This window comes from Leptopilina heterotoma, unplaced genomic scaffold (assembly GCF_015476425.1).
Source record: "Leptopilina heterotoma isolate Lh14 unplaced genomic scaffold, ASM1547642v1 Lhet_159, whole genome shotgun sequence".
In the NCBI taxonomy this organism is placed as follows: Eukaryota; Metazoa; Arthropoda; class Insecta; order Hymenoptera; family Figitidae; genus Leptopilina; species Leptopilina heterotoma.
Window position 1 is genome coordinate 173,209 of NW_025110873.1, and position 66,289 is coordinate 239,497.

General features: G+C 24.7%; 2 protein-coding genes across 4 annotated transcripts; one reads left to right on the forward strand and one right to left on the reverse strand.

The window, feature by feature from the left end:
• Window positions 1-364: 364 nt before the first annotated feature.
• LOC122498753 (polycomb protein Sfmbt-like) lies at window positions 365-7,638 on the reverse strand. 2 transcript variants are annotated; one of them, XM_043606657.1, is made up of 10 exons: window positions 7,355-7,638; window positions 6,384-6,664; window positions 6,005-6,236; window positions 5,725-5,927; window positions 5,446-5,643; window positions 3,224-3,488; window positions 2,376-3,109; window positions 2,049-2,304; window positions 1,565-1,932; window positions 365-876 (listed from the first exon to the last, which is right to left on the reverse strand). In XM_043606657.1, the coding sequence occupies exons 1-10, from the start codon at window positions 7,374-7,376 to the stop codon at window positions 547-549; spliced, it is 2,889 nt and encodes a 962-aa protein (XP_043462592.1). In that variant the 5' UTR covers window positions 7,377-7,638; the 3' UTR covers window positions 365-546. The 2 variants fall into 2 exon arrangements, with proteins under 2 accessions (XP_043462592.1, XP_043462591.1); XM_043606656.1 differs by having other exon boundaries at window positions 6,005-6,254.
• A 1,738-nt stretch (window positions 7,639-9,376) lies between these two features.
• On the forward strand, window positions 9,377-27,953 carry LOC122498755 (ornithine decarboxylase-like). 2 transcript variants are annotated; one of them, XM_043606659.1, is made up of 8 exons: window positions 9,377-9,716; window positions 20,861-21,035; window positions 21,428-21,756; window positions 22,013-22,186; window positions 25,128-25,467; window positions 25,761-25,975; window positions 26,100-26,308; window positions 26,518-27,953. In XM_043606659.1, the coding sequence occupies exons 3-8, from the start codon at window positions 21,493-21,495 to the stop codon at window positions 26,729-26,731; spliced, it is 1,416 nt and encodes a 471-aa protein (XP_043462594.1). In that variant the 5' UTR covers window positions 9,377-9,716; window positions 20,861-21,035; window positions 21,428-21,492; the 3' UTR covers window positions 26,732-27,953. The 2 variants fall into 2 exon arrangements, with proteins under 2 accessions (XP_043462594.1, XP_043462596.1); XM_043606661.1 differs by lacking the exon at window positions 9,377-9,716 and adding an exon at window positions 18,370-18,645.
• Window positions 27,954-66,289: the final 38,336 nt, after the last annotated feature.

Below are 66,289 nucleotides of genomic sequence, written 5' to 3' on the forward strand. Positions count from 1 at the left end.
ATTGAATTATTTACAAAGTTCAGTAATCACAGAATAATAATTTCCATAATTAAGAGCAGGTCCAACCGTTACTAGAATTAGTTCCAAATGATAAATTTTTAAATGTTCTCATGAATTTTCCAACGGCAATTTTTTTTCTTTATCCATTTCTAATTTTCAGAAGTGAAATTTAAATAATTGGCTACTGTGTTTTTACTTTATTCAGTATTTTATTAAATCATGGATTTACACAATGATTTTAAATTAAAAATACACCTCTAATTTCCATCAAAAAGAAAACAAAAATCTAGACCGATAAAAGGATATTTTGTAAAATGATACAAATTATTAATTAAAAGGAACATTTTAAAAATGTTAAATTAAATTTTCAATAAATTAAATCAAAGAAAAGATTTTAGCGGACAAATTGAAGAGAATTAAAATAAACGAATCATTTTTTTACATACAGAAAAAAGTTCATTTCCCCTTAGTTTCTGTTTCTTTTTTGTAAATCCATGTTGAATAAGGCTGGCACTTAAAAATTACAAAAGCCACACACTAGCTCTGTTAAAATAATTTTTTTAGTCCTAACTTTAACCTTTCCTGAGCTGGATTCACTTTGATTTTCAATTGTTGTATTAGATCGTAAATTTTAAGAGAAGGTCCAACTTTAAAACCGGTTAAATCTATAATTTGGTCCTTCGTCAAATTTAAAAGTGTCTTCCCATCTACTTTGCGTTTACTAAAGTTGTCACAATATGTTGCACAGTCATTGACACGAAGGAATTGAGCCACGTCGATTATATTCCATTCGGATGGTACTAATCCCTTGGCGTCGGAAGACTTTTGTAGACAATCCGCTAGCCTTGGAATGTATTTCTCGCTCACTGACGAAGTCTGCAAAAGAGGAATAATTCATTAAAAATCGTTTCTGATAGCGAATTACTAATTTCCAGTTTAGGTCAATTTGTTATCATTTATCAAACTGTCAATTGTTTACGAATTCCGATAATGTAAATAATTACGATAGGTGTAGTATAAACCAGTCACGTTTTGGAGATTGTCAGCATTGACAATATTGATTTACAGTCGAATTTTTGATGTAATCTTCAACTCTATAATTTAGGCTTCATGAAATGTGGTATCCTGGACCTCGCACTCGATAATTAATTTTAAAAAAGTAGCAAAAAGTATCTTTCAAACCAAAAAAAGTAGGAAATTTTATGAAAATAGTAGATATTGAAAATCATTGAATTGAGAAAAGTTGTTAAAGATAATTAAATTTTACATGAAAGAATTCAATTAATATTTTTGACAATAATTGAATGTCTGTGGTATTTTATAAAAATTTTTTGAAAATAATTTAATTCCTAAAAAGCATTTTTTATTATTTATGAAAATAATTGAATTCTTGCGAACGATTTAATTAAAATTTTTTAAAATAATTGAATTTCCAAGAGAAAAAAAGTAGTAGTAAATAGTAGGTTTTAGTATGAGTTTTAGATAAGTGCGAAGCCTAGATTTTTGATAACCTGTATTTATAATTTTATGAATGAATAAATAAATGGAAAATTAAGTTACTTACATTTACACACAAAGTTGCATTTCGATCCCTTGAAGGTGGGACGATTTGTAGATTACTCTGGGTCTCACTTAAGGCTCGACCTTGACAACTCGAAGGACTGGGAAGAGTTTGATCTGGACCAGCTGGCTCTTCAGCTGGCTCAGGCTCTCTACTCGCCTGCTCAGGTAGACTCTCCAACTCGTGATCTCTTTCTATTTTAATACCCTGAGCTGGTTCTAATTCTAATTCCTGTTTCCTCTCTCGATCTCTTTCACGCGTTGGATTAATACGTTCACTGTGTCTTGGAAGGAATTGCCTTCCGCAATGTAATTTTCCACTTCGCTTCATTTTTCGCTTAGATTTACGTTTAAGGCCTCTTGGTGATTTCACTAATCAAGGGAGCAATGTAAAGTATTAAATTATTCACAAGATAAAATATTCTTCAAGATTCGCTAATTAAGAATGAAGCGGAACTTAAAAATTAAGAAATGTTTTGAATACTTACCGGTAGGACTAGTGGTTTTATTGAGAACCCGTGGCCCTTCTAATTTATGATCGACAAGATCACACCATCCAACGGGATAAATATCAGGACTTTGGCAATCCAGCCATTGATCGTATTCATCCTCCCATCCATCAAAGTGCACCCTCAGTAGCCTCCCGATGACTCTAGTAATTGTAGCTACACAAACTAATCTAGGATCCATTAAATCAGCAGCCTCGAGTCTCATGCCCTCGATAAATCCATGTTGCGGTACATCCTAAAATTGATTTTAAAATTTAAATATAATATACAAAAAATAAATATTAATATTTACAAATAAGTACTAACGTGATTAAATAGATGCATCGGTGCAGGTACAGTATTAGTTTCAGTCAAATACGAATCCCAAGTAAAAGTCGTAGGATCATAACCCTTGGGCGGAGTTAGTGGCAAACCATGTTGAGCACAAAATCCAATTGGAAATATGCACGGTGATGAAGAATGATAACAAAACCAATCGGCACCACTTGCATCCTCATCATAACTATCAATGCGAATCATAATAAAATCCTTCCTCAATACTCGCATTATAGTTGCAGCGCAAATTGCCGAAAGATTAAGTGGATCTATAGCTTCAAGTTTCATTCCCTCTTGAAATTTATATCCAGGTATCATATGGTTCTTTGGCACAAAGAATATATCCTCTGTAGCGTCATCCTCGGAATTTTGCTTCTTTGACATTCGATCCAAATAGTCCGAATACGCGTCCAATGTTTGACCAATTTTTCTCGACCATCCAACTGGATGTATCAAAGGCGAATCCTCATGACACCAAAATCCATCGTCCTCAGGTGGTGAATCGTAATATCGCACGTGCAATCGTTTACCGACTATTTTCTGTATTGTTGCGACTTTCACTTGTGATATTCGATTCTTATCTACGACTTCCAACTGGAGTCCGCAACGGAAACGTGATTTCATACTGTCATTCACTTTATTATAGAAATCAGTGGGTAGAGTTCGGGCTCCTGTTAATCTTCTCTTGAGAAAGTCCTTCCAGTCCTTGTACTTATTGGCTATTGCTAAAAAAAAAATATAGAAATTTATATAAATATTTCTCTAGAAATTATTTTACATCATTTTTAGATAATGCAGTAGAATTTAGACAAAATTTGATTTTAAGTAAATTTACTCACTGTTTGGAGGAATCAGAGGTTTGCCGATTGTGGCACACCAACCGACAGGGTGAATATCATTCGAACAGAGCGAAACCCAAAAATCCTTTTCAGCATTGTGACCGAAACCTTCATATCTTAAGAGTGCTCTGTATCCGGAAATACGAAGAACCGTTGCAACCCAGAAGGAATCGGGAAAAGCTTCACAAACCTCATCACAATCTGTATTCTCAACCTCTACTTTCATTCCCACTGTTATGTCGTCCCATATTTCTGATATTGGCGCCTAAAATTTATTCCTCGTGTTATTTTTACAACAATTTTTAATCTTTAAGTCTAAATTTTTAGCCAAAAACTTTAGTCAAAGTAAACAAACTATGAGCCATATTTTGAAACATTGGTCAACAACTAAAACGCTATAGCATATAACCGTTTCCCATACTACAAAATAATGTGTATCACTGCTAAAATCTAGCAAACCATGGCCAAAGACAAAAATACTTTTAGTATACAAAGTTTACAAATTTTCAACTATGGCTAAAATCTAGAAATTCATGAAAAAAAAATTTATCAGATGATTTCAATGTAACGCATTTTTGAAATTTAACTATTTCTAAAAATGACAAAAGTAATTCTTTCAAATTTCAATCATTATTTTGTTGAAATTTATAAATAAAATTATTCAAAACTTTAATCATTCTATTTTATTAAATTCTAAATCAATTCTTATTAGAAAGTTCTACGAGAATGAAATTATTTAAACAATAAATAATTTATCTGAATAATTAAATATTTCTTAAATTTGAATTCTTATAAAGAACTCTAACAACATTTTTTAAAATAAATGAATTTTTACGAAGAATTGCATTAAAATTTTTGATAATATTTAAATTCATTCAAGAAATGTAATGTATTTAAAAATAAATTATTTCTTTCGAATAATTTTATTGAAATATTTGAAAATAATTGAATTCCTGTCAAAAATTCTAATATTTTTGTAAATAATTGAATTCTTCCAAATAATTTTAAAAAAACATTTTTTTAAATAATTGATTTTGTCGAGTAATTGAAATTAAATTTTTAAGCATAGATAATTACAATTTTCGAGCAATTCCTGTAAAATTGTATTAAAACTAATTGAAATACTGCGATGATTTTATTATTTATGAAAATAATTGAATAGTTACTAATTTTATTATAACTTTAAATAATAATTGAATTCCTGAAAAGAATTTTATTATTTATAAATATAATTGAATTATTGCGAAAAATGTTATCAAAAATGTTTAAAAAGAATTGATTGTGAAAAAGTTTGTTATTTTTAAAAAGAATTGAATTCTTCATAAGAATTTTATAAACATCGTTTTAAATAACTAAGTTTTTAGAAACATAATAAATATTATGAATATTTTATATTAAATCTATTTAAATAATTGATTTTTTCGAAAAATATTAGAAAAATTCTGTTTTAAATAATTGAATTCCTGTGAAAATTTTTTTTTTCATATAAATAATTCAATGTTTGCGAAGAATTTTATAAACATTTTTTTTAAATTATTCAATTCTTTTGTGAAATTTTTTCATTAAAATAGTAGATATTAAAAATCATGTGAATTACGAAAAATTTGTGAAAATAATTGAATCATTTTAAAGAATTTTATTAAAATTTTTTGAATTTTTTCCAATTACTTTATTAAAATTTTTTTAAATAATTTTTTTGTTCCAACTGTTAAATTTAATGATAGTGTAAATTCTCAAACATAGATAAAAGCAGCTTTTAGTGTAACTAATAATATAAGTATCAAAATAAGTAAAAAAAAGTAGTAAATAGTATATTTTGACTTTGGTTAAAAACTAGCTAACCATTGCCAATGAAAAACTAGTTTAAATCTGAAAATTTCTATATTTTGAATATGGTCACAATTTAAAAAAACCATGAAAAACGAAAAAATAGTTTAAAACCTTAAAATTTTTATATTTTGACTATACCTAGATTCTTTGGTCCCAAACTATTTTTGCCTTTGGCCAAAGTTTGCTAGATTTTTGAATTGGTCAAAATATAAAAGGTTTTAGGTACATGGCCATGAGCAATAGTGTATTAGTTGTTGACCATAGTTTCAAAGTATGGCTCAAAGTTTAATTACTTTTGTTAAAGTCATTGGTAATAGTTTGCTAGAATTTGCTATTTTTGTTTTTCGACACTTGTAAAGGATTTATTGTAAATAAATTTTTGGAATACATACGTGTTTAAAGCAAGAAACAGGGGCGGCACAAAATCCGTGTTCTATTAATTGTGGTGTCCAATCGTAAGAGCCTTCCATTTCTGCAGTTCTTTTTCTCCGGACAGGCAAATCTTCTGGCATCACTGGTTCGGATTTTATTACATCCTTATCCTTTTTCTCCGGTTCCCTTCTTTCTACTTCAACTTGTTTAGATATCATCTGAAAATAGCAGCAACTATTGTATACCATATTCTAAATATTATGTATCTTTACTGTACAAAAAAGTAAAAGAAAACTCACTACTTCTTCTTCTGATTTTGTTGCTTCAGGCGATGGTGGAGTGACGATTATTTGACTTTCAATAAGATGCGACGGACTGTATGTAGAATCTGCAGCGGGGGCTGTGTGTTCTGAAGATCGTGCACAAGCTCGACTACAAAATCGACGTTCCTTAGTGTAAAAGGCATGTTTTACTCCAATGGCACCACATTTCTCGCAAACGGCTAAAAGAAACCAAATGGTTACAAACACTTCTAATCATTATTGTTAATTCAAAATTTCAAAAAGAGAAAAATCTTACCAATTCCGTCCTTGCGAATTGGTATAAAGTTGAGATCAGTATGAGGCTGATAGGCTATTGGTGTTTTAAGAACAAGACCAGGATGCTTTATGGGTTTGATCTTACGATTCCGATTGTCCTGCGTCTGTGTCGCTGCATTATTTACAACCTGTTCACGATCCTCCTCTGTCATGTAATCTTCCAAAGTCAAGTACTCAGTCATTTCATTACTTTCCGTTTGTGGATCATATTCCTGAAATAGAGGGTAACACTTAGGAGAGAGTTAGTTATTAATAAAATGTTGTTGGAGAAAGTCTTAACTAAATAAAATTTAATGATGAACCATGAATTGTAAAATCAGTGTTTCATCATTATTGATAATTATGCTTATGTAACTTACGTGATGCATTTCCTGAACGTCAACAGCTTCCATCGCCTCATCAGGTTCAGAACACTCGCCATGATATTGTTGCGGTAAATAACGAACCATCGTCGTTGGTTGCATCTGATGATGATGATGATTTCTAAGATCTTCGAACGAATGGGAACCGTGTTGAAAGAAAGGACTTTCTGCATGACGAGGATCCAACATTAATTCGTGTGTCGGTTCCCCATGTACCATCATGTCTCCCATCCACACCATCCCTAATTCTGGTATACCAGGGATGGTGGCCGCATAAACTGTTGTTAAAAATATACAATGTTTCATTGAATCAAGACTGGAAATATGAAACTAAGAATTTAAGATTTATTTATCCTACTTTCTACCCGAATCTAAAATTATCAATTCGGTTTGTTTTAGAAATGTTTACAGAATCCGAACATACCTTTCAAATGTTTTTAAAGGCAATAAGTATTTTTGCAATATGACCAAATTCTTAAAGCAAACTAAATTTAAAAAAGTACTTTCTAATACTTCTGTTTAATACAGTAAAAAAAAAATAATACAAATACAATAAAAATCTGCATTTATTAAATAACAAATATCATTAGCAGAAATGTTTTGTCATTCTATAAGTGAATTTCAGTAAATGTCAGACCATGTCAGTAATCGATTTTCATTAAAATGGTAAAATTCCTAACAAATTAGAATTCAATAAAAAAGTGAAATAAAATTAAAAATTCAAGAGTAATCGACATTGCCATGATTGAGTTATGCACATGAAACCGACGCCAGGCATCTAAGGTACTGAGTTTATTTAACCTTTTTTTTTATCCCTTCTTCTCTCCTAACTACTACTACTTATAAATAAGCAACTATTTACCAAATATAATTATTTTTTTGGAATTATGAAACCATTGATAAATATAGAAAGAATTTTTAAATGATGAATGACGAAAAGGAAAAATAAAAATAATGTATGTACGAACCATTGGGAGCCTGCATATCCATGACAAAGAGTTCCCCTATAAGTTTACTAAATGCGTTCAGCAGATATTACCGTAAACTATATTTTTCACGACTCGGATGTTCCATCTCGATTAACAAAATGAGCATTATTAGTAAAAATATACACAATTCTTGTACTTGCTCGCATACATTTCCACAAAAAAATCACGTAAAAAACATAATTTTTCTCGACATCACCTAACAATAGGGCAAAACATCGGCGGCAGGATGTTCTTTTTCGCTTTACCCCCACCCCATCTATAATTATTTGTTAGTCTGCTTAAACCAAGAATGTGTATTTCTACATAGAGGTACAATTGATTTAGACACTTTGGAAACTAGTGTGGTGGGGGGAATTGAACCACTGACGCGAGGTCTGTTTCTTAAAATGGCCAACAGCCAGAGCGCTACAGTCGTATAGTTTACCCGATTTTTTAAGGCCATGTGAGAGAAAAATTTACTTATTTATTATTATTTATTTACTTATTTTGCGATTTTGAAAAAACTGAAGTACTTTCTTCCCGATATTTTACCTAATTTTCAAAAATTGTGTTAAATAAAAATCCCGCTGGTTCAAAATTAGAATAAATAAGATTTCGGTTAAATAAACATTCGGATAATTAAATATTCAGTTAAATAAAAATTAGATTAAATAAAATTTCGGTTAAATAAACATTCGGCTAATTAAAAAATCAGTTAAATGAAAATTAGATTAAATAAAATTTCGGTTAAATAAACATTCAGCTAATTAAAAATTCAGTTAAATAAAAATTAGAATTAATAAAATTTCGGTTAAATAAGCATTCGGCTATTTCAAAATTCAGTTAAATAAAAATTTTATTTTAATGTTTAATTTTTAATAATATTTCAACATTTCTTTTATTATTAGAATCTGATAAATAGCTTTGTTGCAATATATTTGCAAAACTTGATTAAAATACGTATTATGCAAAGAATTGCAACAAAGCTATTTATCAGATTCTAATAATAAAAGAAATGTTAAAATAATATTTAATATTTATAATAATATTTATATATTAATATTTAAATAATATTTATGGGGTATATTTATTTGGAAATCTCGATTTATTATGTTTCAGATGATTCAACGATAAGCTATGCTGTGCTAGTTTTTTCTAACATCATTTTTGATAATTTAAAAATCTTTTCTCTGTTGATGGAAAATAAATTGTTTTTTTAAAAAATTTCAATTTTTGAGTCATTTTTAATATTTCTTTGTTATCCCTTAATTTTTCCTTAAATATTTCTTGTTTAATAATTAATTAATTAATTAATTAATTTTCTTTATAGAATTGTAAGTTTTCATATATCCTTCCAAAAATATTATGTTTTTAGCAAAAAAATGTCCGCGTGGACAGTTAAGGGGAGGGGGAGTCAAAAATTGATAAAAAAATTATCCACATGGTATATGGTCGACCATTGTTGTTATATTATTGTTTTTATTATTATTATTATTATTATTATTATTATTACCTGTTATTATTACCTATTATTATTATAATTGTTATTTAAGCAAATTTTTAAAAATATAATGTGCAGGTACGTATATATTATTATTTAATGTTAAACTTATGTATATCTAATAATAATAATAATGTTATGTATCACTTTAAGTATTTCATAAATAATCAATCGGGAAAAATTTAAAATTTAAAAATCAGACAACAATATCATTATTATTAAAAATTTTAAATATTATAATATTTGAAGAATGTAAAGACGTAAGAATACATAAGTTACGTATGTTTGGTTACTTGTCCAGATTGACCCCTGTTTTTATATTCGTATCAAATTCGTATACATACCCAACTCTAGAGTTAAGATTTCTCATCGTTGATTGGTGCTTATCATAAGAAATTCGAGTTATTTCATTGGCTACATTTAAATGAACCATTCTTCCTATTGGCTTAGAATTTTCTAATAAAATCTTTAGCAATGAAATCCCTTTTGGGAAGAGCATATGCTCCCTTGGTGGTGGTAAAAATTTTTTGGAGCCCGATTAATATCGTGGTGTGAATATTTTTGGGGAACATTCATATTTAAGTTCTATTGCGCTACGATTGTCAAATAATGTTTTCAAAAGTGGCTGGTCCTCAATGAAAACGTGAAATTGACATCGTTTAGCGAGCATTTCGAATGTTTCTATCTAGTCATTTTTGTATAATATTTTCGAGAGATTTGTGTATATTCAACTTGTGCAAAAAAAAGAATCAGTCAACCCAATATTTAATTTGACTGATTTTTGTGATCCAGTCACCGAAAACTTCCATCATTCCGCCAATAACCGAGTTCCTGCCCGCAGGGTGGCAATTATTTGATAAGGTAAGTGAAATTGTAAATAATTATTTTTTTTTCTAACTTTATATGAATGGTCATTATGTTAGGCTAGTAATATTATATTTATACCTTTTTTTTGTACATGTGGTTTAAAGTATGTAAATCGTTGAATAAAATTATCTTGTGGATTAAATTTTAATTTGCCGCAATCATTGCATTAATTTAATGATTTTTCAATCATTTGAAAACGTTATTCGTATTTTCTTGTTCTCAAGGCTATTTTTTTCTAGAAAACTGGATAATATACGTATATTCCAAAGTTATTTTAAAAAGGAAGTCATTCTAAATACTAACTTTAATGTATAATTTTCTATAGAGGAAATTAGGTATAAAAGAAACAAAATATCGAAAGGTGATAAGCGTTAACTATTGTGATAGTTTGACTCTAATGATTCTAAACATTTACTATTATTATTGATTGTTGATATAAATACAATTTCAAAGAAATAAAATATTTACTTTTTCGATGAGTAAATTTTATTTCAGTAATAAACTGTTTCTTTTCAATCGTTAAGTTTGATTTTAAATTTAAACTCATATCTTTTCAATTACATAGTCAATTAGTTTCAATTCTCAGAAGTGAATTTTGAAACATGTTCATTTGCAAAATTCAAAATGGCGGACTGAAAATATTTAAAAATTAAAAAAAAACTTAACGAGAATTTTTATATTTGGTATATTAAAAGAAATTTAACTTTATATTTTTACACCAAATTGCACTTTGATAAATTTGATAATAATGTTCTCATTAGTTCTTGAATTACAAATTTGAAACATTCAACAAAGCAATGTGAGATTAAAATATAATGGGTCAAACTGTAATGTTATATTATAAAGAAGTTTAATGATAAATTTTTAAATTATTATCAATTAAATATTGCATCATATTTTGTTAGTTGAGTTTTATTAAAAATTCATGACTCATCAAGAATATTACTTCCTTAAATACATATATATGGTTAATTTAAATTTTGTAGATAAAATATTAATAATATTCAATTTGAAATAATGTTTAATTCACCGCACAATTCTATAAGACTATGAACTAAAGAGATACAATTTAATTAAAAAATTGGGATGAAAATTGTTAGTATGTGTTTTAATTAAAAATTGATCGCAGCCACTTGACAAATCTGGAACACTCTCATGATTATCTTAATCATTTCATTCATGCGTCTTGGAATTGTTTCTTATCATAAATACCTTGTGAATATTTCCACTTATCTGATATTCACTTAAAGGACAGTATTTTGTATCCTCAAATTTTTTTTTTTTGATATTTCGATTATTAGGATTAAGGGTGGATGGAAGGATTGTTGAATTTGAGATGTAAGATTGCAAAATATTGCAAAGTTTCTTGGAATATTCGGACTTGATTTTTTGTTTTTAATTTTTTGTGTTTTTCTAACAATAAATGTGGGTGTTCGTTTGAACAATGTTTAATTGATAAGGCACATGACCAACGCTTGTCATGTTTTATTATTGAAAGCTGAGATAATAATCTATACTTTGGATCGTATGTGAACAACTTTCACAAAACATAGATCTTTTTTTTTTATCAAACAGATTCCTCAAGAACAGATATCTAAAGGAAAGCAGATGACTGAACAGACTTTAATAGAAATTTAATGTTACTGTTATTTAAAGAATTTTTGATAATTAACAAATGTAGAAAGAATATATAGAAGTACAGTCCGTAAATTACGTAAAGGTCCGTAAATTTGCTTCAAGTCCGTAAAATTTTAATGAAATTCTACGCAGAATTTAATTATTTTCATAAAATAATAAAAATTTCACAGGAATTCAATTATTTATAAATTTCTTCGCAATTATTTTTAAAACAATTTTAATCGAATTTCTTGGAAAATGTAATTATTTTTAAAAATTTTATTGAAAATCGTAGAAAGAATTGAAAATTATTAAATTTGTGAATAGGGAATAAAATATTATTAGCTAGATTTTGAATATTTAAACTCAATAAGATTCGTTATATAACAAATTTAATTTTCTAATTTAATTTCGATAACACAAGAAGTTAATTGTTTTCCCATATCTCGAGAGCTTTTAAAGCTCGACGACAATATTAATCGATTTCCATTTGATTGACCGGATTGGAACTTTATTTCCGGATCAAATGCTCTCCAGATGTCACTAATTTTGCATTTAATTTCCCCTCAGCTCAAAATTGAAATTTCTAAAATAATAGGGATAATTTATTTTCTCCAAAAAAAAATTGTTAATCATTTTTACTTCTGAGAAACAATGACAGGAGTAGGAAAAATAAAATAATTATAATATTATTTATTAACATAAATTTTAAATAAATATTTAAATAAATAATAAAAAAAATCAAAATAATAATAATAATAATAATTCTATTAATGTTTTATTTTTATTTAAATAATAATAATTTTATAAATTAAATTTAGTAGAGAAACAATCAGAATAAGTAAAAACTAAATTAATTAAAAAGTAAATAAAAAAATTAATGAAAAAGAAAAATAAATATGTCTTGAAAAAAATTCCTATACTAGAATGATTTATAAAATTATATTCTAAAAAAATGGTTTCATTAAAACTTGTCGAGTAAATTATAAATGAAAAATATTTCCAGGAATGTGTAAATAGTTCCAATTTGTTATTTAAAAAAAATCTTTTCATTACAAATGAGTTTTATATTCATACACTTTAGTAGAAGTAAAAAATTGTTATGTAACAGTTTTGAAAATAATTTTTTTTTTTTAAATTAAAGACAAACATTTTTAAATAGTTTTTAATAAAATAAACTAAATTTAAAAATAACTTATTCTAAGAGTGATTTTTGAAGCTAATATGTCTTTTATTATTATTAACTATTTATTTAAAAAGAAAAATAATAATAATAATAATAATAAGGGTCACTCAAATTGCTACCTTTTTACGTTTTTTACTTTAAATAAGTCGACAACCCCCAATTACTAAAATTATTATTTTTTACTAACGAAATATAGTAAATTAATAAATTATTATTTAAATTATTAAACATTTAGGTAGTAAATTATTAATAAAATTTATTTTTTTGTACATTTTCCCGAGGTCATAATATTATTTTATTAATAATTAATTTTATTTAATATCATTAATTTAATAACTTCAAAATAATTATTAATAATTTTTAATAATTATTAAAATAGTTAATTTTAAATTTATAAATTATTTAAACAATTTAGTTAAAAATAAAAAAATTTTTCAAATATTCGAAAAAATTGTTTCATAGAAAAATTAAGTTCAATTAAAATTAATTAATTGAAATGAATTATTTCATATAGGAAAAACAGATTCGTGGGGGTTAAAAATTTTTTTAAAAAAACTATTTTTTATAGGATATATTTTATAAAACAAACAAATTTTTTTTCTAAATTGTTTTCGGTTTTATGGTTAAAATTACTAAAATAAGAATGTGTATAAAAAATATTTCTGATGGGCAATTAGTTAATAAAAAAAAGAAAAAAAAATTTACAAACAATGTCCATTTTTTTCCTCAGTCCATGATTACAGGATAATTGTTTATAATATATTATCAATAAATTGCCGTTTATAAAGGAATAAATCACGCACGTTATCTACGTAAATTTTTCCGTAAAATTGATTGTCGCAATAAGATTTTTTTTTGTTAAATAAAGGCTTTTTTCAATTTTATAGCTATTTATATTTTTATACATTTTTTACAGCTTTTATAAGCAAATTTAAAAAAAATATTTTTTAATTAAAAAAAATTAAGTTAAACCAATTTTTTAAATTGTTTGAAGAGAAACAAAAATATTATTACTTAGGGGTCGTCCTCAAATTACGTAAGATTTTGAAGGGGTGGAGGGGGGTGTTGAGCTATTTCTTACAGTCAATAGAAAGATGGCGCTTTTCTTACGAGGGTTCGAGGGGGGGAAGGGTTAAAATTTCCAAAAAAAAAATTTATGGAATCAATTGGATTTATTTTTTGAAAGTGATTTTTTATTTGTTTATGATAAATTCTTAAATAAATTTTTAAAGTTCAGTTTAACTTATTGTGTGTGTATTTTTTTTTTAAATTTGTCACATAACCTGATACTTTTGTTCTGAAATATTCATTTATTAACATATTTATTGCTTTCTAAACTTTTTAAGTTTATGTAAAATTATTTTTGACTGCAATGCTAATTTTTGTTGATTAAAATGAAAAAAATAAAAAAAAGATTTTAATAAATGAAAATTTAAACAAATTTAAACAAAAAACGAGGAGTATAGTTTTTTTGGAATTATGAAAAATTAAAAAATAATACATCAAAGAACATTTTTATTTTTTTTTTTGTTAAAACTTTTATAAAAATTTATAAAAAGAAATTTTTTTTAATGATAACATGAAAAATCGCGTATTGCAGTGCAAAATCCAAGCGCCACTTGTATTTTCACGTTCGACGTTAATGTCGATAAAATATGACCTATTTAATATTAAAAGGATTAAAATATCTCAAATCAAAGAGGAAGAGATAGAGAAAAATTCTTAAAATCATATTTCATTTCGAAATAATTTGAAAACTCGTCGAATGAAATGATGTTTTCACATCAGACGATGCTTCAGTTTTTCATAAATGCTTTAATAACGATATCTCGACAAGAGACCAGAAATTCCACTTTAAACTGGCAACTGTTGGTTCTTTAATATTTACAAGGAATAAATCTGACGTAAATTATTTTTATTGTTTCAAAATTTCGTAGAAATTTACATATTTTTTTCATATACGTGGAATTTTATAGTTGAAAATTTTTATCTCGATGGCATTATTAATTAAGAGTACTATAACAACGGCAGTGCGTAAAAGAAATGAAAATATTTTGTGTTATTTTTTTTCTCTCTACAGGAAAACGATAATCAAGCACGTTTTGTTGAATGAATGTAAAAAAAAAAATTAAGTTTGAATATTGAAATTGTAATACATAACAAATGGTTTGTTTCAAGTCTTTTTAAATTTATGATTTTCTGCTTTTTGTATTATGTAAGAGGAAAAGATAATTTTTTTCGTTTCATTTCATTGAACTCAATATGGAACGAAAAGAATTAATAAAATTAGTATCTAATCTAATTTATAAAATAAATAATTCATTTTATTAATTTTCCTCTGCGAGCGAAGAACATTCTGGCCATCTATCGGACAGTTAGTCAAAAAGGCGCGAAATTAGAATTCAAATTCAAATTTAAATGACCTTCAAATTTAATGTTTTAAGAAGATTTTAACTAAATGTAAAATAAGGAAATAAATTTCGAGTCAATTAAAATTTGAATTTCGCGCTTTTATGAAATAAAAAAATACCTAAATTTTTTAAATTATTTATTTTCTCTAATAACTTGTATAAAAAATTGAAAACACTAACATTGTATATTAAAAACGTAAGAATAAATTGTTTGATAAGTTCACTAATATTTTAGAATAAATTTGAATTTAATATTTAAAAAAAATTTATGCCCGCGTAAAACGAAATAATAAATAGAAACAATTTATGTAGAGGAATCGAGAAAAATGTCATTTGAAAAAAAAAAAATTATCAAAATGAATATATTTCAATTTTTTTTTCTCTCTCTTTACGTCAGAGGAGCAAGATTATTCGCTTGACATTATAAGAAAAACTTGTAGAATTTCAAATAAAACATTAAAAATCTTTAAACAGTACTTGAATGAATAATTAATTTACTAATTGAATAAATACTGTAAATTAGGAGTTTTAACATGATTTACGAATTTAATGATTAATGAGAATAAATGTTAATGCGGTGTTTTAATTTTTAATAAATATTTATATAGAATTATTTCACGTTTTTCGATAATAATAGGATAAACTATAATAAAAGGAAAAAAAAGATTTTTTTTTTCAAATCAAAAATAAAATTGTTTTTCTTCTTTTTTAAAAATATAATATAATTATATCAGTTTACAACATAATTGTATCCGTATAACTTTGTCATTTTTTTAAGAAATTATAAATTACGTGTACAATTGCGAACGAAGAGAACAATATAATTATAAGCTATAGTGTAAAATGTTGTATCAATAAATGGAAACTTCCAATGGAAAAAGAGGCACCGCTCAAAGAACAAAAGATTGATTTCATTGTAATTATTTCTTTAAGAATTCGACAGTGTAACAAAAAAATTTAATTTCCGAATAAAATAGCAATCAATAAGATTAAATTGTTTTTGTTTAATTGAAAGAAAAATAGTTTTTTCGAAAACAGAATTTTTTTTCATTCTTCTTTTGTTTCAAAATGTTACACTATAGTTTTACATTAAATTCAATAATTCATATTCAATTCTCGAAAATAAATAAACGAAATTATGTTTTAATCTTCTTCTTTTTGTTTCAAAATTTTTAATTAAATTCAATTCTTATTTAATTCTTGAAAATAAATAATAGACATTTTTTTCATTACTTTTTTTTGTTTTAAATTGTTAAATTAGATTTAATTCTTATTAAATTCTCGAAAATAAATAATAAACCATTTTTTTTAATCTTGTTTTTTTTTAAATTATTAGATTGGATTCAATTCTTATTGAATTTTTGAAAATAAATAATAGTAATTTTCTCAATCTTTTTATTTGCATCAAAATATTAAATTAGATTCGATTCTTATTCAATTCTCAAAAATAAGTGAAGGACATTATTTTTCAAATCTTCTTCGTTTGTTTCAAAAATTAATATTAAATTCAATTCTTATTCAATTCTCGGAAATAAATAATAAAAAATTTTTTCAATCGTTTTTTCTTTCAAATTTTTAAATTTTAGGATCAATTCTTATTCAGTTCTTAAAAATAAATAAACGAAATTTTTTTTCAATTTTCTTTTATTTCAATTCTTATTTAATTCTTAAAAATAAGTTATAATGAACCATTTTTTAAAACTTTTTTGTTTAAAATATTTAAATTAGATTCAATTCTTTTTCCATTTTCAAAAGTCAATAAACAATTATGTTTGAATATTCTTTTTTTGTTTCGAAATTAGATTCAATTCTTATTTAATTTTTGATATAAAATGGTTTCATTTTTCAAAATGAGGGAAAAATTGTTAAATTAAAAGAATAAATAGATTAAATTTAAAATTTGTTTTAATCGAACCGTGAGGAATTTAATTTTTGAAAACATTTTTTGACTTAAATTTGCATTTAGTTACAAAATGTTGAAAATGAAGTTTTTTGGCTTCACTAACATGAATTTAAAATTTAATTTGCTTTTTTAGTTCAAAAAATACGAAATTGAAATTCGACTACAATTTTTGTTCGGATTTTTTGTCTCATTTTTTGTTAATTTAGAAGAAAATTTTCCTATTTATGTGAAAATTTGAAACGACACTTTAAGGAAAATAAGAACTTTTTCCTTTAAATCAATTTTCCCTTTTTATTATTTAATTTCGAATAGAATTGAATTTTTTTTTTAATAAATTATACAGAATTGAAATTTTAACTTTATTTTTCAAATTGTCCAGAATTGAAATTTTAGTATTTTTATAAATTTTACAGAGTTGGAATTATTTTACAAAATTTACATTAGCTATAAAATAGTAACAATGATTTGAAAAAAAAATTTTTTTAATGAATTTTTTTTATCATCGAATAGGTACAAATATGCCTCGTGTTCTGATTAAAGAAAAAAAAAAGTAAACATCAAAGATGCATCAGCAAAAAGTAATAATGAAATAGAACAATCATATATATATAAAAAGTTGGAATTTCCTCAAGGAACAGTTCCGCTTTCTTAATTCTATTGTTGACATTTCGCGCGTCGTCATTTGTTTTTCATATCTTCTCACTGTTCTTTTCCACTAAAATGATTTTCTCATTTTTGCGACTAAACTGGTTTCGTCGGATAAGGCTAGAACCGTAGGTTAAAGAATGCCAGGATTATATCAAACCAATCAGATTCGATGCTTTAGTTTAAAAAAAAAATTGTCAGCTATCACAATCAACAAATGACGCTCGTGCGAATTTTTTTTTTTTTTTGTAAAATAAAACAGTTTTCCGTGTTAGAAAATTGGTAATTTTTGCTTCAAACTTGATTTTTTATTTTTATTCCTTAATTTTTTTTATTTTATAGTTTTAAGTAAGTAAGTAAGTCAGTAAGAAAGAAAGAAACTAAGTAGATAGGTTAGTTAGTAAGTATTAGTAAAACTAAGACTAAAAAAATAAAATTCCATTTTTAAAAATTCAAAAATAATAAAATTTATTAAAACAAGTAAATTTCGGAGGTATTTCAGTTTATTTTTTTAAAAATATTTTTGAAAACAAAAAAGAGGGTAAAATTTGTTTCTTTTATATTTAATATGTAAAATTGTAATACAATTTGTTTTTTTGCGCTTTTGTATTGTCGATAAAAATAAACAATAAAAATGACAAGAGTATTGCTTTATCATTTGCTGGGGGTAAAGATAATATTGTCATGAGATTGTTAATAGATTTATACAAGTGTATAAAAATCAGCGTAAGGGGCAAAATATCAGAATACCTACTCCTTCGGTTCACTAGATAAGACTCGTTCAGCAAAGTATAGACTTCGGGGCGAAAGAAAGTCGACTGATAATACTTATCACTCTCATATAAATAGTGCCTTAAATAGTTACTCGAAAGCAGAAGCGAGCAATCTTCGCGAGAATCAAGACCTCTCTTGATTATAAAATACCGAGTTTCTTTATTTTTTTTCCTCATTTTTATTTCGGTGTTCTTTTTTTTCAAAAAAAAAGTATTTTGTGTTTTTTTTTTGCTTTTTAATTTAAAAAAAATTATAATTTTTCTTATAAAGAGTTAAAAGAATAATTATTATTTGTCAAAAATTTTCCCAAAGCGGAAAAAGTGTTTCTGATAGTGTTGCATTTGTATGAGTGATAAAGACAGCACGAGAATTCCGTCCATTAATAAGGTACATTATTTTTCGTGATTTAATCATTGATTGAAAATTAATTTTTTGAAATTAATTTGAAAAAAGGAGATTTTCTGTTTTTTATATAAAAAAAAACGAATAATAAAAAATTCCCGAAATAAAACGAATTTGAGTCTAATACAGATTCTAATTCGTTTTATTTCGTGAATTAAACTTTGTACTGATTTTTCATAATTAAATTCGAATTTAAAAAAAAACTATCTATATTTTACGAAATTATTAATTTAAAAAAAAATTAGTTCACTACTATTAGAAATTAAATTTATTTATTTGAATCAAATAATTTTTATTTGAGTCAATTAACTGGTATTTACTTCAAATACTGAAATTATTGTTTCAAAAACAATTTATTTGATTAAAATACAATTTAATTGATAATAGACAAGTAATCGGATATTTGAATTAAAGAAAATTTCTTGACGTCTTTCTCTGTAAATTTTAATTCTTTAAAAATAACTGGATTGTGATAGTAAAACGTGAGTCACTGATTAAAATATTGATATTTTACTAACCAAATAATTAATAATGACTTATTTAATTATTTTCAAAATTTTATAAAATTCTATGCAGAAATTCAATTATGATAAAAAATTAAAAAAAAAAAATCCTCGTCAAAATTTCAATTATCTTTAGAAATAATAAAATTCTTTTCCGAAATTTAATTATTTTCAAAAATTTTAATAAAAAATTCTTGGAAAAATTTCAATTATTTACAAAGATTTTCTTCAATTCAGTGATTTTCAATATCTACTATTTTAATAAAATTTTTCAAAAGAATTTAATTATTTAAAAAAAAAAAAAAATGTTGATAAAATTCTAAGTAAACATAAAATTATTTTCATAAATAATGAAAATTTCACAGGAATTCTATTATTTACAAATTTTTTTTATAAATTTTTTCACAATAATTAAATTTCTTGCATAAGTAATATAAGTATTTACCAGAGATTTAATTATTTTCATGAATAATAAAACTCATAGCAGAATTTCAATTATTTTTAAAATAATTTAAATTGAATTTCTAGGAAAATGTATAATTATTCTTAAAAATTTTATTAAAATTCGTCAAAAGAATTGAAATCCTATAATTATTTATGAAAATAATTCAATTCTTAAAACGAATTTTATTACATTTTTATAAATAATTGAATTCATGTGAAATTTTTTATTACTTGTAAAAATAATTGAATTCTCGCGAAGGATTTTATTAAAATTTTTGTAAATAATTTAATTTTTTGTTGAAAAATTTTATGGAAATTTAAATTATTATAAGTTGCTGAATTTCATAAAGGTTTGAATTTAAAATTTTTTTAACATCTTAATTCCTATGGAATAATAATAATAATAATGATTAAATATTTATTTAACAAATAATTTATTGATGTTTTTAAATAATTTTACAATTATAAAAATTCGTAAATAAGTGTAATAGAACAGTTTAGTGTCTGTTTACTGTTAGTTAGTGTTAGTCAGTTTTTGTTTAGTGTTAGTTAGTATTAGTTTAGCGTCTATTTAGCGTTAGTGTTAGTTTAGTGTTAATCAGTGTTAGGTAGTGTTACTTAGTATTAGTGTTACTAATATTATTAACAAAATAAAAATAAAATAAAATTTATTTTATTTATTTATTTATTTATTATTATTTATTATTTATTTATTTTATTTATTTTATTTATTTTATTTATTTTATTTATTTTATTTATTTTATTTATTTTATTTTATTTATTTTATTTATTTTATTTATTTTATTTATTTTATTTATTTTATTTATTTTATTTATTTTATTTATTTTATTAAATAAACAAATTAAATTTCATCATTTACAAAAAAATGTCACATTGCTTTATTTGCTTGTACTTTTAGAGATGATGACTTTACTAATTTCCATTTATTACCGCAATGCAATTTAGTTTGTTAGTCAAGAGATTATTAATTCACTTGCATTGGCACCAGGCTGTCTGCACTCAACATTATCAGTGCAAATGTAATACAAATTGATAAGACACACAAGAAATTAACAGGTCTTGAGAATTGGGTTTAATTAAAAAGAAAAAAAATTGTATTTTTCCTTCAAGTTTTTTCTTTTCGCGAATGACGTTTTCATTGTATTGAATTATGATAATTTGGATGAGAATAAATTATAAACCATGGGGAATTATTTTTTGCTATAATTGTGAATTTTTTTAAATAATTGCAGGGTTCTATCTGCGATAGGCTGGTAGGCCAGTCTGTTGTAGGATCTTTGGTTAATAGCGACAACTGGAAGTTGTCTTTGGACGCAGAGCCTCCTTGGCTTTGCTAGCACCCCCAACTTATTCTTTGCTTTAGCTCGCCTCCCCACGACTTTCACAATTCTCATTGACAGCTGCCTCGTAAGTATTGTTTTTTTAAAAAATTATTTTCCAAACAGTTCATTTTTCATTAATTTTTCAATTCCTTTTGTTCCTTTTCTTTTCTTTTGTTCTTCATTTCTTTCTACTCTAAAATTTAAGGTTTTTTTCGATTTTTATTTTACTCTATTGAGCTTTTCGTTTTTATTTTTAAAAATACTTGTTTAACCCTTTGCCTTGTTTAACTCTTAATTCGTGTGGCTCATGAAAAGTAAAATAGTAAAATTTAAAATCGTCTATTTGGACCCCTGGTGGGGTAATATTGTAACAAAAATATTACCATATTACCCCAATAGTATTAATATTGGGGTAAGAAGGTAATATTTTTTTAACATTCCACGCATATTGTAACTATATTTTTGTTGTATTTGCAGATTGCTGACTAGCTTCTATAGAGTTTTATTTTAAGTAAGGAATCCTCAAAAGCGTTTTTATCATCATGAAGGTAACAAATTTAGATGAGCGCATTCATGTGCTGGACAATTCCTCAAATGTATTGAGCGTCATCAAGAGAATCGCCAACAGTGGCGTTCAGGAAGAAGCTTTCTACATTTTCGACGTTGGCGACATTGTTCGCAAACATCAAATCTGGAAGGAAAAATTGCCTCGTGTCGAACCCTATTATGCTGTCAAGTGTAACGATAATATCACTGTTTTAGAAGTTCTCGCTGCCCTCGGCACTGGCTTCGATTGTGCCTCTAAAGTACGTTTCTCTTTCTTCCCCAATTTATTTATTTTTTAATAAATTTTTTTATATAATGATTTGATTTTTAAATGATTTTAGACACTTCCAACTGTTAGAAATTTTTTTTCTTTTTGATAATAAAATACTTAAGGAGTCGTCCACCTTTTTTTTGGGGGGGGGGGATCTCTTCCTAATATATTTGTATATATTGAATTATGACAGTAGCCTTAAAATAATTGCAAATAATAAAATTTAAATTTGTTCTTTTTTTTAGGCTGAAATAAACAAAGTACTTAATATGGGTGTAAGTCCATCTAAAATAATTTTCGCTAATCCTGCAAAACCGGCTTCACATCTCCGTTACTCTTCTTCAGTTGGTGTCGATATTATGACTGTCGATAATGAAAGTGAATTACACAAGATCAAATATCTTCATCCTACAGCTAAGGTAAATTATTATACAATTATGCAGAGAGTATCTTTTACCATATTAAACATTTGAGTTTTATTTACAGTTATTTATCATACTTTAAAATCATCTTACATTGTATAGTTATAAATGAAGGATAATTGGAAAATTCATTAATTTTACAACAGACTTGACTAATTGTAAAATTTGTAATACAAACGAAGTAAAATTTGTATAGTAAATAGAAAGAAAATATCATTTTAATGATCCAGGGCTCAAACTAGGTCCGTAAATTTGCTTCAAGTCAGTAAAAGTCAGTTTTTTTTAAAAAAAGGTCCGTAAAGTACGTAATTTGATTTAAAAAGGACGAAAAGTTTGTAAATTGTACGATATAATTTTTGGATAATTTTAGAGAAATTACAAATGATTGTAGAAATTCAATTATTTTTAAAAGTAATAAAATTCTTTACACAACTTTAATTTTGTTCAAAAATTAAAAAAAAATTCTCGTTAAAATTTCAATTATTTTTAGAATCAATAAGATTCTTCTCCGAAATTCAATTATTTTTAAAAATTTTAATAAAATTCTTGTCAAAATTTCAATCCTTTCAAAATTCTTAAAATATTTTCTCAACTCTTTTCAATATCTACTATTTTAATAAAATTTTCCAAAAGAATTTAAATATTTTAAAAAAAATTTTTAAAAAATTCTACGCAAACATTTAATTATTTTTATAAAATAATAAAAATTTCACAGAAATTCAATTATATACAAATTATTTATAAATTTCTTCGCAATAATTCAAATATTTTCATAAATAAAATAAAATTTTTACAGGGATTCAATTACTTTCGTACATAATAAAATTCTTTTGAGGAACTCAATTAATTTGATAAATAATAAAACTCATTGTAGAATTTCAATTATTTTTAAAAAAATTTTAATCAAATTCCTCGAAAAATGTAATTATTCTTAAAATTTTTATTAAAATTCGTCAAAAGAATTTAATTATATAAAAATTTGGTGATAAAATTCTTTACGAGAATTGAATTTTAAGAAACATTGAATTATTCAATAAATTATTTATTTTTGTATTTAAATAATTAAATTATAGTAGTTTTTTAATGAAATTCTTTGTAATAATTCAATTTTTTTCAAAATAATTTTAATAAAATTCTTCGTAGAAATTTAATTAATTTAAAAAATTTGTCAAAATTCAATTATTTTTCAATGTCTACTTATTTCAATAAAATTTCACAAAAGAATTTAATTATATAAAAAGAAATTTGAATAAAATTCGTCTCAAGAATTCAATTATTTTCAAAAGTAATATAATTCTTCGCAAAAATCCAATTATGTTCAAAAATTTACAAAAATTCTCGTCAAAATTTGGAAAAATGAAATTATTTTTAAAAATTTTAATAAAATTCTTGGCAGAATTTCAATTATTTTTAATACAATTTTTATTAAATTTTTCGAAAAATGAAATTATTCTTAAAAATTTTAATAAAATTCATCAAATAAATTCAATTATTTAAAAATTTGTTGATAAAATTCTTAATGAAAATTAAATTTTAAGAAACATTGAATTATTCAATAAATTATTATTTTATTTTTGTATTTAAATAATTGAGGTTTTAAATTAAAATCTTTGAAAATTTGAATTTTTTATACTTTTAACTAATAATTCTGTAGAATTCTTTTTTTTGAAAAAGATTAATTTAATTTTTGTTGAAATTATTAAAATTTTTTATTTTCTAATATATATTTAATTGAAGAAGTATCTAATAATCGAAATTTCGTTAAATTGAATATTTACAAATATTTACATTTTTCGAAGAATTTACTTAAAATTGTATTTAAAATAATTGATTTAATTTTGCAGAAGTTTTTGTTAATAAAATTCTTTATGAGAATTGAATTTTAAGAAACATTGAATTATTCAATAAACTATTTATTTTTGTTTTTAAATAATTGAATCCTAGTAGAATTTTCTATAATAAAAATTATTGATTTAATAATGAATTTCAGTTAAAATTTTAACTCGAATTTTAGATAATAATTTTTTTTAATATTATTTAAAGTTTTTATTTTATTTTAGTTAAAAATTCTTGAAAATAATAATTGAATTGAAATGATGAAAATAATTTTGAAGAAGTACAATATTCTTATAAAATAATGATTTTACAAATTCTCCATTTTTAATTATTATAAAACATTTATGTAAAATGTTCTCTTATTTGACTCGGACTGTTTATATTTTTGTCAGTAATTGGTCTGTAATTTTTCATTTTTGGTCCTCAAAGTCTGTATTTTTAAATACTTTCGCTGATTCGAGCCCTATGATACTAATATATATTTATGACAATAATATTTACTTTCGAAAGGATAATCAATCTTTTAGTTCATTATTTTGATTATTTTTGAAAATTCTCTATTTGCGATCTCAATTATTGCTTCGATTTGCAATCTCAATAAATACCATAACACGGGGTTATTTCGCTCATTTTGCGGATAAATTCGCTCACCCATTTATCTGATTTTTAAATTCTAAAATAAAGTTCGATATTTTTAAAAGCATGGAAAAATTTTTAATTTTTTAATATAGAGATAAAAAAATTTAATTTAAAGCTAAGTTGAAGAAAATAAAACGGTGTACGAATTAAGCCCGTTTTACAGTAAATATAATTTAATAAAAAAAATTGTGCAATGCTTTTTAAAAATACGACTTTCAGTTATAGCTTTTATAAAATTTTATAAGCTAAGATAAGAATTGTAAGATACAAATTGTAGTGAAGAGTTAATAAAAAAAATTATTATAATTATTATTATTATTATAATTATTATTATTATAATAATTGTTATTATTATATTTATTAATATTATTATAATTATTATAATTATAAGCTAAGATACAAATTGTAGTGTAGAGTTCATAAAAAAAAAATTGTTATAATTGTATTTTCTTTTGGAATTTAGATCGTGATTCGTATTCGCTGCGATGCGGAGGTTGCTCTGTGTCCTTTGGGCATTAAATTTGGTTGCGACGCTACAACTGAAGCACCAAATCTTATTCGTACATCGCGTACATTGGGTCTGGATGTTGTAGGGGTTAGTTTTCACGTTGGCTCTGGTTGTCAGGATCCACCGGTTTATTTGCGTGCTATACGAATGGCTCGAGATCTTTTTGATTTTGCAAAGGAAGTTGGCTTTAAGCCCTACTTACTCGATATTGGCGGTGGATATCCAGGTGACAAGAATACCAGCATTGATAAGATGGCCGATACTATTAATCAAGGAATAGACGAATGCTTCAATAGTAAGTTTCTTTTTTTAATTTCTTTTTCTAGTTTATTTTTTTAATTTCTTTTTTAATTTCTTTTTTTAATTTCTTTTTTTAATTTCTTTATAGAAACTTTTTAACTTTCTTCAATTCTCAGCTTTCAGACTATTATATTACTTCAATGTTTTATTATGTTTCTTCAATTTTCAGTTTTCCGACTATTATATTTTAATAATATAATAGTCATAATCAAGTATAATTTAATGATATTTGGAGTTATTTTTTTTTCGCTCTGGATTGAATTGATTTGCATGTTGAATAATTTACAGCGGATGATGTGAAAATTATCGCCGAACCGGGACGTTTCTTCGTGGCATCTGCATTTACACTCGCAGTAAGTATTCACAGCAAACGCTCAGTTCGAGGAGACAAAACATGTCCTAATGTTACTACGCACAATATGTACTACATTAATGACGGTGTTTATGGATCATTTAATTGTTTGCTGTATGATCATCAAACCGTAAAACCATTGCCACTGAAGGTACGTTTGTTCGCCCTCTAGTCAATAAAATCTAATTTTATTGGAAATATTACTATAATTATTGGAAATATTAGTATAATGGAAATATTACCAAATATTAATGCATCAATATTTCATTTCACAGAATGGATCTGGAAAAATGATACCGTCAAGCATTTGGGGACCGACATGCGATGGTTTGGATCAAGTTGTCGAAAATGTTCTTCTTCACGAAATGGAACTTGGCGATTGGTTTATTTTTGAAAACATGGGTGCTTACACTCTGCCAGTGGCTTCAACTTTCAACGGATTTCCCGTTCCGAAAGTTCATATTATCGCTGAAAACCACATATGGTAAACTAAAATATATTTACTTTTAAATCTGTTTTATTATTAAATTTAATATTAAATAATAAAACAGACTTAATACTAACATTGTAATAATAAAGTATTAATTTATTAATTTAGTTTAATTAATTTAATTATCGAGATATTAATTTCGATAGATTTTTTAAATGAACCAACGTTTTTTTTTTTTTTTAATGAACAATAAAAATTTTCAGGCGTAGTTTAAAGAATAATTCACCAATAACTGAGGAGCATTTTGTAATGGGTAACGTGCCAGACAATCTGAATTATGGCCTCGACATTGGAGGAAGTGACATGGTAACATGGACAAATGCAAAAGTAGAGATTTCAGCAAATAATCTACTTATAGATTCTTCAAATTCTTCGAATTTCATTTATGATTACGTTGAAGTTGATCCATTGAAATAGCAGTTTGACTATATTTTTGATTTGACGAGCAACTTTGTTCTTTCCTTTTAATTTCTATTATTGACTATATATAAAATCAATTTCTAATGGATTCAAATTCTTCATTGCAGCAAAAGATAAAATTCCAATGAATGATAAAATTTTCCTATATTTAAAAAAGAGGACGTATTTATATGTTTTTTTTTTGCTCCAAATGTGTCTCGAATTTTATTTTAGATCAAATTTTTACAAAAAATACCTTAAAGGATAACTTTTATTTTCTCAAAAAAAAAAAAAAATCTTTCAAATATGAAGATACACGAAATCTTAGAATACTGTGGAAAACAAATTTTCAATTTATTTTAAATAAATAGCAGGCTTTTTAGTAAATTGTCAAGCATTAAAAAAATTTTAAAAACGTTTTTATTTAATTTTGGTAATAATTTTCAGATGTCTTGAAAGACCTTTTATTTTTTTCACTTAAAATTTTTCGATTAATAATTAGTAATTAGTAATGAAGATAATTTTTTCGGGGGGAGGGGGGGTTAAAGTACACAAATCAAAAAAAGAAACAAGTGAAGAAAATAAAAAATTTAATCGTTAAAAGAATCTTGTTAGAAATTTGACGAATTTTTTAAAATGCATGCCAATAGATAGAAATATGTATATTAATCGCACAATAGAATATTGGCTTTGTAATTTAATAACATTTGTTTTAACAAATTTATTTAAAATGAAAAATTATATATAAAAGATTAATTTTTAACGAAAGTTTTTTTCGATTAATTTTTTTTTTAAGAAACATGATTGTAAAGTATACGAGAAATATTTCAATGGTACTTGATTTTAAATGATTATAGGAGGAAAAAATATAAGTTTTTTGCTCGAGATAAAAAGAAAAGAAATGCACCTATAGTAATGTTTCTAAATTTCTAGTACAAAAAATGGTTCGACTCTGTAGAAGTACTAGGAAACCCTTAAGGCTTTGAGGCAGCTGTCATATGTAAAACAAAAAGATAATTAGATTTTTAGTCGTTAATTTTAAATTATTACCTTGATTGTATTATAAATAAAATAAAATAAAATAATTATGTATAAATATATATAAATATATATTTTGTAAATATTTATACATATTATAAATATATATAATTACATATATGTCTGCTATTACTGTTAATTATTAATTGTAATATTCGTGTAATGAACTGCATTATATCAATAAATTTGATCTTAAAATGTACGAGAAAGAGAAAATTTTCTTTTGAAAACCTTAAAAAGTGAAAAGTTATTTATATCAAAAATTATAAAATAAAATTTTTTTTAGTTAAATTTATTTAGAAACTATTTTTTTAATTCGATAGATATTATAAATTAAAAGTCAATTTTGATGATTCAATGATTGTGCAAATTATTTCAGCTTTCCAAGTTTTCAAGTCTGTTTAACATTTTATTTATGTAATCAAATCGGAAATTTTGATAACAAAGAAAATCACCATCGAAGATTATAATCGAGAAGCAGAACTGATAAAGTTTTTTCCCCCGTTTGTGCAATAATTGGTGATCTAAATTTGAAAGGCGCAATCATGCGACTCGAAGAAAGTGCAAATAAATGGAAAGAGCTATCGATAACTTCATCTAAACCGTATAATCTCAATTTTTCAGTTTAGATGAAGATCATTACATTAATTAGAATTTTACTAAATTTTTTATCAATATTATTATTTTAGACGACTCACGTCGTCGTAATTATTATTCTTCTTCTTCTTCTTATTATTATTTTTTTTATTTATTCACACTATTATTAAGTATGCAGTTAAATGTAAAAAATGTCACGAGCACTATATTGTCATAAGAAATAAGGAAAAAAAAAATTGTCGAAAATATATTATAAAGCTACGATATTTGCGAATTGTTACAATCTATTGAATTTGTGATTAGTTCTGATGAGTCGTCATTTTCTGGTTAAAAAAGATAACGACAGGGAAGTAACATTATTATCAGAAAATTGTACGATAAGATACAATAAAAATTTACACGTATTTAATATACTCCCATTTTCGTATTTGCATTGTGTATCGAGAATCTTGGGTAAATCTTATATGTACTGATTGATATAGAATTTATAATCAACTTATTGATTTTATAATAATTGATATACTACGTCTAGGAATAAATGAGGAATTCTATATATTATGGAATAATGTTAAGTGACAGAAATCCAAATATTTTTTTAAAAATAATTTAGGTACAATAATAAATAAAATAAATTTATAATAAAATATTATTATAAATTATAATTTTTTTTTTTGTAAATTAACTTATAAACGAACTTATTTATTTATAATTTATTCAAGAATAAGGACAAAATGTTCGCGAATAAAATTGACTAATTTAAAAGCAAAAAGTCAGTTACAAATTCAAATTAGAAAAAAACGACAAAAAAGAGGCATGGAATTGTAAAAATGGTAAAAAATGGCAAAATGTTAATGGTGTATTATTAGAATTGAGTGTAGAATGTAACAAAATATTTTTATGAAAATTATTTTATTTGTATTTTTTTTTATTTGCAATGAGACACAAACATAATTTATAATCGTAATAATTATTTTTTATCACAACAAAATACTTAAATGAATAGAATAATCGGTTCTCGACAACACATACTTTAATTTCAAACAATCAGGAATACAATTTTTATAAAAGATCAGATTTTTTTTGTTTTTTTTAACTTCTTTGTCAACATAAGTAAAAATACTACATCTTAGCGAATAACAGACGATAGAACGTAGTTTTTTTTTATTTACGATCAGACATAAAAATAATTTTTAATCGTAATAATTATCTTTTAACCAAAAAAAATACTTAAATGAATAGAATAATCGGTTTGCTTATTATTTATTTAAAAATTTATTTTTTTTTATTATTTAAAAAAAATTTTAATAAAATTGTACGAAAACATTTAATTATTTTCATAAATAATAACAATTTCACAGGAATTCAATTATTTACAAATTTTTTTTAATGAAGAGAATAAATAATATGCTATTTTTATATAAAGGGACTAAAGGATATGCTATTTTTGAATAAAGGTAGTAAAGAATATGCTATTTTTGAATAAAGAGAGTAAATGATATGCTACTTTTAAATAGAGGGACTAAAGGATATGCTATTTTTGAATAAAGGGAGTAAAGAATATGCTATTTTTGAATAAAGAGAGTAAATGATATGCCACTTTTAAATAGAGGGGCTAAAGGATATGCTATTTTTGAATAAATAAAGTAAAGGATAAAATTTTTCAAGAATTGTAAATTTCATACATTTATCTGACTAATTATATATTTGATAATAATTTAATTCACCGTTATGTCATTAAACACTGTATATAATACAGTGCTTTGTCTATGGCAAGAAGAAAAGAAAAAAAAGGTTTAATAATAAAAATTGAAACGTGTAGCAGTTGCTGTTGAATTAGACGAGAGCGAATCAAGCATGAAAGGTCATTGAGAAGTAAATAGTAATTTTATACTAAATTCGAATATTACTGTAATCTATGAAAACGTCAGTTGTTATGCCTACTACTACTACTACTTTTCTTTGATCTGTCTTGATTCTTAGTCCTTGGCATGCGACGAATTGATTTCTAATATATTAGTTGCGCATGGTAATCCAGGTATTATTTATTTTTATTCTTTATAATATACATATAGTTGCGATTTAACTTTCAACTTCGATTCGTGCGGCCGCACGACTAAAGAGAATGTAGGAAATTGTTGAACTCGTGCAAGGCACCCATATGCTTTGTCGACACTAATACATTTATAAAGAAATTTATATATATGGTATATATAATATATGTATATAAATATACATATATTGTTTTCTGTATTCTGTACTAAACACTATAAAATTCGATTATTGTACATACAACATTACAAGAGCACGATCGAACGATTATCCTTGCTTTTCATGAATTGTGTTCATTGTTCTGTCTTCAAGATCAAAAAAGTATAAGAAAGTGTAGTAAAAAATTTGTCGTTAGAATTTAAAAAAATTCAATAAAGTTGTAGAACTGCAACTAATATTAAATAATTTTTAATTAAAATTGATTTTAAATTATCTATTACATCATTTATTTTTGTTATGTAGATACTGAAAATAGAACCACTTGTTAAAAAAAATATAATTAATTATCACAGAACAAATATTTACCCCACAACTTTTACTTTCTTCAATTTTTCTATCAAGCGAGATTAATGTTAAATAATTTTTATTTCAATTTGTGTTAACAAAAGATTTATAGTATTGAATTTTTTTTTAAATTCGAGATTTACGACAAAATGTTAAAATCTTACACCTGAAATTTAACTTGATTTTAAATCAAACACGATTTGGAATATAAAACATTTGTGATTAAGCTATAAATTTTGAAATGTTTAGTTATCAGCCAGTTAATAGTTAAAAATAGAATTTCTAATAATAGAAAAATAATTATTCATATTTTGAAAATGTTAAAATCTTAAAATTTTCGAAATGCGTCATTCCTTAGTTCATGGAACCTATAATTTTTTTTCCTCCCATATCTTGTATTAACTAAATCGAAGTGATTTATTATTTTCGGCGAAAAAACATTTCCTGTTACATATGTATGAGAAGGAAAATATAATATACACATTGTGTCCGATATTATCGATAATGTTAGTGATTTATTGTTTCATTTCATAATATTATGTTAATTCTTTAATGTTTTTTAATTAAAAGTTAAGATGTACCTGAGAAGTAATTTCTTATTTTAAAAAGAAGCAAAATTTATAAATTCACTTCGTCCAGTGGTCGAAAATTGTAATGCAACTTTTAATTGTTTAAATTTAATTTTTCGTTACTATGTGATTAAATAAATGTTATATTTTGAATTTTACTGTAAATATTGTACAAACAGGTAGCGAGTGCTTGTGTAGAGTTTATATTATATGCGTGTCATAGATCTTTAAATTGAGTTCAAAATTTATACCACCTCGTGAAATTATATCTCTGATAAATGTTTTCATGCCAAGTCATCATCCATTGCTATCATTGTTATTTTTATTATTTGTTTACCTAATAGAATCATGGAATATTTTCAAATTTATCCAAAGCCAATAAGTAATCTTTCATGTTTTTACAAATAATTCGCAAATATTTTTCAATTCAACAAAACTATATACAATCTTTCCTCATCATTGCGAGCATCATTGTTCATTTATACTATTCTTTACTCTCAACTTTCAAGCTTTCACTAATATCTTTTATATTGATTAATGAATATTTCTCGCACTGTAAATTCACTTCAATCTAAACGTCTATAATTTTAAAAGCGTGCATTAAATTCGCACAGAAATTAAACTTTTTTTTCATTAAATTAATTCGAAAATAAATTTTTGAAAAATCTACTTTCGAATTAATTTCTTTCTTGAAAGGTTCTTTCTTGAAAATGTAAATTTTTTTTAGTAAGGGACTGTTTAGTATGGAATTGAATATAATAATTGATCGAGAAACAATCGTCGGCTCGTGATCTAAAAATGCCCTCTTTCTCTTTCTTTTTTTGTTGTATCTCCAATTGAAAAGTGAAGGTACATTTCGGTCATGTCGAAGATTAAAAATGAAGATAAAAAAAACTTGCTGATACGTGAACCATGCCGGACTTGTTCTGTTTTATAATGATCTTTCAAGTCTGCCCCGACGACAATGAGAATCAAACAAAAATAAATTACACTTACTACTTCATATATATACAGTCCAACCTGTTTTTGGTTACCGTGTGTGAAAATTATTAGAGCATATTACAACACATTTATACTTTCGGTTTAAAAATTTCTTTTTTCAAGAAATTAAAAATGAGTGCACTCCAAAAAATTTTTCTAGCAGGGTTGCCACATTTTTACTCTTTTCAAATTCCCTGCGACTTTTCCAGGTTTTCCAAGATAAAAAACGGAATTTTTCCAGGTTTTTAAAACGAAAATTATTCAAAAACATCAATAACTTCATTTTTAAATAAATATTTAATCATTATTTTTTTTAATAAAAATTACGATATTCAGAAATTTGAAATTCAATAACATAAGAATATTATTATAAAACTTGTTTTGTTACTGTAACTTCTTCAAAAATTATTTTCATCATTACGATTATTAATTTCTAAAATTTTCAACTATAAAATTCTTCTTTAAGTCAATTTTTTGAAAAAGTTTTTTGAGAATTTTCAAATTCTTTTGTTTACAATTTAATTTTTATGAAATTTTGATTATTCTGACATTCCTCAATTAAATATATTAGAAATTAAAAACTTCATATAATTAAAAGAAAATTCCATTAAACTTGTTGAAAAAAAATTAATTCTACAGAATTCCTAATTAAAAGTATAAAAAGTTCAAATTTTCAAAGATTTTAATTTGAAATCTTTTGAAAATTCAATTATTTCTAAACATCCACGCTATAATGCTTTTAACATTCAATTATAATCTAAAATTTTCAATGAAATTCATTTTTAAATAAATATTTATTAGAAAATTCTACGAGAATTTAATTATTTAACTACAAAAATTATAAATAATTATAAATAATTTTTTAGGAAAAATTTCATTAAAATTGTGTTTTTACTTTTAAATAATTAAATTTCTGTGAAAATTTGATTATTTACAAAATTAATTGAAATTATATGAAAATTTGATAAATTATGAAAATAATTGAATAGTTTGGATGAATTTTATTATTTAGAAAAATAATTGAATTTTTGCGAAGAATTTTATAAAAATTTTGAAAATAATTGAATTCCCTGGACTTTTTCAGGTTTTTTCAAGGTTTATAAAATTCCCTGACATTTCCAGGTTTCCAGGTTGCATGGCAACCCTGTATTATATCGAAACAGTAATAATAATGGTTAGAGAGAAAATTAATGTTTTCTAGAGTTAATACGAAATGGAATTTACCATTAGTTGCGACACTTCGAAAAGCATCAATTGGCATTGGATAATCCCATTCTCCATTACACAAAATGCAATAATTAGCATTCAATTGTTTCGGTTGACTAAATATATATAAATAGTATTGATTTCAAATATATATTTAGCGACTGGTGTGACACTTTTTCTGAAATATTTCGAGATTTGAAAAAAGTAACGATACTTTTCAATGTCGTTCAATTAATTAGAAAATTAGTCCTGGCAATAGACAACGTAAATTCGTCAGTTATGCTTCGCTAGATAATAAAATTTACACACGAAAATAGAGCACGTTTTCGATTAACTCCCGTCAATTATTATGTAATCTTTGCAATTATGTGACGAATCTGTTATCATTGTCTCGATTAACAGCTTTCTATTTTCTTGAATTTTGAAAAGAAGATAATAAGGATAAGTCTTATTATTATTTTTTTCAATATGGCTTATTCTTATTAGCTTATTATTATTTCAAACAATACTTGTTATTTAGCTTATTAAATGAAAAGTTATTATTAATAATGAGAAAAGGAGAAAACTAGAAACATAACCAACATGTTACAGGTACATCAGGAACCAAAATAACATGAAATGATGTTGACATGAAATGATGATTGTTTAAAGGATCATAAATTTTTGTTTCTGGAACAATGATCCGAATAAATGGATCAAATAATAAATTCAGAATTAATTTAGATGAAAAGTTCCTTAGGGAATAAAGAAATTAAATCGTGTATATTAGTGTACGATACTAATTGTTGTGTAATCGCTTTAGCCAGATAGTGCACCACTTTACAAAGCCACACCTTTCACAATAATGCACAACATAGTTGGTAAGGCCTATGTACACAGTCATACATATATATACACTTTCAGTATCAAAACTCCCGTTAGAATTTTCACGTCGCTCGCATTTCATTTCATTTCATGCGAATTGTGCAACTAAACATCTGATAATATTTCTTCCTTTAGACATAACAGATTCGATTGTCTATATTAAAGGAGATTATTTTTTAACACCTTTTGTTTGATTCACGTTATGTGATATTATTCATTTTTAACGCACTTAAAAGAAACCATTTTTTTCATCGACATATAAATCGAAAATTCAAAAACTGAATTCAAAATTTTTATTTAGGTTACTAAAATTGATTTAAAACCAATGTATCGTATTAAATATAAAAACAGTTATACTGTTAATTAAGCAGAAGGTAGTCATTTATTTTTTCAACATGTTCGGTTAATTAATTTCTTAAGAAAAGTAATAGTAGGTATTATTTCTTGCTTGTACTATAAAATAACTTTTTTAGTGTCATTACTAAAAAACAAGCTTCATAAAAAATTTGATTTAAATAAAAAATATCCGATTTAAATAATAAAATAGTTTTTTTTTAAATCATGAGTTTTAACAGGTCTGCAATGTATAATATACAATATATTATATTTAATATAATATTTAATATCATATTTAATATTATATTTAATATAATGTACATAGGAATTATATTATTTATATACATATAATGGATGCGTAGCCTTCGATTTCACTTTCAACTGCGCTTACATTACTGCATCTTCCTTCTATTCGATAACAATCGAAATCCAATTATTCGCTTGTTTATAACCGCTATTGTGAAAAACGCACAAACGTGAAACAAGCGCATGAAATATTTTCGTGTATGCGTATTTAATCAGATAATACACCAAGCATCAAGCGCCCCACGTTCTCTAATGTTATAATTATAATTGACTATTAATTAATTCTATATATCAATTATATTGCAAATCTTTTTTTCTTTCTTCTCTCGTCTCATGCCTTTTGTGCCGAATTTTTTTTTAAATAATAAAAAAAAACTATGCAACACGTAATCTTGCAGCAACCTTGCGGCAAGCTTGAATTCCTATAGTGCAGGACTCGAACCAGGTTCGTAAATTCATAAATTCATAAATTTTACTCTCATTTTCCGTAAATATTTATATTTTCCTTTAAAAAGAATTTTGTCAGGGGAAATATTTTTAATGTCAGTAAATTATCAGGGAAATTGATAAACAGAGACTTGCTACCACTCTATTTAGAAATTTAAAAAAAGAAATGCTTAGCCAGTGTTCGATATTAATTTTTCGTTTATTATCTTCCCTGTCCCACCCATCCTGACTTTTACTACTTAAGAGCTTGTAATCGTTCTAAGCGTTAATTGTATAGTGAAATAATTGAATATTTGCAATTTTTGCAAGCAAACTGCCTCATTTGTAAAGAGTGTATATATAGTTAATGTTTTGAAATTAGAAACTTCTTACAAACTGATTTAAATTTAGCTCATTTTAGCAGGAATAGTGATAAGAATCGAAAACCCCTGTAAAACTACTTTCTTTCTACACTGACGTATGTCCAGTAGTATCTGTATTTCTTTTTTATTTACTCTCCTCTTCTTATTAAAGTTTGAGTAAATTTCCACAAAGATTATTTCGATTAGGATTTTAATGAAAATTTTACCAAAATTCTCCAAGAAACTACCTAAATTTTGAGAAAAAGAAAAAAAAGAGTTAAAATAGTGGATTTTTTTCTATTTTAATTTTATATTCTTTGGAGTAGAATAGTGAAGAGACTGAACGATATTAAAAGTAGGGAGAAAAAAAATATGCTAAAGTGCAATACCAGGTAATGTGTGGTACACATTGAGAACAGGCGTTTTAAAGTCGAGGCAAAGGATTCGAGTATAACACTCGCACGGGATAAACTCTCCAAGTTAAAACTGAAATTAGGAGCAAACCGTGTCCCCTTTCTCTTGCCAAGCCGAGCGTGGTATAAAATACTTTCCCTCTCGACAGTCACGAGAGAGGAGAACTCTCAGAGAGTCGCAGTTGGAGTTAGAATCGAGCAGTGTCGAGCAATAAGGCAGGGCTCATTTTCGCAAACGGAAAATCAGAAAACAATTGCCCCGCGCCTTCTTTTTTTTTCTCTCTCCTTGCTTCGTTACCCATTGATGAATCTCTATATTCCCCACCCCCCCCCCCCTTTTTCCTTATTACGTCTCCTTCTATATTTCTATGTCTCATCTTATAAATAGTTGTTCAAATAGTCGTCCAACCATTTTTCCAGGGCTCTTATTCTCGTGCACCAAGTCTTGCAAGACTGAACTTTAATGCTAGATTCGATAACGATGAACACGCGATGAATTCTTCGTTTTAAAACTTCCGGACTTTACTTACAATTCTCTCTTATTAAAAAAAAAGAAGAATTCTTCTCGGTACAATTTTTGTCATTGATTTTGATAGGGTAAGGGGCCCCAAGGTGGCCCTAATATATGCCCTGAAACTGTATCACCTTAGCTAACTTTTTATAAAAAAAAATTTTTTATTTTACTAAGGAAAATAAAACTTAGGCGACTTTGGAAAAACTGAAATTTTGCCAAGACGACATTTTTTAAAAGTTATCAAAAAATTGTATTTTTTTTACCTTAGGGCCCTGGCCACCTTGGGGCCCTCTACCCTACATATTTGAAATTTGAATTAAAAATCTAAGATACATATTTGAATTTTGAATTAAAAATCTAAGAAAATCTCCATTTTTAAACATATTTGAATTTTGAATTAAAAATCTAAAAAAATCTCCATTTTTTATATACATATTTGAACTTTGAATTAAAAATCTAAGAAAGTCTCCATTTTTGATATATATTTTGAACTTTGAATTAAAAATTTTTAAAAATCTCCATTTTGATACTGAATTTTGAATTAAAACGTCCAAGAAAATCTCCAAATCCCGTCATTTTGAATTTTTGATTAATGCGGTAAAATGACAAAAAATTTTAAGAGCATGGTGAAACGTAAGGAATGAAATATTTTTCTACTACTATTTTTTTTTACAAAAAGCGAAAGGACAATTGAGCTCAATTTTTTATGCATTTCATCAAAACTTCTAAGAGAGGATATTACGCAAAATTTGCAAATTACACTCCCCTACCTACTTCGGAAGTAAACATATTTTGACCCCTTGAGCTCATTTTTAAAATGCAAATACTATAATTTTAAAAAAATAATTAAAGAAACGTTATAATTGCAAAATCGTAGAGAATTGAGAAATTATATACTGAATATAATTATCAGTAGCAATAAATAAATACTGAAAAAAAATTTATTTGATTCAAATAACCGATTACAATGATAACATTATACCTATTAACAAATAAATTTTTACTTGAATCTAATAATTTTTATTTAAACCAATTGAATTGTATTTGAACCAATAATTTCAGTATTTGAAGCAAATACGATTTAATTGACTCAAATATAAATTATTTGATTCAAGTAAATATTTCATTGATGAGTCAATTAATCGGTTATTTGAATCAAATAAATTTTTTTCCACTGATTCTAAACTTTTGAATGATAATTACAAATACTAGTAAAATGTATTTTAAACAAAGCTGTTAAAAATCATATTTTTTTTTTAAATTCGATTTTTTTATTTAAATCAAATTTTTTTTAAAATTTAATTATTTAAAACACAATTTTAATACAAATTTTCTAAAAAAAATCAATTATTTAAAACACAATTTTCATAAAATTTTTCGAAAAAAATCAATTATTTTAAGAAAAATTTTATATAAAATTTTTCTCAAGAATTCAATTTAAAAAAAAATTTAATAAAGTTCTTCACAAGAATTCAATTATTTTTAAAAATAATAAAATTCGTTGCTACAATTCAATTATTTTCATAAATAATAAAACTAATTACAGGATTTGAATTTTTTTAAATTCAATTTTTAATAAATTCCTCAAAAAATGCAATTATTCTTAAAAATCTTATGAAAATTCTTCGAAAATATTGAATTATTCAAGCAATTTTTAATATAATTTGTTTATTAGAATTTAATGATTCTTTTAAATACTCTGCCCTTAAAATAAAAATATATCAACAAAATAATGTTCTACACAGTAATTTATACAACTGTCAATAAAAATAAAAATCAAAATATAATTAAATTCTATATACGTCAGATAATTAAATTAGATATTTTAATAGAATGATCATTTGTCTCTATAAAATTCTAACGTTTCTATAAAAAAGCAATTAAATATTAATTGAACGATTTTAAATATTCCTCTAAGATAATTATTATTAACATGATATAAAAAAAGACCAAACGCACTTCCAATGAGGAAAAATAATATAAGAAATTTTTTTCCCAAAAATAAATATGCTCAGGGATGTAAAATATAATTAAAATTTATTGATTTAATGTTTTCTTAATGATAATATCAAAAAATTGAATAATAATACTTTGAGAATTTTTGACGTAGATGAATAATAATATAAATACTTAAAAAAAAAGAAAAATGTTGCAAGAATTTTAAAAATATGTAAATGATTTTTTTGATTTTTATACTAAAATTTATGACAGATTATACGAATTGTATATTACCGGAATTTAGACATCTTTCTTAGATTGTACAATGAACTAGAAAAAAATATATATTAAATTAAAATAAAAATATGATAAATAGTAGAATTTCTGAAAACCAATTAGAAAATGTCGAAATTACAATGTCTTTATTTTTCATTCACATCTTTAAGTTAACTGTTTTTTTTCCTTTAAATTTCATTTATATTTTTAAAACTGAACTCATGTTTTTTTTTAAATATCAGTCAAATCTGCGCATTATTTTTTTTCTCTTCTTATTTGCCTTCATTTTCTGTTGGTTTACTCTATTTTTTTTTTAATTCAAAAAATTTATTTTTATTTTTCTTTCTACCAACTATTGGTAAAGTTGACAACTTTTTCAATATAAATAATGCCAATGTCGACTTTCGTGTATGTATATTTATATTTATTAATGAAACTTGTTTCATTCGGTTTAAACTTGTGAATGAATAAAAGTAAGCTTGAAGCGATAAGAAAATGAGCGATTAAAATGCATTTATTACATTGCCGACTTAAATTTAGGCAAATTTTTTGGATTAATTATTGACATGCTAATGGATTTTAGACGTCACTATGGTTTATGGGCAGAAATCTTCTTTTTTAGTTGAATAAATGAGAGGTGAGAAATTTTTTCCATATAAGGAAAAATATTGTAGAAATATTTTCATAAGTAAAGCAACAACAATGATAATGTTAACAATAATAATGATATTTGTAATATGAATAATAATATGATAATAAAAATAGTTGTAATGATAATAATGAAAATAAAAATAATAATAATATTAATACTCAAGTAACCAGTAAATTTGCAATTTTTATTATTTAATAAATTAAAGATTTAGAATAATAAATAAATAAAGAATAATAAAATATATAAATAAAGAAATGTATTAAGAAAAAGATATTTTCACAATCTGTTTAATTGACAGTAAATTTTTAATTAATATTATTACTGGTGTGGAGGCAAATAAAAAAGCCTTGGTATTAAAAGGTGAGACGCTGCTTTCTTCATAGAACCACGTAACATTATCTTATAACTTTATTTAATTGTATTTTATTCCCATCGCAAATATGAATCGCATCTTTTTCTGACTGTTTTTGAACATATTTATATTGTGTCTACACAAATAGTCTTCATTAAAATTATTGTTTCAGTAAAGTTATTTTATTATTTTATTCTAATTATAAATAATTATATTTATTATAATATAGAATTATAAAAAATTAATTGTAAATACTATTTATCTTTTTTTCTTTTATTTCGCAAAATAGATTTTTTTTTTAAATTTACCATAAATTGATTTTGTAAGGGAATTTTTTAATTAAACGTTTTGTGAAATATTGTTGATTCAATTAAAATAAAATCTTCTCAGCATTTTTTTTTTATGAGAATGTAAAGAATCAAAATAAATTTAAAAAAAGAAAAAGAAAATTTTTTAAATATTCTCCTCTATGGTTATTGAAAAATTTCTCTATTGATGAATACGTTGAGATCAGTAATTTGCGAGCTTTATAAAGAAGCGAAAGCAGAGGTCAAAAATGTTAATGCGTTCTTTGTTGGGAGTTATAATAAAAAAAATTTCAGTTAAAAATGGTTATAATATTTACTTGTGCAGTGGCACTGTAATCGAGAGAATTATTTTAATTTATTATTATAATGTATTTATATATTATGTTTTCTTACGAAATATACATTTTTTCCAGGCATATATGGTGTCTGCCGTTTTCTTGCAAATTTCATAGCGTGGCCATGTGAAAATAACTATTTTGATCGTACGTGACAGATTGGACACGTTTCTATGTATATATATATATATACACTATGAGAAAAAATTTTAATAGTCACGAATATCACGGAAATATAATTTATTAATTCAGAATTTCAGAGAAATAAATATTTATTTATTAAATAAATAATTAAAATAAAAAAAAAAATTGAAAAATTAAATATTCAAAAAATATATTTTTTTAATTTAATTTTTCAATTTTTTTTTAAATTTTTGAACATAATTAAATTTTTGCGAAGAATTTTATTACTTTTAAAAATAATTGAACTTCTGCAATCGTTTGTAATTTCTCTAAAATCCTTCAAATTATATCGTACAATTTACGAACTTTTCGTCCTTTTTCAATCAAATTACGGACTGTTACAGAACTTTTTTCAAAAAAACTGACTTACATACTTGAAATCAATTTTACAGGTCTTTACGAGATTTTTGAGTGTTAAAATAACACCATCTGAAAACTCGACTTAAAAAATTTAACACTTTTTTTCCTTTTATAAAATTGAGAAAAATAACTTTTCGTATATTTTTTTTACAATCAAACACTATTTTCTCTTTTCATAAACGTTCCACTTTAATAGATTCTCTAATTTCTCCTTTAATTTCAATGTTAAATTTAATTTTGCAAGAAAATTAAATTATCAAACGAAATAATCTAATTAAAATACAAAATGAAACTGTGTTTGAGAAAGAGAAGAGGGAAAAAAGAAGGTGCCTCTCAGCGTGAAAAATTGATTTAGAAAATTTCCAACCGATTTGATTGTTAGATAGTAGTATATATGAAATGGCATTGAATTTTATCATTTTGATAATTGACCAAATGTGAAAATCCTAATATGGATCAAGGGAGAGAGAGAGAGAGAGAGAGAGAGTGAGAGAGTGAGTGAGAAAAGTTAATCGAAAATAGAATTATCCTTTCCATGCGGCATGAGAAACGTGCTCGAATGTTATACATATATATACACCTTTATCTTGCGAAGGTCTTCGAGAGACTGTTAGCCGACATTTCCAGAGAGAAGGTGAGAGGAAAAAGATACTGGCCACACTATTTTTTTTTTTTTTTTAAATAGATATCATTATTTTTTTCTCTAATATTATTTAATATTTTCGGATCAAATCAAAATGAGTTATTTCGTGAACGAGCGAAGATCATGTCAGTTTAAAAGTTCATTTATTTCAACGATGTTAAAACAGATATTGTGTTGTGCCTTTGGCCGTAAAATCATTTTCAAGATTTATATCCATGTTCCTGTCTACTAGAAGGAGAGATATGTAAGGCAGTCAAACGGGATACTGGAATTGTTTAACATTTAACATTTATTGATTTTCAACGGCAAAAATCGAATATAGCTCTATTTATATATATATTATACACTTTTAGATCTAAATTTTTTATTTTTCAACCCCAATGACGTTGAATTAAGTTAATTATAATTATCGTTAGACATAATTTTCCCTATCTTACTGTATCTATATCAATTTTTTCCCCTATCTGTAATTATTATCATTAATTTATTAAATTAGTGTTAAATTAAATTTTTGTTCCATTAAAAAATGTACTACCTTATAAAAAAAAATTATAAATTTTTGGAAAACTTGCTGAATATAAATGCAAAGTTTGCAAGCTTGCGAATTATAAATAAATTCACAAGCTGTAAATGATAATCTAAAGAAAAAAAATTTTTTTTAGGAAATAATAATTGAAACCTATTAGAATTTAAAATATTTTTTCTCTGAATGAATTGACCATATTGTGAATCGAAATTCGATGGGAGAGATAGAACTCCTAATGATTTTTGAATGTCTATATTTCAATACATATGTGACAAAAACCGGTTGTCTGAGTCATGCAGAATTTTCCAGCTACATTAAAGTTTAACGCCCTTTATCTCTAACAATTCCGTTGATGGGTTAAACCTGAATTTTTGAACATCACTATGTCAAAAGAAGATCTGAATTTCTATAGATTCTACACTTGAAATTTATTTCCATCTCAGAATTTGTTTCGTAAAATATTTTACCGAAAAATTAAATCCTAATATAAGATTAAATAAAATTGAAGAAAAATAAAAAATTGATACATTAAATATTAATAATTATAAAAAATACAAATACAAATAAAAATAATAATAATAATAAAGTAATAATTCATAAATAGAAATAATATAAATTAAATTACAGAAAATTAGGTTTGTTTTGGATTTGGCATTAGATTAAAATTAATATATAGTTACATTAAGTGGAAGAATGACAGGGGACTATTATTATAATTACTAATTAAATTAAATAAAAAGAAAAAAAAAATTTGCGGCTGAATTAAGTAAAAACTGTTAAGTAATAGAAAACAAATTTTAGGTTTAAAAAATAATTTTTTCCTCATAACATGTTATTATATTCCTACAGTGCTTTAATGTATTAAAGAAAAGAAAAAAAAAATGGTGAAATCAAGCAAATTATGAATGGCAAACAAAATTATTCATTCCGAGTAAATAATTAATCGTATCCTTGGGTTCAATAGGTATATCAAATGACAGAATTCAGGAATTACCCGCGTGTATATAGTCACACTAATAGCAAAAATTCTTTTCACTCGCACCGAAAGGATAGAAAAGATTTTTTTTCCCCCTATATTACGATTATAATATTCGAACAAAATATTGATTTTTTACATACCTGTTTGAAAAATTAATATTGGGTATCTTTTTTTCTTAGAAAAATATATATGATTTTAATTTCCTCGCAAATATGTACATTAAAAATGTAATGTTTAGTTTTTATAGTAGCTTATATGTGTATTTATCTTTAACTTAGAGAATAAGCCCAGCTACTTCCATCTATTTCAAATATTCATGATTCAGATCTTGTTTTCAAAGAAATTTGAAAATGTCGAACTTCTTAAAATGGCAGACAAATTAAAAAAAATCTTATTTAATTAATTATACATTAAGGTTGAGAAAAAGATAAGAGAAACCTACGAGTTTTCATGTATTTTAAAAACTTACCGCCATATTGGATCCGCCATTTTGAATTTTTAAATTCGGACTAGATTTTCCGATTAGTATTTCGAAAGCCCTCGAATTTTTAAAATTTTTTAAAAATATTTCTAGTATTTTATAGTAGGAATCTATATATATTTCGAGTTTTGATTTATTTAAAAAAAACCGTCGCCATATTGGATCCGCCATTTTGAATTTTCAAATTCGGAACAGATTTCTCAATTATTATCTCAAAAATAGGTTTCGAACTGATTGACTAAATAACTACTATTATTTACTATTAGTTATACTCTTTGTAAACTTTCTTTAGATTTGAAATAAAAAAGCTACTTTTTTCTATACTTAATTAATTGGCATTAATTTAAAATTCGTTAATAGTTATAATAAACCAATTATTTTCAAAAACGATTCAATCATTTTTAATATTTACTAAATTATTAAAAAAATTCCCAAAATAAGTCAATTACCTATTTAAAAAATAAATTATGAAATTCTTTACGAACATTCAATTATTTCCATAAATACCAAAATTTTCACAGGAATTCAATTATTTAAAACACAATTTTCATTAACTCTTATGAAAAAATCAATTACTTAAAAAAATTTATAACATTCTTCACAAGAATTTAATTATTATTTTTGCAAATAATAAAATTCTTCTGCAGAATTCAATTATTTCAAAAATTTTTAATAATTAATTCTTTCAAACTATTCAATTATTTTCATAAATAATCAAATTTGCACAGATATTCAATTATTTAAAACACAATTTTCATAAAATTCTTCGCAAGAATTTAATTATTTTTGTAAATAATAAAATTCCTCTAAGAAATTCAATTATTTAAAAAAATTTTTATAAAATTCTTTGCCAAATTCAATTATTTCCATAAATAATCAAATTTTCACAGGAATTCAATTATTTAAAACACAATTTTTATAAAAGTTTTCAAAGAAAACAATTATTTATAAAGAATTTAATTATTAAAAAAATTTAATAAAGTTCTTCGCACGAATTCTATTTGTTTTATAAATAATAAAATTCTCTTAGGAATTTAATTATTTATAAAAATTTTCATAAAATTTGTTGCAAGAATTCAATTATTTTCGTAAATAATAAAATTTTCACATGAATTCAATTATTTAAAACACAATTTTCATAAAATTTTTCGAAGAAAACAATTATTTAAAACGATGTTTATAAAATTCTTCGCAAGAATTTAATAATTTAAACAAAATTTAAAAAAATTCTTCGCAAGAATTCAATTATTTTCAAAAATTCTAATTCATTTATTTTCAAGAATTCTGATTTTTGAAAAATTTTGAATTGAAAAATTCAATTATTTAATAAATTATTTATTTTTGTAATTAAATAATTGAATTCTCGTAGATCTTTCTAATTGTAATTGATTTAAAATTGAATTTCAGTTAAAATTTTAAATAATAATTGAATATTAGATTGAATATAGTGGAAATTTTTTAGAAATAATTAAAATTCAAAACATTTTTCAATTGAAATCTTTGAAAATATTTTTTGCCTCCAAAAGCCCTCGAATTTTTGTGGTTTTTCAAAAATGTTTCTAGTATTTAACAGCAAATATATTCCGAATTCTGATCTTCTTAAAAAAAACTCCTTCAGATTCGATCAGCCATCTTGAATTTTCAAATTCAGACTAAATTCCCCAATTAATGTCTCGAAAATCTTGAATGTTTTAATTTTTTTTTAAATATTTCTGCTTCTTTATTAGGAGAGCTCTAAGAATTTTACAGTCTTCAGAGTATTTTTTGCAAATATATTAAAGACTCCTTTTTGAAATATTTTTCCCCCAAAAAAGAAAATCAGAAAAATAAATGACAAGAGAAATTTTTTTTTTCTTTTTGGAGAAATAACGAAAAATTGAAACCGATTCAAAAAGGCCTTCTCTTTGGGTACACCATATAACGATTACAATCACTTTGAGTCCCCAGTTCTCTCTCTTTGATGGTTTCCCCACCTTTTTGTGAGCTACGAGGACGAGAAGTATCGTAGTCCGCAGTTAGACCGAGTCCGTTCGCGCATTCGCATTAATTTTCATCCGCGGTTTTTCTGCCACCGATTCGAAAACCAAAACGATTTTCGTAAGCGTGGAGGAACACATTCACACTATTTTTTTCCCCTTTTTTTGAACTTAAAAAAAAAAATTAATTTTATCATTCTTTGACCCTGATCGTTTTTTTAAATATATATATAAATAGTGTTCCAAGCGCGCTTCTCAAAAATGGTCATAGCTCTTCTGATCATGCCGCGGATACGTCGAAATTAAAGCGAATATACGGATTTTAGAATTTTAATTATTAAAAAGAAAGGGAAGAAAAATTATAATAATTTAAAAAGAGACGCAATTTTTACCGCTAGAAGAAGAAGAATAAGAAGAAGAAGAAGAAGTGGAGGAATCGACCTCTCTTTCGGTGTCTATCGCTTCTTCTGTATACTTATTACCTAAAGCGTTCTCTTCTCTTTTTTTCTTTAAAAGAAAAGGAAGTCGATCTAATTTTCTCGTTAATTTTTTTTTCTCCTATACGTAAGTAATCGCGATCGAAGCTAGCTCTTTAATATTTTTTTTTTTTTTTATAAAATAGTTGCAGTGTTTTTGTACCAAAAAATGCTTTTTTTCTTTTAAAACAAAAATGTGGAATTGTGTTTCAAAATTAAGTTGAAGTGATTCAGTGAAATTGTTATTTTGTTTTAGAAAATTAGAAAAAAGTTTTTTTTTAGTGATTTTAAGAACTGTTTGGAAAATGTCAAATTTGTAACATTTTTTCAAAATTCCAAAAGACATTTTCAGGTATTGATGCATTTTAATAAATATCAACAAGACCTAAAGTTAGAATTTTATTTTTGAGTTTGGTTATTCGAATTAAATTATTTTAATTTATGTATTTATTTTTTTTTTATTTAAATTCTCTTTTAAATTCTTTTAATTAAAAGTAACATTTTTGTTTTAAAACTGAAATTTAAGTTCCTTTTAGTAATTAATTTTTCTCAAAGCACACATAAACTTTTAGTATAAAATATAAAAAAAATATAAAAAAATTATTAAAGAGTTTCTTCTATTTAAATAAATAGTTACATTGCAAACAATTTATATTTGAAATTTCAATTTATTTCAAGTTTCTTCCATTGTTTTCTTACTAAATATTTACTAATGTTTAAATAATTTTTACTATTGTTTAAATATTTTTACTTTTACTATTTTTTACTATTTTCTACTATTTTATTTGTTTTTACTATTTTCTACTATTTTATTTGTTTTTACTATTTTCTACTATTTTATTTGTTTTTACTTACTTTTTACTATTTATTTATTTTATTACTATTTTCAATTAATATTTAAATAATGCACCGAAAGAAATTTGGAATTTGAATTGAAACAATTTCTAATATTTAAAAATAAAAATTTTCATTTTTTTTGTATAATCATAATTTAAAAAACATTTTTTCCTGTAATTGACGATATTTGAATAGTAAAATATTTTCATTAATATAGTATAATAAAAATAAAAAGTCCTCGTGTCTTGTTAATATATGTTACGATCGGAAAGGGAAATGTGTTTCCTTCTAAAAGAGAGAAAACCGTACACTGTCTATGAACGTACACGGGTCTTGAGCGTTCACTGTAAATGAAATAGAAAGGGTTAAAGAGAGACAGAATATATGAATCGCTTTTGTTGTCTATATTCTAAAAAAAATAAAGTAGTTGAAAAATTTTTAACAATATCAAAATGTAATTATAGTCCAATTCATATTTTTTTCTACTAAAAAAAGTAAAATAAAATTTTTAATTTCTATTCAAAAAAGCAGTTTTAAATATTTTATTATATTATATTTTTAAATATTTAATTTAATTTATTTTTTTTTTTATTTTAGAAAGAAAATTTATACTATATTTACAGTTTTATTGTATTTTATAATATTTATTATACATTTGTATTTTTATCTAACATACATAATACAATATATAATATATAATAATTAACAAAATATATAATTTTTTTTTTAAATATTTAAACATTTTATTTAGTTGACAAAAATATAAACATTTCTTACATAAGTTTTTCTTTAACCAATTTTCATCGCTTTGGAAAAATTTATTTAAAGGATATGAGGAAATATTGATATTTCCAGTTCATTTATTATAAAGTTATTATAATTATTATAATGAGAGTGTTATATAAAATAATAATTACTTTTTTAATATTTAAAAAAAAAGAATGGTACAAGTGTAATTTTTCAGTTTTTATAGTTTCTTGTGTTGCATTATCGATATTTAATCTACATTGAGAAATTGAATTATTTCACAATATGACAAATGTTTAATTCAATTTAGTTGATTTATGCATACCACGTGCATTAACGTGGTATATAATGATAATAACGACATTTTTTTTAACAGTTTTTAACTTTTTTTTATTGAGTACAATTAAATAATACAATTCAATATTAAATTGATTAATGATATTTTACAATTAAGTAACAAAATTAAATATTAAATTAAATAATATTATTGGAAATCTGTATTTAAAAATAAACTTTTTATTTAATGAAAAAAATAAAAAATTATTTTTTTAATTAAATGGAATTTTTTAATTTGAAGAATTTAAATAACAATTATTTATAATCTCATTATTGAACAGAAATAAATTAAATAAAATTAATAATAATAATAAGAATTTGAAATATTTTTACAAATAATTTTTTACCGAAAACTTGATGATATTTTTCTATTCGTGAACGTTCAGTATTCTTTCTTTTGTTTCTTAAAAAAATAAATTTTTGCTTATTATTAGTTTAAAGAAATTCGAAGTTTTGTAACTGTTTTTTATTTGCGTAACTGGGGAAGACGAGTCTTTGTGGATATCGATCTCGAACGGGGCTTCGATTTTATAAAAAAAAAAACTCGTTTTTCTCGTTAAAGCGGTAAATTAAAATTTTTTTTTGTCACACTTCCTCAATTTTACGAAAATGCCAACAGATTTTTGGTCACCGAGCATCATATAGGCCGACAGTGTATATTTCGTCAGTGAAGTGAAATCCCATGTTACATAGAAATTGAAGAAATCCGAAAAAAGCGAGAACATTTAACAAAAAAAAATTTGAATTTTGGAAATAAAGCGAAAAAAATTACACGAGGCAAAAAGAAAAAGTACTTCGAAGAATTAAAAAGCAAAAAAGAATTTACAAAAATTAAAGGAATGAGGAATAAAAAAGTTTATTAACTAATAATAAATATAACGAGAATTAACAAATAATATTATAATTATTTAAAAAATTATTAAAAATCTAAAAAGTAATAACGGTGAAGGAAGTGAAAAAATCATCTTTGGAAATTAAAAAAAAAAAAAATTGACAATCGGCACGGCTCGTCTTTTTATTTTTCTTTTGTGAAATTTGAGCGGAAAGGCTTCTTGTATTTTGGATATAGAAAAAAAATCGTGTGAATAATTCATATTTATGAATATATTGTGAAGTTGTAAGAGGATCACGGTTTATTGTTACAATGGAATCATGAAGATCGATGTGGATTTCAAGTGCGATCAATATCGTTCTACCTTCATCAGCCATAAATGACGTAAGTAGTTTCAAAAAAATTAACTTTCATATTATTTTTGTTTATTAATTTACATTCGATTATTTTAATTTTTTTTTTCTTGCAATAATAATTGCTTCCGGATTTGTGTACATCCTTCAGCGAGCACCTGTGCGACGTGACTCCAAATCACGTGACACAAGGAAGAAGCCAGTGTTTAGAAAACACTTTACTATAAGTCATAATTCTTGCCGTATTTCTCACACTTCCTGCTTTCAAAATTTAAACACTTCTCCGCGTGTTGAACGGGAAAAAAAGAATCTTGGGCAAAATTAAATTTGAAATTTTATGAATGAACTCCTGCAGTTCATGGAGAATGCTAATTTTCTTTTTTGTTGACAATTTTTTATGAATTTCATTTTTAACTTAAGATTTGTTTTATTAATTATATTTAAAAAAAATTTTTGTAAAATTTACTCGAAATTTTACTCCACTTTACAATAAGAAGCACTTGACATAAATCTCACTTGACCCAAAATTCACTTGACACAAATCTCAATGGCAAAAAAATCACTTGACGTAAATCTCACTTGATAAAAACTCACTTTACACAAATCACATTTGATAAAAGAATCACTTAACGTAACACTCACTTGATATGAAACTCACTTGATACAAATCTTATTTTATTAAAAAAAATCACTTGTACGTAAATCTCACTTGATATAAAACTCACTTGACACAAATTTCACTTGACTAAAAAAATCACTTGAAATAAATCATAAAATTCACTTGATATAAGTCTCGGTAGATTTTTGTTAAATTAAATTTGTGTCGAGTAAACTATGCCTTTTAAGAATCACAGGTGATTTTTATTTTAAAAAATAAATAAAAATTGTTACAAAAATTATTGTTAAAATTACATTATTTTAATATCACTTGACAGAAGTTGAAATATTGACTCAATAAATAAAAATAAATAAAAAACAAATGAGACTTTCGGGAAATTTTATTGACAGTTTTGAATTTAATACTTTTTTTTGAACCTTTTTCTTAACTTAAAACTCGAATTTAATTTGAATCTCTTTATGTCTGGAAAAAACATGTAAATTATAATTATTATTGAAATTAAGAATTCGACTTTAAGTCTAAAGTCCAAAGAATAATTGATAAAAAAAGGTAATATTTTAATTATTCAATAATAATATTCCAGTTTCTTGAAATATTCCATTTGATTTGTCAATATCGTTTACAGGTCTTTTTTAATTTTTAATTTTTTTATTCCATTTGATTTGTCAATATCGTTTACACGTCTTTTTTAATTTTTTTTTTTTTTGAATATCAATTTATTCATTTGCTATTTAAATTAGAAAAATCCAAACGACTTTGTTTTTGATATTCTTTTTTAGAAAGTGAAAATTTGCAGGTACAACTTTTCAAATTTCGATTTTTTGTAAATTCTACGGTAAAAAATTCTATTGTATGAAAACTTTTAAGAAATTTTTTTTCAATAAATGCCAAATTGAGACATAATTTTTTTTTGGCAAAACCGAAAAGAAACGAGTGTTTTAAATTAAAAAGTAAATTTTTTAAGCTTTTGATGAATGAACATATTTTTTTAATTTTGATTTTTATTAAAAAAGAAGATTTTTATTTTAAATTACCTTAAATTTTATTTCCATTTCTTGAAGTAGGGAAAATTCGTATTTGTACTTTTAATAATAATAATAATAATAATAAAAAGTATGAATAATAATTTTTCGGTACTAATTGAAATTAATTTGTAATTTGCTTACTGCGGGAAAACTTTCAAAACTTTTGAAATGCATTCAAATAAACAGGTTGGACCAGTTTTTGTCATGTTGAAAATATTCAACTGAGATTCGAAAACAGTAGTTTTATTCTCTTTTAGAAAGTAAATTTCATTTAATATACTATCGGAACTAAGAATTTTATTCAAAAGATCGATTGCAGTTAAGAAACTTCGTTTTTTTTCCTTTACTTTCAGATGTAATACACAGTGACTAATTAATTTTTAATTCAAGTTTAAAATTCTCTATAGACTATAGAGAGAATTTCTAATCTCGAAAAAACAAATGTTTGAAATTTTTCTCCCGACGAACATTTTATAACAATTTTTACGAGTTTCATAATGCATGTTTAAATTAATTAATATCGTTCTCATTTTCCATATGTATAATGTGTGTATTATATTGAAGAAAATTCTGAATTTCCTGAAGAAATAATTTCCTATTTTGAATTATGACTCTTCCTGATATTTTTGCGCCTGCCTTTTGAAGGAAATAATATTCATTTTAAGTATTTAATTTAGAATAGAATACTTTGCTCTAATTAAGGATGTAGTTCAGCTCGTGAAATGCGAAACAACTTTCACGTAAAAATCGTCGAGCCAATCATTATCAAAACTTATGTAATCCGAACTTTCGGCCTTCTTTGTTCACTATTGCTTCATCTGATAAGGATATTTTACAGTTGACCAATTAAATTCATTGTTTCTTTGAAAAAAAAAAAAAAAAAAAATGAAAGAAAAAAGAAAATATTGAAGAAAGGCAAAGAACAATCATGAGATTAATAAATAATTATTGGGAAATAATATAATTATTATAATAATATAATTAGTAGAATGAAAATTTCGTAAATAACTCGTAGGAAAAAATTAGTGGTTTAATTTTGTTTGTCCATTTAAAGCAAATGATTTAAAATTCAACATTTACGTTCTCTATTTTGAAAAAATAACAATTACAATAATAATAATAATAATAATAATAATAATGATAATAATAATAATCCTAAATTCCCTAAGCAAAAAAAAATTATAATAACATTAATATTAATAATGTTAATAATAATAATAATAATGTTAATAATATTATAATAATGATAATGATAATAATAATAGTGGATAATAATTTCTATTACTCGTTTTTAGTAATAAAATTTCGTACTCAGTGAATCATCAATAGATGAAAAAAATTCTTCAAGTTAAAGTCTGTAACGCTTGAGCGATATTTCCTGTTACTGCAATAGAATTCTCTTACTTTTATACTTTTCGCACTTGCTTACCTTAAAGTTTAACGATTGCGATTAATTGAACGACTCGTTTATTCAATTTTTTTTTTTTTTTTTTTTGAAAATATCTGTTTAACTTGACATATGAATTTTTTAAATTATTAACTTTTGAATGTTTTAATTTTTATACGCAGATTAATAGTAAGAATTTTTTGTTTGTTCCAAAAAAATAGCATAAAATTTAATGTCGAATAAAAAATTAGGTAAAATTCAATGTGGAATATAAAAAAAGTAAATGAAAACAAAAAATAATTATAATATAAATAACCCAAAAAGGAACCTAAGAAGCAAATAATTTTAGGTTATGTTTAAAATTTTTTCAAGAATTCAATTATTTTCGTAAATAATAAAATTTTCACAAGCATTCAATTATTTAAAACCCAATTTTGATAGAGTTTTTCGAAAAAAACAATTATTTAAAAAGATTTTTTTAAAAAAAAGCCTTTATATTGAAATCATTTAAAATATTTTAATTCATATGGAAAAATAAATAGGTATTTAAATATTTATTTGCAAAATTTTTTTTTTTATTTTTGAATGTAATTTATAATTTAGAAATTATTGAAAAAATTGTGTCAAATTTAATTTTTCGAAAGCTACTTTTTTTATTAAAAAAATATTATAACAGGGGTCATTCACAAACTATGTCACGCTTTTTTGGACTGATTTTTACCCCCTCCCCCCCTTCGGCACATTTTTTACATACAAAAAAATTTTTTTTCCACAGTTCGTCACACACAGCTTGACACCCCCCCCCACCCCTAGGAGTGTGACGTAGTTTGTGAACGACCCCACAGAAACTATTAGAAGTGAACTTTTTATGGATTCATTGTGAAAAATATTATTAATTTTTTTTAAAGTTAAGGAATAAAATTATCAAGTTATTGCGAATCTCTAATTGAAATTAAATAGAAATAAAAGAATATTTTCCTATAAAGAAGAAGAAGAAAAAAAAATATTTTCTTTATTGGAACCTCTCCGCGATGTCGAAAGCTCGAGTCACGCGGGAAACTACTCCTGCGCGCCCCTAGAAAACATTACGCAAATAAAGAAATATACGTATTGCCATAGGTTCCTGAATCGCGAAATACTCCCGATATATATCGTTATAGGGTATTCAGAATGTCACTTGTCACAGACACGATTTATGTTTGCACTTTATGCACCTATGTATTTTATATATATATCGTATAAATGAGAGTGCGTCTCTGTCGAAATCATTGCGTTCGATTAAATTAGACCCAAATGTTACAGAAAAAGAAAAAAATCATACAGCTATGTTACTGAAAGGAATCATTTTTTACTTAAAAAAAAAATTAAAAATTTTTATTTAAAAAATTTTTTTTAACTTTTTCATACTTTTAACTTTTTTAACAAATACAATAACAAAAGAAATATAAACGTAAAAACTAAAGTTTAATTAAAATTGATGATAACATTTATATTCTATACAATTAATGAAACAGTACCTAATCCATTGACATTTCTCACTATTTAAAATCGATGTATAAGCTGATCAATTACGAAATGTAGAATTCACGCATTATTTTTCAAAATTGTTATTTCCCTTAAATTGCTTGTTACAACTTGCAGTAAAGTAAAGAATTTTTTTTTTATTCCCCCTCTTCCAAAAAAATAACCTATTATATGAATCAGAGATAAAATTGTTCTGAATTTCGTTGAGTGAAGTATATATTTTTAAGGTTTCGTTATTTATTTATGAAAGTTTAACAGTCTGTCATAAAAAGCACACTTTATGTTTATACTCCTATAGAGAGAGAAACGAAATTGTGGAACGATTTTTTTTAACGATTTTCACTTTGTTTCAATAAAAGTTTTTTTTTTAATGTTTTTCTTGTAAGGTATTATTTGTTTTCATTGCGGTCATTTGTTTATAATTTGTAGTGTTGCATAATTTGTTAGTATCAATAAAGGTGACAATAAGAATAAAAGGAAATTTATTATAATGACTGTATTATATTATATATATATGAAAGTGATGATGATGATGATTCACAAAAAATCTTTCAATCAAAGCAGTGATGGTAAATAATGATCATGAGAAAATAAATAATTAGGAAAAAAGAATGTAACAAAATATTTTTTTGTCCTACCTGCACGAAAAGTATGTCATTTCGGGCACTTAAAGTGGGCGCAAAGTAACTGATTCTCGCCCGGGGTCGGGGAAGCGGGCGCAAAAGTTCTTTTACGCCCGCTGACGTCACACAAGCGGGCGCAAAAGTACTTTTGCGCCCGCTTCATCTAGCCCGAGCGGGCGCAAAAGTACTTTTACGCCCGCTTCGCTCGTGCCCTCAATGCCGTACTTTTCATGCAGTTAGGACAAAAAATTATGTTCGCAACATGGGCGCAAAGGTGATTACGACTTCGACGAGATTTCGGGACCTCGGGGACACTTTCGCACCCTCGGCTTCGCCTCGGGCGCGAAAATGTCCCCTCGGTCCCTTCATCTCGCCATCGTCCCAATCACCTATTTTGCGCCCTTGATACGATAATAACTATTATGAAAATTATTTTATTTGTACTTTTTTTATTTGCAATGAGACAAAAAAATAATTTATAATCGTAATAATTGTTTTTTATCACAACAAAATACTTAAATCAATAGAATAATCGGTTTGATTATTATTTATTTACAAATATGCAATATTAACTTCAAAGTGTGGACAGACAGATAGAATTAATGAAAGAATGAAATTCGAAGATTATTATTTAGGAGATAAAGTAGATAGAAGAAAAAAGTTGAAAAAAGTCGAAAAAATGCGAAATATTCATGAAATAGAAAAAAATGACTAAAAATCAATTTTGCAGAAGAGAAAAAAATATAATTGGTATATGGAATAGACGATGAGGAAATATTTTTCTTTTTTATAATTAAAGCTACATATATGGGAGAAATGAAGGATTACACGCATCAGATGTTACGGTGAGTAGTCACGTCAATGGTATATTGAAAACGAGAGTAACCGGCTAGGTTGTACTCATGCTGTACTCTTTAAAGAAGGCGACGTATCTGTCTCGAGGAAAGTGTAACAGGCCGAGATTGTGTCAGAGAGGAACGAAATGAAAGTGGTTGGAATCGCTGGATCGCGCGTGTTCTCCACACACACACACGCAATATTATATTTCAACTTCGATAACTATCTTTACTTTATAGTATAATAATATTTCCTTTTTTTTACACCCCCCACTCCACATCCTCCCTTTAAACATTCCTTTCAACTATTTTACCATACAGAGAATTTATCTCAGAAAAAAAAACCCCCCACGATGTATTATTAACATCAACGAAACAGTTTACACACTTTTGAAAAGTTACTTTCTTTCTATCCGCGCAACTATAACTCACGAGCGTCTGAGAAATTACATTTCCTTAAAATTACAGTTTTCCTCACATTGTGTAAACGTGCGACACGACGGGATTGTATTAAATAAGATAAATGACATGATTTATAACAAAATAAAAAAAAAAAAAGAGAAAAATGTGACTGCTTTTAATAACATATTGACTTGATATACATATAGGGAATATGGACAATTAGAAAAGAACAAAAATTATTGACAAGTATGTATAGGAAGGAGAAAGTCGGAACTGCGCGTAACAAGAAAATGTGCAATAATTGAAGTTATTTATTTCCTCGTTTACCGGGAACAATATAAACTTTAATGTTTTCTTATTCAATTTTTGGTTTGAAGAATTTTTTTTTCTTTTTCAATTAATCGTTCACTGGATAATTTATATCACAGTTAAATAAGAGGTGTATTATTAAAGCTTTACATTAACACCAAATGAAAATTAAATTAATCATTTTTTGGATTTTTTTTCAGGAAAAAAATTTTTCTATTTCAAAACTGAATCATTTTTGAAACATTTTGAAAAAAGAATTCTTTGATGAACAGATTATTTAGAAAAAAACAAATTATACTGTCAAATAGTATAAAAAGTAGTAAATTGTAGGTTTTAATTAACAAATTGTATCCTATAGTTGAGTGCAACACGGTTGTAGGGTAAGGAGCCACCCATCTTTTGAACGACTGTAATTTCTAAACGGTATTATATAACATAATTAATAAAATAAATGCCCTTAAAGTGTATCTCCTTAGCTAATTTTTTAGCAAAAAAATTTTTTTATTTTACTAAGGAAAATAAAACTTAGACGACTTTGGAAAAAAAGCTGAAATTTTGCTTTAAAGAAAGTGTCCCCAAGGTGGCCACCTTGGGGCCTAATTGTATCATTGATAAAAATTAAAATTACTCGAAATAAAAATTAATAAATAATTTAAATTAATTTCCATCCTATAGTTAAAGGCGCCACCGTCTATATGCATGAAATTTTTGGATAACTTTTATTATAGGAATTGAAACGTATAGTTAAAGTAAATTATGTGCAAAAATAATGAGACATCGTTCATATTATTATATTGTTTTCATAATACGTAAACTTATTTATATTGGCGACAGAGTGATTCAAATAATATCATTATAGTCTTTAAAGCAGAGTGAGACTGTATTATATACATATTCACGCCTTTCTCTTCTGACGCTCCTCGTTTTCTTTATATTACTCTGATCTCTTGCTTATTTTAATATAAATGACGACAATAACGATAAAGTCGATTTATTAAGCGGATCCTTCTTAATTATTCCCAGGACTCGGACAGATCCAACGAGATATTAAAACTGTGTTACAATATTCAACACGTATTAGTCCATGTTAAAAGCTTCCACTTTGCATCTTTATAATATTGCACAAAAATATATATTTCATTTTAATTGCAAAAATTGCCTCTTTCCACACTTTCATGTTCATTAATTATATTTTATTTTGCAATAATAATATATTTATTTACTGACAAATAAATAAAAACAAAAAGACAGTACGCAATTCTTTTATTGTTCTTTAATTCTATTAAACAATTTTCAAATTTTGAATATAATAAAAATATTGAAAATAATAATAAAAATATTGTTTAGAAATTTTTCTGTATGTTTTCCCCACGCAAATATTGTAAATAAAAATTTTAATAATTTTCTGATTCTTTCGCGTATGTGAAGTGGAATTTTTCGAATGACCACAAATTTAGAGATTAAGTGCGTCGAAATAAAAGACTCGGCAAACTTTAATCGGATAAGCTTTTCTTGGGATTAATGACTGTTTCATTCAAGAAAAAGAAGTCTTTTATATTCATAGCGGACAGTCTTGCGTTTCTTGATTATTATATATGATAGTGAATCAAGTTCTGCTGATGCATCTACTAGTTTTTTCTTCTTCTTCAAATGTCACTGTCATACTGCTATTCATATAAAATTGCTCTTTATTTTTCACCATTTATTTCTTTTGCGATTGCAATAAAATTCCAATCAATTGGCAGACAGCGCAATACAAAACAATTTGTAATTTAAAAATGTCCGACCAAATATGGTGGAACATTGGAGTTTTTTAAAATAATTTTTTAAAAATCGTCGTATTTCATTCTTTCATTAATTCTATCTGTCCACACTTTAAAAGCAATTTTTATTAGAAAATTCTACAAGAATTCAATTATTTAAATACAAAACCTAATAAATTATTGAATAATTGAATGAATGCCAGAATTTAATTCTCATAAAGAATTTTATCAACAATTTTTTAAATAATTGAATTCTTTTGATCAATTTTAATAAAATTTTCCAGAATAATTTCATTTTTCGGGGAATTTAACTAAAATTGTATTAAAAAAAATTGAAATTTTGACGAGAATTTTTAAAAATCTTTGAACATAATTGAATTATTAATAATAATCATAATTTTTAATTACCAAATGATAAATTCATTTCCTTTAATTATAATTGAATTATTGCTAAGAAATTCATAAAAAAAATTTGTAAACAAGTGAATTCTTGTGAAACTTTTATTATTTATGAAAAAAATTAAATGTTAGCGTAGTATTTTATTAAAATTTTTTTTAAATAATTGAATTCTTTTAGAAAATTTTTGAAAATAATTAAATTTCAGAGAAGAATTTTATTATTTATAAAAATAGCTGGAATTTTGACTAGATTTTTAAAAATTTTTTGAATATAATTGAATTTCTGAGAAGAATTTTATTACTTTTGAAAATAATAATTAAATTTCTGGCAATCATTTCTAACTTCTTCAAAATTCAATTTTTTTAATGTTTTTAACTAAAATTCTCCTACTATTCTACTATTCATTAAATTAATAATATGAATTGAAAATATGTATTGAAAAATATTAAAATATTTTTTTAAAATTATAAAAAAATGCTTTAAATTATATTAATAATTTTTTAAATACACTTCAAGATAATTATTTAAACACAATAGATTCTTCTACTTCTATTGATTTCTAAATCACTAAAATAGAATTTTTGACCAATATATGGCTATAGATGACAACATCAGCGATTTTATTTTTATGAAAATTTTCCTTCCATCAATTTTCAACCGTAAATGGAAAAATTTTAACCACGTGATAATATTTTCGATGTGGTAACCGTAATATCGTAATTATTTGTATATATATGGAAATAACTTTATTTTCAGAGTGCGAATTCTTTTTAACGCAGAATGCTTCAGTTGAAAAGAAAGTGTTTTGGTTATAGGTTCAATTTAAATAAGGACTCACATTAATGGAGAACATGAGTAATACAGGTGTATGTATATATATATATATATATATAATACCAGGGACAAAATTAGTTTCTTTGTTTCAATTCTAAATGAACAGTTTCAGACTTTCTTTTTCCATACTAGAATAGAAGAAAAGAGAACAAAATTTATACACTCTGTTTTGCTCCTATTTTAGGAACTAAATTATCCCTAATCATTTTATTCTCACAGTGCGCGGGCAATTTAGAGGAATTTTTTTTTTCTCTTTTTATTTTATATTCACTAATTTTGCGCTTTTTAAATAAGAACTCGAATAGAAATTTAATTTTTAAAGCGTTGAAATATGTTTCGTGTGTACAGAAATAATTGGGGGATTAAAATATTAGGATAAAAATTAGGATAAAAAAAAAGAAATTGAAAGAAATGGAAAAATATTTAGAAATGGAGAAAAAATGTGACGAAAGTGATAAAATAAGGGGAGTAATTAATGATTGTGTAAGTATTAAGAAATGAGTTATTATTCACAAAAGCTGGACGACTTTCTTAAATGGCGAAGCATGACAATTTTCCTTTGCATAACAAAATCTGTTTTATCGTTTACTTAATTTTTGTTCTTATATATACATTGCAATTGACTCAATTCTTCGTCACTTTCTCGCGAGTAGGGCTTGTTGCTAATTAACACTTTTATATTATGCATTCGAGTTTCCTTCCGTCTTCCTATTCCCTATTTCAATTTCTCCTCTATTATATTTTATATATATACACCATGAAAGTATATATATAGAAAATTTTTCTCCATTCTTGCAACAATCGTTTGAATCATTTTTCCGTTTCATCGCGATCGACATTTACTTTAGGCTTGGTCTTTACCACCTTTTTTTTTACCTTTCGATTCGAATCAAAGTTTTATTCGTCTGGCACTTTCACGCAAGGAGAAAACTCACCTTTCGATATATATATATATATGTATATATATTCACGACGAATAGTTTATGTGTTAAGTAGGCCGATATTTAATTTATTTGATTCAGATCATCAAATTTTCCCGAAAATGTGACCGTTATTTGGCAGTAAAAATATTTTGAATAAAAAAAAAACAATTGGTGTATACTATTTTAATAAGAGTGAGTGGAATATTTTATCAGTGAGGTAATATTACCCCATGTTAGGCGAATTTACCCCAAAGTTACCATAATGGGATCCTAAAGGTACCCTAATGATACCCTAATTTTAAACATAATCCACATGGACATTTTTTGATAAAAACATAATGCATTTGGTAGGCTATGAAATCTTAGGGCACAAGATTTTAAAGTATTCTTAAAATTATTAAGACTTCAAGATAGATTTAATCTAGTTTTAAACTTTAAAAAAAAATAGGCAACTTTCAAATTATTTTGAAATTTTTTTATAGTAAAAACCGTTTTAAACTTTATTTTTTTCGGTCAAGTCTTAATATTGCACTATTTCCAGTATATTGAATCAACTTTGAGGCAATGTTTGGAATGTTGCACTTCGTTAGTACTATATAGTACTATATAATACCAACGAATGCAGTACGAAATTAAAAGTAGGCCACTTTTTAAATTTACAAATTTAAAATTATAAAATTTATTATGAAAGTTGAGACTATATAGTCAATTGTGATGAACTTACTCAAGAGGAACGATTTCAAAAGATAGGAATAGAGAAAGAGAGAGAAAAAGAGAGAAAAAAAGTACTTAGTATTCTCAAGAGAGCCTATAATTGATGCATGGATAAGTTTTTCCCACCTGTTCGGAAGTTGGACGAAAACCGTAGCGAGCGCGCTCGTTCATGAAAGTGAATAAGATACGTCCTAGATTAAAAGAGTTGCCGTAAGACACTCACTGCTGACAGTGGTTGGACGTGTACCCGCATGGGAATGACAAAAAAAACGCGCACACACACACACACAAAGGTACAAACACATTACTTTCCATAGTAGCATTGAGATCGTTGGGGCCTCACGTGGAACTCCACGTGATTGCGGGTGGGTGTTTACAATCGCGCAAGGGTCGCCAATAAATACGAGAGACATGAGATAATCGTCTTATTGTTAATACACTAGAAAAAAAAAATATTTTATCCGTAAATGATATACTAAATGCATACGGAGAAAGTAATATACGTTACTTTATAAAATTAATTTCAACCTCGACTTATTATTATTTGCACTCACATTATCTAACGACCTGTCCCATATATACCGATATAAATTGCTGTAAAATCAATTTCAATTTCTCAATTTTCAAATAAATTTAACGATTTAAATTTAACTGTCGATTCTATTTTCGCACTTGGATCTTTATTGTACAGCTCTTTTTTTACTTTTTATAATTTGTAATTTGTAATTTGTAACTATGAATATTTTTTAATTATTTGTATTCAAAAGTTATGTATATGTGTTTTGACCGACGAACGAAGCAACTAAATAAAAGATTTTCACCCAAGGGTTTAAAATGTGGCCATTTTTTAATACCAACTTTTTTTTTTTAGAAAATTCTTCAAAACAATGTTAGTATTAGAAGACTGTCTTTTAACCCTAGGGGTAAAAAATACACTGTACACCCTTTTGTAATTGTTTAAAAAAGAAAATAATCCATCTATTTTAAAAAAAACTTTATTTGTATTTGTAACCCACTTTGGAAAATGCTATCAAATTTTCAACTATTTGTTAAATTGAGAAACAGATGTAAGTACACTTGTGACCGAGATAAATTTAGGTCAAGGGCTTTATTTCTTACTGAAAAACATTTTCGAAAAAGGGTCTTCTTTTTCGAATTCAAGTTTACTGTTTATTCGAATTTATTTTTTTAATTCTTGAAAGATCGTGTGGAATTTATACTTTATACCCGATTTTCGAATTACGTGTTCGTTTATTTTTTTTAAAAAAAAGTTAGAGAAAAATAAAAATAATTTTCGAATTTATGTGAGAATGTATACCGGAACGAATTATTATTTTATAAAATATGTGTGTGAACTTGAAATATCAATTTTTTCTTTTCTTTTTTTTTTTGAATTTAGTGATAAAATATCAAAGTTTGCTGATCTCGTCTTCTTTGAATGCTATGCAAATATACTTGAGCAATTCCCGTATATAATCGACAAAAGTTGGACCTTCAAAACATTTAACTAATTATATAACTTTAAGTGTATATTAGTGAATGCTTATTATTTTTTGGTGCAAATTTTATTTATATATATAAACGTATTTATGTATTCTGATATACAAAATGAACTTAAAGGCGAATGAATAAGACAGTAATCTAGCAGGAATAAGTTTCTCCACTATTAAGTGCAAATATTTCAGTAACATTGGCATAATAAGTGACTTTTGTAATCGTTCAGGCGTGAATAGATATATAGAAATATTTATAAATATATATAAATCCAGTATTTGTTTACTTTTTTTTTCAATAAAATCGAAAATTAGTCAATATTTTATAATTTGCAAACATTTTTATAAAATTTGACTTGCTAATTTTGGTTCTTTTTTGCATAAAGTTAATTTCAAACTGTCTTTCAAGTCTTTTTGATAAACATCGCATCGTCGAGAATTTAACTTATTTTCTAATATAGAAAATATATTTTTAAAACAATTTTAAAACAATTTTAAAACAATTTTAAAACAATTTAAAAATAATTTTAAAAAAGTAGGTATTTTAAAAAAAATTTAGAAAAAGGTACTTTGAATCTAATAAAAGTATTTTTCAAAAAATTGTTAAAAGTATTCTGTTAAGAGTTTGGAAAGAATATTTTTACAAGTCATGCTGTGGTTATTATAATAAACAACACGTTTTCATTGGTTAAAGAGAAGGTATAACTTTCGTTGGCTTATTAAAAAGATAAATTCTAAACTAGATAGTAGTCTTAACCTTTAAAGCGTTTTATATGTAGATATCCGCTTGAAAAATTCCACATGCCCTTCACAAACGGTGTAAAAGCACTATTTATGAAAAGTCTCTTGAATACGATACAAAAACCCAAGTGCACGTTACGCATATATTAATTTAAAGCATTGTATTTTAGAAAATTATGAATTAGTCGCGCAGTAATAAAATTGTGATAATGAATTAATAAATCTTTTTATGTTCATTTACATTTATCATTTATTTTCAGCTGCTATCGATTTATTAAAAAATTTCCGTGTAAAAGTCAGTTTTTCTGAAAGAAGGTCCGTAACCTATTGACGCGAAATTCGAATATAATTATGTTTATTTTATTTTTAAATTTAAAAAAAATATTTATTTTTTTTTGTCATTTTAAAGTAAGCATGCCCTTTGTTGACAGTGTAAAAAGGACTTTAGTAGAGTATTACACGTAATTCCGGCATATGTTACATGTATATAATTTTAAAATATTCTACAGCGATTACCTCAATTTGCAACTTTCACGAGCGTGCCCTTTTACTTGACCACGGGCACCGGCTCAATTGTTGCGTATGGACAAGATAAAGTGAATTGTACATTGTGCATAGTAGAATTTTATTAGCCATGTTTTATAGCGTAAATATTGTTTAGTTTATAGAATTAATATAATGAATATTACAAAGCTCATTGAATACCATTATCGTTAAATGGTTTATTATCGTAAATGGCCTCATAACACTCGTTTATCGACAAGTAATTATTTTAAATATTTTTATTACCTTTTCATTAATAACAACTGTATGTGTCATGGTATTCTTCTCGATTTATCATTAAATCTTTAATTTGTCCTTTTGTCGTATTGTCTCTGTGTTTTATTCTTTGTTTCTTTTTCTTATTTCTCAATTTTTCTTTGTTATTTGCAATATGGTTCAAAAAAATTGTCATTTTACTCCCTAGTGTTGTAAATTTCATACGACAACCCCATAGCATAAATCTAAGATATTCTTAAAATAAAAAATATTATAAAAAAATAAAACAAAATAAAAAATGTTATAAAATAAAAATATTTTATTTTATAAGATATCCTTTTATTATTATGAATTAATTATCTTCGCGTATTTCAATGTTTAATATCGCAAACATAACCTAAACTTTATTTTCCCTTAAAGTCCGACTTTTCTAGTTGGAAATTCTTATGTATAGTATACTTGTAGTTCAACTATGTGGGTTAGAGGGGGGAAGGGGGTAATGAAACAGTTTTTATTTTGAATTGTTAGCATATATACTCAGGCGTGAAATATGTAAGTGAAAAATGGCGAACATAAAGGAAATTTTTACGCTGACAATGTGGTAACACTCTTTAAAATGTCCATGACAGTTTTTTCTCATTTCGCAGACGTCATGGGACATTTACAAGATTAAAGAAGCGTGACAAAAGCCACCTGAAGATATTTATATACATATATACCTATATATACATAAAATGGTCCATCTTAAAGATTTTTTTGCTCTTGAGTATAATATGCACTATAATAACGCTTTAAATGCTTCTCTTTAATTTGTTGACATGTCGATTTTTATATTTTTAAAGTACTTGCTTCTTCTGTATATTTATACATTTATTTATATTTTAACAATATTTTTATATAAATATATATATATATATATATATATATATATATATATAATAAGAATCGCAATAATTAATAATAAATATTAAATAATAATTTAATATTTATTATCAATTATTAAAATTATTATTATTCTTAAATATTTATTATAAATATAAACAATTTATATTTATTTACTCTTCCTGCCATGCCCCAAGGAAGGTTCGAGGATATTAATAAATAATAATAAAAAAATAAATAAGAAAATTATGAGAATAATTATAATTATATATTATGTAGATGTATATAATATAGAATTCATGCGTATACGTAATAAATGTTAATCTGATTCGCTTCGTTTTAGAATGAATATAAATAAAACGTTTATCTTTAGGAAATAAATCATTCTGGTTAAAAAGGAATTAATTTTTTTTCGATTTTAAAAAGAGAGGAAACCCTTGTAAAAAAGTTGGGATAATTTTGCGACTCTTAAAAATCGGAAGAGCTTTTTGTTGTTTATTTAAATTAAAAGGTGAAAATGATTTTCCAATATACATATATGCGCTAAATGGAAAGTTGCAGTAACCGAATAAAAAGATAAAAAAAAAAACCAGTAACGTATGGACAAAAACAATTTTCATTCACACGATTTTAATCAATTAAATTTTTAACTCTCTCAGTTTGTTTATTATTATTCCTTATTAATGAGAGTAAATTTTTATATATTGTACATACATTCTTGAACGCGTGAGAACATTGTTGGTTATAAAATATGTATATGTGACGCTCCACGAGAAAAGGGACCTTATTTACTCTTGTCATAAGGTCCCTTTTCTCGTGGAGCGTCACATATATATAGAAAAGAATAAAAAATGTTAATTGTATGTTAATAATGTAGGGATAGTTGTCTCGATACTAATTATAGTTGATAATAATAAATTTTGATTTGACAATATTGTATTTCAGTCAGTAAAAAGAAAATCTTAATTTAAGATCAATCTTAATAACTTAATCTCTTTTTTCAATTACTTTTTAATGTAATAAAAATTCTTCTCTGAAATTCAATTATTTTCAAAAATTTAAATAAAACTTTTGAAACATTTAATTTTTTCTCATAAATTATAAAAATTTTACAGGAATTCAATTATTTTCAAATTTCTTATAAATTATTTTGTAATAATTCCATTATTTTCCAAAAATAATCAAATGTTTACAGGGATTCAATTATTTTCGTAAAAAAATAAAATTCTTTTTAGAAATTCAATTATTTTCACAAACAATAAAAGTCATCGTAAAATTTCAATTATTTTTAATAAAATTTGAATCAAATTCTTCGAAAAATGTAATTATTCTTAAAATTTTATTAAAATTCGTCAAAAGAATACAATTATTTAATAAAATTTAAATAAAATTTTTCGCAGAAAATCAATTATTTTCATAAATAATAAAATTTTTCTCGATAATTCAATGTTTGCGTAGAATTTTAATAAAATTCTTGTCAAGATTTGAATTCTTTTCAAAAATTTTCCTCAATTCAATGATTTTCAATACCTACTATTTTAATAAAATTTTCCAAAAGAAATTCAAATATTTAAACAAATTTTAATA

What these genes read in the sequence shown, in the direction of transcription:
- LOC122498755 (XM_043606659.1), top strand. Translation starts at nt 21,493, where the DNA reads ATGAAGGTAACAAATTTAGATGAGCGCATTCATGTGCTGGACAATTCC. An exon ending in GCTTCGATTGTGCCTCTAAA is followed by an intron (nt 21,757 to 22,012) that starts GTACGTTTCTCT and finishes TCTTTTTTTTAG; the next exon opens with GCTGAAATAAACAAAGTACT. An exon ending in AATAGACGAATGCTTCAATA is followed by an intron (nt 25,468 to 25,760) that starts GTAAGTTTCTTT and finishes AATAATTTACAG; the next exon opens with CGGATGATGTGAAAATTATC.
- LOC122498753 (XM_043606656.1), bottom strand. Translation starts at nt 7,376, where the DNA reads ATGGATATGCAGGCTCCCAATG. An exon ending in AATTCGCAAGGACGGAATTG is followed by an intron (nt 5,928 to 6,004) that starts GTAAGATTTTTC and finishes GGTTTCTTTTAG; the next exon opens with CCGTTTGCGAGAAATGTGGT. An exon ending in ATGCAACTTTGTGTGTAAAT is followed by an intron (nt 877 to 1,564) that starts GTAAGTAACTTA and finishes CCTCTTTTGCAG; the next exon opens with ACTTCGTCAGTGAGCGAGAA.